Source organism: Haliotis cracherodii, unplaced genomic scaffold (assembly GCF_022045235.1).
Source record: "Haliotis cracherodii isolate W230 unplaced genomic scaffold, xgHalCrac1.p SCAF_12, whole genome shotgun sequence".
Classification (NCBI taxonomy): domain Eukaryota; kingdom Metazoa; phylum Mollusca; class Gastropoda; order Lepetellida; family Haliotidae; genus Haliotis; species Haliotis cracherodii.
In genome coordinates, this window is record NW_027266267.1 from 9,927,296 (window position 1) to 9,999,384 (window position 72,089).

Sequence of the window (72,089 nt, forward strand, 5' to 3'; positions counted from 1 at the left end):
GCTACTGAGCTACGTGAATCATACACGCAATCCTACATGGTAATATAAAGGTCCCAAGACATCCCCCTTAACGAAAGTAACCCTTGTCACAGCCAATTTACGTGACGTAAGTTCCGTATTCTGTTATATGTAATTGTATATGTTTTAGTGGAAAATGACTTATATGAAAGATCACCCAATGTCCCTCCAATCAATGCAGCTGCGAATCAGGAGGAGGATTTTATTTTTTCAGGTAACTGCATGTTGATGTGCAACTCTAAATGTTACATGCATTATATTTTAACTCATTCTACGTGCTCGCTCTGCTATATATGTGCTTAATTATAACATGTTCATACGTTTTCTTTAGTTCTGATATATACTGTAGAAATTCATTTAAACATCACATATCTTCACCAGATGCCTAAGCGAGTGCTGCCATGGCAGTGGAGAACACGTACACACCACAGGAGCAGGTTTCGTCTGGTGGCGTCGACTTAGAGAACCTGTACGCTAAACCTAACAAAGGCCAACCTTCAAATGTTGAACATGGTAAGGAAAAGCTTAAATGCATACTCTTGTAGTTGATCCTATTGTTCATATTTAATGTCCATGGACGATTCACATTTATTTATCTTTTTTTCTCATATTTTTCCATGGTTAAAGATTATGAAGTGATGAATGGAAGTATGACACAACCTTGCTACCAATTGTGTGAACTTCAGTTTCAGACGTATACACTGAAGTACAGAAACCCAAGAAAAATATCCAAACCCTGTCAAGAAATCCATTGTACGCTTCCGATTCTGTCATAAGCATATGTTTTTGGATAACTATAAAAAAGTGATGATACCATGTGTTCGCGAAAAGGTGAGCGAGCGTACCCTGTCCCACTTCTAGCACCTGTCACACACACATGCAAAGGTAAATTAAGTTTTTACACGAACATGGGAACATTTGTATGTTTATAAAGCCAAATTGAGGCCTCGGCTACTATAAAATTGATCGACCTATTCCTGGGCAAGAATCACACATCCAGAAGAGACAATTTTCATATTCTTAATTAGCCATACCACAACCATTGTCTAGTCGATAGGACCGGGACAAAACAAACACATTTGGCTCGGAGTTAACATAATGTGTCTGAGTGGGTGTTTATGTTAAAGTACAGCTAAACCCTATTTCACCTCACTTATATTACCAGTCTGTCTGGCTTTATGTACAATACTGTGGACACATTCGCCACGGACTCTTCTGAACAACACATTTAAAATCGCGACTTCATCGGAGCGAGCCATCAATGTATTTGGACGAATCATAAGAATGCATTGTTGAATCGTTGAAGGGAACCTAATGAAATGGTCAGTCCGAAATTCTGAAGACATGTTATTAATTCTCCATGATGAACTATTATTGTTTGTTAGCATATGAAAATACTTCATTATACTGAAAAAGCTGCAGTGATACAACAAATAAATATTATGTGAAATATACAAACCATATTGAATTTGGTTACTGATGTGGCATACTTAAATTTGACGTTCTTGAACTGTTAAATACTTGTATATTTGATGCACGCTCAGATTTAATATTTATTGTGTGCAACATCTGATGCCTATAGTTTCTACACTTGAATGTGTTACCCGACATGTTGTTTTTAGGTTTTGTTTGTTGTTCGCACTCAGCAGTATTCCAGCTATATGACGGCTGTCTGTATATAATCGAGTCTGGACCAGCCAATCCATCACAAGCATCGACCCACGCAATTAGGATACGATGATATATATCAACCAAGTCAGCGAACCCCATACGGGAAGCATAGTCGCCATTTACAAGCATGGGTTGCTGAAGACCTTTTGTGACCAAAATCTTCGTGGGTCACCTGACATGTACGCAGTCATACTCTGGTGTATATACACTCATAATGTTCTTTCGTTCAAAACGATTGTTTCATGTTGTGATCATTCTGATCAAAAGTTGCATAGTAGGGTAATATAATATGTTAACCTGCACAGACATAGTGTGGTAATATAATATCTTAACTAGTTCTTTCTGGGTAACGAGAAAATGTTACTTGACGCGGTTGTAGTATAGTTGGCGAAATATTGTTGTTCAACCACATATATTCATTAAAAGTTTATCGGAAATACATCAAGATATATTGGTCATTTCCTTGTACATTGTATCTGTTCAGCTCGATAATTTCTTGGGCACGAACACGTACCCAGTGCCCAATGATTGTCATTACAGCCATCTACTTAGCATTTAGTAGTTACTGTAGGCGACCTGGCATAGTGTGTGTCATCGTACCTAGACGGAATGGGACGTTGAACATGATATTCATAAGTTTCCCCTGTCCAGATTGGACATGTGTCCAATCAGTGAGATGAAGCGGGACTACTTAAGAATTGACTTTCACTTGAGTTCATTGGAGTGTGAACCTTCATAGAGTGAGGGCATACTCCGACGTTCAAACAATGTTTGGCCCTCACTCTCATTTGTTTTCACAATTCGTTACCTTAAAGGATGTACGTGTGACTTCATGTTTACACTGACATTCACACAACAACCAGCTATATCGCGGAATGAAATAGTGTGGTACTCAAAGGATGTCGGCCGAGATCTATACACAATTTCTTTTAATACGTGTGACTTCATGTCGTAAGATGTTTCTAAAGAGCGTGTTACTTATCTACACTGAATACTATAGTTATTGTTGGCTTCACACAATATTAGACAACGAAAGGTTAATCCAATAATTTTGATAAATATTTGTGTGTCACATTAAATGTATATCCTGAATGAGATCCCAAGTTGCGTTACGTGTCCACTTTCAAATTAAAACAATAAGTTAACCAAGAAACCTATATGCAACAGAATTCAGTGTGAATCAAATAAAATAGCAAAGAAATATTATTCAGTTACAAATTGTACGACACAAGTATAATCATCAAAACGCAAGAAGTGGTGAAGCTTCCATAAAAACGCCAAGGCTGGATATCCAGGGTGAAAAGATGACCTTCATACAACGGCTGGTCTTGATGTAATATGAGATGAGAGAGGCATGCTCTTGCCTACTTATATCGCCAAAATACCTTCCAGAAAGTTTCATACTATGCTGGATTAGTCAACATCTGTTCCAGAAGATTTCAGATTTCTCTGCTCTACAAGATCAACAAAACTTCCACACAAGTTAACAATATTTTACCCTGCTAGATAACATTACTTCAATACACCTTTATCAGGTTCCAACATGCATGAAGGTACATTGGCAATATTCAAGCATGTATTTACTCATCACTTTCTAAAAACAGATCAAATGTTTTGGTTATGGTAAAATTTAAAAGTGAAACTAAAATTAGTGAAGTTTCCCTTAATCACTATTGTTTAATCTTCACCACGTCAGACTGAATTAATATCATATGTGTCACTGAAATGGACAAAATGGTCTTAATATGGAATTAATGCATGTGTAAAGTAACTATATCCACGCATAACATTTTTGGACTTTTCACACGTCGACACATGTCACGTTCCTAGCCATGTTTATGTAAACTTAGTTGAAAAATAGCCATGTTTATGTAAACTTAGTTGAAAAATGATACGTTTCTTAATATAATTATTTAATACTGTTTTACAAGAATCTGTTGGTACATTTGCACACATGTTGCTCTTCTGGAGTCAAGGAGTATTGGCTCCGTCCATTACACAGACAGCTAGTGATCCTCTATAGTGAGTGAGTGAGTAAGTTGGGTTTAACACTGCTTTTAACAGTTTTCCAGTTATATCACGGCGTGTCAGCTTAATGTTGGAGGAAAGCCCGAAGTGATGCAGGTGTCTGACGTTTACCACTTCGGTGAAACCAACGAGTACGGGTATGGTGCTGACAATCCTAGAAACATAATCGGAGCGAACCGTGATTCGAACCCACAATCATAGGTTTCTGGCGTGCCCAAGGGATGCAATTCTGCACAGCGAATCGCGGCGCCTTAGACGACTGGGCCACCCGTGCCCCCGATCCTCTATAGCAAAGGACTGTCACTCAGTATCATTGTTAACACAGGTGGCGTGTCTCTTTACTTAAGGCTTATACATTATAATGATTTGATCGCCATAAGTCATCGATAATATATATTTATGACACAGCATTTCAGAGACTGTGAGGTTTGGTCAATCTGTACATTATCCAGTCAAGGTCAATATTCAGAAAATGACAAACACGGATATTCAATGAACCCCACTACAAGCCACACATACACAACAGCTCAGAACATATCTAGGCCAAAACATAAATCAATATACCATCATTGATGTAAACAGGAATGCAAGCTTGATTGGTCCAGTGGTTGTTTATGAGAAGATTTATGCAGATGCCACTGACAAGGCCATTACATAAACACTCTTGACTTTGAGACCAGGCCTTAACATTACCTATCCTGAACTTCAGACCAGGTCAACACATTAGCTTAGAAACAGACAGATACTTCCCCCTTATATGCCCAGGATATAAACAGATGGCATCTTGTTCACGGCCGCATGGACACAACTCATAGCTAGCAGCTTTCCTTCTTTTGTACACCTTTTAGTTTTGAAGTTTGTATGACAAACCTCACTCAATCACTCACTCACTCAACCACTCACTTCTTGTTTATATCCTATGAGTGCATAATTCAGAAGGACTTGAAAGTCAACTGGATTAGTCCTTTTTCAGTGTGCAGTTGTAGCAAAAGTGACACTGGTTATCTCAGACACAAATCTTTATGAGAAGCAATTTGCGGCAGAATCTTTTTCTGTCATATGCTATTATCACAAACAGATATCGACTCAATAACGTGGTTGGCTAACTTCGTGATAATGTGATAGCAACAGATCTTAAACATCTTTTTCAAACTAAACAAATCTTAACCTACACTGTTATGATATGGCAGCGTCAGTTGTTAACTGCAGATCAAATTGTTTCAAACTAATATTTTGGTAATTTCAAAATGTTTTGAGTCTTTTGTTAAATAGATGCCCAGTGTAATGCTCTTACAAGCAGAGAAGAACACTTTTTTATCAAATAGAATGTCTCTGTATGGATGCAATTCATAATCATATATATTCAGTCTGAATCTATCGTATGAATTGTGAATAACAATAGGACTCATTTATCGTCTACCCTATTGTTGTAGCACAATGTAACATGCCAGTTGTCTACATTGGCGTCTATAACACAATCATACACAACGTTAGCCTATCAGACAACACACTATGCCTGAGGGGATCCGCAGACAGTAAGTAGATATTTGATAATTTGATAACGTTCATGAGCATGTGTTTGGTTAGCCCTCTAAAGGGTCTGTGGTAAACATTGAATTCTTGCTTTCACACAGTTTACCAGGACTTTTGGCCTTGTGGTTTTATCCGTTGTATGCCTTTATGTGTTTGTTTTTTATTGATTAGCTGGTCATCATATGACTTGTATAAACCTTAACAAGTGCTTGACTTTTAGATCGCTCGGTGACACACTAGACTGACGTTTACAATGTATATAACGTGTTACAATGTTCTCCACCATTCACAGTGCACATACTTGTGCAGTTTATGAACCTTCGAACATTATTTAACTTGATAAAAACTGTTAGGGTCGGATACCTGGTAACGAACCTTCCGTGAAAATGCTGTTGTTTTGCGACATATCTTTCCTACATGTAAGTACTCCGACTATCGGGGCGCCCAAAGACTATGTATCATCAGAACAGTGCCATTGCTTCAAATCTAGGCTTCCGTAAAATTCATGGATAAACGGACATTGAGTTTTATGTAAATACTTCGACTGAGAACTAGAGGAATGTTTACTTACACAATACATAGTTAACTTATTTGGATCATGCATTATGTTACAGTTACCTTATAATTATGTCAATGTCAAATGCTTAAAAATGTCAAAGCGGCTTGTAAATAGTCAAGTCCGGAACAAGAAATCAATGACTGAAAGCATGCGAAACCATGCACACAGTTAAGGCGACCCATCCAAGTCCACCACCTACGACGAGGAAAGGATTCAGGGGACGCATTCTACCAAGGCCTTCTCGCAGGGGCTAGCTGGGAGCAGTATCAGAAGTTCTAGACATCCAAAGGTAGCGCATTCAAAGGCATTGGTGTGAATCCTAGTGATGTACATGTATACTTTTACAATACGGTGAATCCTGCAAGTGCGATTATTTGACGTGGTTAAACCTGAAGGACGCTTGACTGTAAGACCGCACATTAACACACTAGACTGACGTTTACACTGTTTATAAAATGTTACAATGTTCGCCACAATTCACAGTGCACTAGCAATAGCATATGCACATTAAAAGTGAGTGAGTATGATTTTACGGTGCCTCTGGCAATATGCCAGCAATTTCGCGGCTTGGACCAGCAAATCAGTGACTGAGAGCATGCACAGCCATCCACACAATCAAGCCAATCCATCCAGGGCCACTCCTACGACAAGTAGTACTGGGGACGCATTCTACCTGGGAGTCCTCACACGTGCTGTCTGGCAGTAATATAAGACGTTGTAGACCTTAAAAGGCATTGATGTGAGTCCTGTCGATTGTATACAACTACCACCTCGGTGAAATATACGAGCGCGGGTATGGTAGTAACAAAAACCTGGAACAAAAATCTACAAATAGCTTTCTTGATAATAGGGGATGCAACACCATACAGCGAATCGCGGCGCCTTAGATGTCTGGGCCCCCCGTCCCCCTACTAAGTTCGTATTATTATCGACAAGTGCTCTGTGTCAATGACTCAATAAGCAGTTGACTTATTTATTTTGACTTGATATATAATTGATTTCAATATTTTTGGTTGCTTTTATGGAAGTAAATATGTAGAACCATTACATTAAAGGACACTAGGTCACAAGAAAGACGTATTAGGGGTTATCTTATTTTGTGTGTATAAGGTTAAACTAGAAAACGTTGAGCAACAACGAACAACTCTCTTCCTCTTTACTGAAAATAAAATATATTTTAAACCAGCTTTCCTCACTCCTTGTAGCTTTAACATGGCATAAACGACAGTGTCATATTGCTAAGTATAGTCAAATGTAGTCAAATAGTGATCGTGCACTATTGTTGTACTCAAAAAACATATAAAACTATTCGTGATACTTGTTTTTTTAAATCAATTTTAACAAAGTATGATTGTAATGGTTATCGGATCACTGTGTCTACTTGGATAATGTAGTAGTCTTAGCTAGGGTTAGAGTCGAAATTCGAGCTAACGGGTATGGTTAGGGCTAACCCTAGGGGTTGGGGGGGGCTAGCTAGGGTTAGGTCGATTTTGCTTTTTGGGGATGTTTTGGTGGATTTTTGGAGGTCCCCCGGCAGGGTCCGGTCGTTGTTGAGCGTTGGGGGTGTTTTTGATGTCTGCAGTTCCCCGTCGTCGTACGCGGTGCGTTTTGTGGCGTTTTTTGAGCGTTTTGTTTGCGCCGCAACTAGGGTTAGATGTAATTTTCGAGGTTGGTGGTGTTGGATGGGCGGCGTTTTTGACTGGTATCGGTGAGGACAGGGTGGTGCCGATCCTTCGGGGTGGTTTTCGCGAATGCGTACCCCCAGTGCGGGTTCCGCATGCGTTTCGATTTGTTGTTGTTTGTGTTGTTAGTGTGTTGTTTTTGTGGTGTGCTTAGTGTTGTTGTGGTACAAGCGCACCCTTTTGGGATTCGACCGCGGCCGCTACGGAACGCATGTGCAGCACGTTTTGGTAGCCTTTTACGAACGTGTAGGTGTGTTGTTGGCTTTGCGGTGTTGTTGTGGTGTGTCGGTGGTGACGGGATGGTGTTGATGACATTTGCGTATGTATGTAACTCTCTCTCAACGACCAGCGATTGTGTCCTTGACTCTGTTGCTGTTTTGTGGAGAATCTTTGGTTGTGACTTTATGGGCGGCGAATGACTTGTCAGAGTGAAAGACAGATGTTTTCCAGCTTACTTGTAAGTCGAAATGAACTTGTGTTTTTTTCTCTCTCAATGACCGGCATTTCCGTTCTTGACTGTGTAGGGAAGACTGTTGTTTCTGGGCTGCGACTTTGCTTATAAGTTGATGAGATGAAATGAAGTTTTGAAGTGTCGTTCTTTGTACGTGCCGGAATTAAAGACCAATGTTTGGCATCTGACTTGTAAATAGAAATGAAGTTTCCTTCTTGTATGTAGGCGATTTCTTGTTGCTGTGTTGATGGCATTGTATTGTTCCCTTGAACGAGCCCGAATTAAAGACAACCTTCCGCCGACGAGTATGGAATTAAAGATAAACAGCCGACTCCATAAGGAAAGAAGAAATGTATATCTCCTTATATAAACAATTGAAACTCACTCTCCCGTCCTGTCCTATAATAGTACAATTGTTTTTGGCAATCTTACTTAATTATTTTGGGGGTTGTTATTGTTTACTGTGATTGCTATGGTCTTTGTGCGCTGTTTGTTTTCTTGTGGAAGTGGTTAGTGTTCTGTTATGGATGGTTTTGTTTGGTACTCTTTTGTGTCATTTTAGGGCACGTCTCCAAAGGTTTTACTCAATATTTAATATAAAATACATTGTGTTCATCTGATCATTAAGTTATCACCACCATCCTTGTTCGCCCTCCCTCCCAGTTACTTATGCTTACGTAAAATCATTATATTAAAGGACACTAAGTCACAAGAAAGACGTATTAGGGGTTATCTTATTTTGTGTGTATAAGGTTAAACTAGAAAACGTTGAGCAACAACGAACAACTCTCTTCATCTTTACTGAATATAAAATATATTTTAAACCAGCTTTCCTCACTCCTTGTAGCTTTAGCATGGCATTAACGACAGTGTCATATTGCTAAGTATATTTGAATGCGGCAAATAGTGATCGTGCACTATTGTTGTACTCAAAAAACATGTAAGATAGCATGGTTTCGTGAAACTTGTTTTTTAAATCAATTTTAACAAAGTATGATAGTAATGGTTATTAGATGATTGTATCTACTTGGATAATGTAGTAGTCTTAGCTAGGGTTAGAGTCGAAAATCGAGCTAACGGGTATGGTTAGGGCTAACCCTAGGGGGTTAAGGGGCTAGCTAGGGTTAGGTCGATTTTGCTTTTTGGGGGATGTTTCGGTGGATTTGGGAGGTCCCCCTATAGGGTCCGGTCGTTGGGGAGCGTTATGGGTGTTTTTGATGTCTGCAGTTACCCGTTGTGCGTGCGCGTGCGTTTTGTGAGCGTTTTGTTTGCGCCGCAACTAGGGTTAGATGTAATTTTCCAGGTTGGTGGTGTTGGATGGGCGGCTTTTTTTACTTGTATCGGTGAGGACAGGGTGGTGCCTTTTTGTGCATTTTTCATCAGCTTTTTTCCATTTCGATTTGTTGTTGTTGTTTGTGTTGTTAGTGTGTGTTTTTTGTGGTGTGCTTAGTGTGCTTAGTGTTGTTGTGGTACAAGAGCAGCCTTTTGGGATTCGACCGCGGCGGAACGCATGTGAAGAGCGTTTTGGTAGCCTTTTACGCACGTGTTTGTGTGTTGTTGGCTTTTCGGTGTTGTTGTGGTGTTTCGGTGGTGACGGGATGGTGTTGATGACGGTTGCATATGTGTATCTCTCTCTCAACGACCAGCGATTACGTTCTTGACTCTGTTGTTGTTTTGTGGAGAATCTTTGGTTGTGACTTTATGGGCGGCGAATGACTTGTCAGAGTGAAAGACAGATGTTTTCCAGCTTACTTGTAAGTCGAAATGAACTTGTGTTTTTTTCTCTCTCAATGACCGGCATTTCCGTTCTTGACTGTGTAGGGAAGACTGTTGTTGCTTGGCTGCGACTTTGCTTATAAGTTGATGAGAGGAAATGAAGTTTTGAAGTGTCGTTCTTTGTACGTGCCGGAATTAAAGACCAATGTTTGGTATCCAACTTGTAAATAGAAAGTTTCTTTCTTGTATGTAGGCGACTTCTTGTTGCTGTATTGATGTCATTTTTTTGTATTTCTTTGTACGAGCCCGAATTAAAGACAACCTTCCGCCGCCGAGTATGGAATTAAAGATAAACAACCGACTCCATAAGGAAAGAAGAAAAGTATTAGAGGGTATCGTATTTTATGTGTATAAGGTTAAACTAGAAAACGTTCACTGCAAAAAAAACTCCATCTATACAAGATTGTATATGCTTTGGAATGATGATTTATCATCAAAAACTGGCTCCCACAGGAGATATCGCTTGGATGAGATCAAGCGATATGTACAATGTAGATATCGCTGCAATGAAATAACGTCACAATGGTCTGCAAAGCATTGTGACGTCACTGGTTACCATGACGTCACAATCAAATGACATCACAAATGGCTCTGCTACTGAAACTGTTTGCAGTACTTTTTACACTGAAGACACTGCTAATTACTGTCTACAAATTAAAAATGTTGAAAGAATGACGTTGGGTGATAAATTAAATCTCACTCTCGTGTCTTTTGATATCAAATATATTAACACTCGTTGATAAAAGTGACAAAAATCCTCGGCAAGCCTCGGAATTTTACCACTTTTATCAAGGCAAGTGTCTTTTGATATCAGATATATCAACATTCGTTGATAAAAGTGGCAAAAGTTCTCGGCAAGCCTCGGACTTTTACCACTTTATCAACTCGTGTTGATATATTTGATATCAAAAGACACTTGGGTGAGATTCTTTATATATACAAAGGATATACAAGTTTGGAATGATGAGATAGGCAAAAATATACAAGTTTGTACATATGACATATCCAAAAATATGCAATTTTGTATACACAATGTATCCAAATTTGTTTTGTTTGTATATATTGGTAAAGGGAGATAATTGTTATGTATTCGTGTATAATTATTATGTATGTGCAAAATGAAGTGTTTTATGTTTCTCTGTACATGTTGGTAACGGTGAATAATTACTATGTATTGTTCTATAATTGTTTTGTATGTGCAAAATAGTATCAGCAAGATACAAAAAAACCCAACTGATATAGTGGCGTGTAACATTACTGGAATGTTTAATAAGTACTCCACACTGTTAGGGGGCGTACGTACTCTCCTTGCAATGATATTGACGGGTAAGCGATTGAGGCGTCTGGTACCTTTCCTGACACGGTGCTTGGTGTGTGAGTAGACTTTATGGTCCAATGCATAGGGAGGATTGGCTGTCGGGGGTGATTGCATTGGCGGTGACCAGCCGATTGATAGAATCGGGCCAATTCTACCACCCTCTAGGTGAAGTCAGGGTCAAAGTGGTGTGTTTGGCAAAGAAACACTGTTCCTGGCTCCAGTGCCCTGAAACCACCAGAATCCCATCCTCCACCGACACAGGGGCGTAACCCACGGCAAACGGGTTGCCCAATGTAGTCGCCTCATACGACAAGCAATAGGGTGCTGTGGACACATTCTACCCCGGGTCCACGCGGGGGAAGAGCTATTAGCGTTACCCAGCACTCACCTCGGGGAGGTTGCCCTTTGCCGATTAAATTAAAACATCTAGCACAGCAGAACACACTGCAGACGACTTATGCCTGGATTACTAACTATAAATGTGAATAGACTTCAGACAATTCAGCATCTGTCAGGATACAGTAACACAATGTCATGGAAAATGTAAACCCCGAAACGTCTTCCTGTCGTCAGTAGTTTGATCCGAAATTGTTCATAAAGAAACATGGAACGAACTGAGAAATACTGTCTGAACATACATGTACCTAAATTAGCAGAACACATATATTATTAAAACAATATGTCATCTGCTACTTCAACAGTATGACGAATGGGGAACAAACAAATGGCTAACAGTGATAAGAACTTTCATGATAATTGGTAGATTTATATATGCAGGAATCAATGAAACTGTCATTATTGAATTGTTGCAGAGATTACAGGATACATTTATAACACATGAGAGTAATTCAGTCTTAAATAATGCAAAAACACTTTGGTATATAGAGCTTATGAACAGTTGTATAACTATGTATATAACTAGTAAACACTTTCATGTGAAGGAGGTGGTGAGATACATGTGGACATGTTTGGGATGGGGTGAGTGACGTGACAATTTGTGGGATGGAGTGATATATATGAGGACATGTTTGGGATGGGATGAGAGACGTGACCATGTGTAGGATTGAGTGAGATATATGTGACTATGTGTAGGGTGGAGTGAAATATATGTCTACATGTTTAGGATAGGATGAGAGACGTGACCATGTTTTTTTTGTTTGTTTCTTTGTTGTTTAACGCCGCACAATAATATTCCAGCTATATGACGGCGGTGTGTAATTAGTCAAATCTGAACCAGGCAATCCAGTGATTGATATCATGAGCCTCGATCGACGCATTTTGGGATCGATGACATGCATCAACCAAGTCAGCGAGCCTGACCACCCGATCCCGTTAGTCGCCTCTTACGACAAGCATAGTCGCCTTTTTACAGCAAGCATGTGTAGGATGGATATATGTGACCATGTGTAGGATGGATACAACAGGAGGTTGTTCTGGGATCTAGTAAGAGACATTGTCTTCCTTTGTGTGTGTGTAGCATTAATATGTGTTCAATCAAATTTTCGCAAACATTCCAATTATTTTCCTTACTTTGTTGATGCTCTACCCAAAAGAAAACCGCCGTCCCTCACTTATAGAAAATCAATCAATGAGTTGTCAGTCCTTAAGTTAGCACTTGCAGAACTTCATTATCAATATTAATGTGCACGTTAATTCCCCATGGCTTGATATATTAAGCTGTACGTTACTATTTGCATGTTAGTGGATAGTCGGCATCTGTAGGAGTAAGTAAAATCTAACAGTACCCTCAACCATGTACATGTTTGTATTTGAGCTGTTTACAGTCTACATTATATGTAGCCACGCCACATGTAAAGGCGAGGATGTGTTCCTTACCAGGGTGGTGCCTTCCTCGCTGGTATGTAATTCTCTGTGTGCATACACAACGAGGTGTCGCTCCTACACCTGGGATGCTGCCACCAGAAGCTGCCACCTGCACACACAAGGAGACACAGAGACAGAGATGATGCCCCATGCAAAATATTTGGTAAGTTAAATAACATAATAACATTTATAGGATGAAAATCATTACATTGTGATTATAGCATAATCACCTATTTGCATAACAAAAGAACTAGTGTATTGTTATCTTCATTAAATCAGTAAGTAATTACAAACCCATTCTGGATTTTATTGTACTGAATGTGTTGGGACTTTGTTGTTCCCTTTTGTAACAATACACAAATATGAATATGAATGGGAAAACAAAGGTAGTTCCAATCTTGAATTAATCATCCACCACACCTTACGGAATGAAAACAATCTTCCTCCTTGACGGTAGTCCACTTAGATCACGTAGAAACAAGACTCTGCTTCCGTGGAAATGTAAAGTGTATGAGCGTTACATTGTCTTTCTCGTGTTTTGTTTTCAGTTTGCCATGCACTTTCTTACACGAGTCATAGATTAATGTCTCGCTGCTTTCTTTACCCATTTAAAGGGCACAGACAAATCATTATAGATGTATTCAGCTGCGACTAAAATCCCAACCCCCTTTGTCTTTGAGAATTGGTGTTGGTAAACACAGGACACAAAAGTCGGAGAATGTATTTGTATGCATGCAGTTGTTTTCATAAAGCTGTATATACAGTGTCCATACAAATGCAAGCTATGTTTCTGTAGATCATATCTACATTGAGGTATAATATCTTTAATAAGTCCTAACAAATGCAGTCAATTCTCAGATACTGTTCTGTACTTCATTAACACGAAGCATGTTTAAGGATATGATAGTTGACCTTTCATGCCTCTTGTTCACAACCATCACACTTTCTCCAGAATCTAACCCCTAGCGCTAGCCTAGTGGTTAAAGCGTCCGCTCGTTTCGCCGAAGGCCGAAGTTCGATTCCCGACATGGGGACAATGTGTGAAACCCATTTCATGTGTCTCCCGCCGTGATATTGCTGGAATATTGCTTAAAAGCGGCGTAAAACCGTACTCACACACTCATTAACCCCTAGCGCAAACCTAACACATCCCCCAGAACCGCAGAGCTTTTCCACAACAGCGCCCTTTTCCTATAACCTTACCCCTGTCTAACAGCACCACCTCTTGTTCAACCATGCCCCCTCCACACAACTGCATATGTTCTCCTCTACATCAAACCTTGCTCACAACCACACACCACACAACAAATCCTCACCCTTCCACAAATCTGCAACAACTCTGACATAATCGCTCGATTTCACACAAAGTTCATGTTCACAACTATACCCCTTTCACAAAAACCGCAACCGTTCACACAACCACACAACCAGATACAACAGCAACTCATTCCCAACAAGCATACGCCTTACCCAACATCGCCACTTCCCACAACCTCAGATCTTTCGCAAAACCACGCCCCGTTCCCAACAACCCCAGCCGTCCCCCACAACCCACATCGCTTCTCGAAAATCTCACGCAATCTCAAAACTTTACCATCTCTACAACCTCAACCATTTCGCACAACCAATCCTTTTCTCCAAGAACACACGTTTTCCCACAACTTCACACATTACCCTGCAACCTCGCCACTTGCCCACAACCACACCCTTACAAATAATATACGAAATAATTGTTTGCGGCCATTGTGGCCAAAGGATGCACATTCTAGGTAATAGGAGAATGATGAACTGGAATACAAGGGATACACACTCCACAGAAGGATACATTTCGAGATAAACAGATTTAGAATTTAGGAGGTTGTTCGTGTTGCCATTCTCAACGATTGCTGTTGTTACTACCCTTTAAAACTAGCTGGGAATGATTTGGGTTTTATGCTGCTTCAAGTAATATTTCAGCAATACGATATTGGGGGACACCGTAATGAGTTTCAGTGTATCAGCAATAACATTGTCGGGACAACTTAAAAACGCTCCATGTATCCATGTATAAAACCTGTGTTTCATTTTTTTCTACATTTAGAACAGGTTTTTGAAAAGATCCATGGGCGTTTCACTCAAAAATATTATCGCATCCTGTATGTATAATCCTAGTGAAATCCAAAGTTCAGAGTAGAAACTGCGATGGGTTTTTTCATATGTGTTGGCAGAAAGAGTCCCAGGGGATGTTTTGTCGCTGCCGTCCGTGTAAAGAGAACGAGGTTTGTGTGCCAGTTGAAGCAGGGACTAAATACATGTGTGTGGCATCAAGAGCCGCCACTACCACAACCACCACGACCACTACTACCACACTGTCCATGACGCCATCTGCTACCACCACAACCACCACGACCACTACTCCACAACCCACCACTACCACCACCAAGACTCCATCACCGACCACTACCACCACGACCACTACTACCACACTGTCCACGACGCCATCTGCTACCACTTCCACCAACATGACTACATCACCGACCACTACCACCACGACTCCTTCACCTACCACTGCCACCACGACTCCATCACCTACCACTACCATCCCCACGACTCCATCATCTTCCACTACCACCACGACTCCATCACCAGCCACCACCACCACGACTCCATCATCTTCCACTACTACCACGACTCCATCGCCTACCACAACCCCCCCAACTACGACTACTACCACGCCATGTCCTGTCACTGTTAATCAGGCAAATGGTGGGTGTAGTGCGACACCTCTCGTGTTTACAACTACAAATACTCGGATTTCTTCTACTGATAAAAATTTCTACATTTTCAAACCATATATGAGAAAATCCATCACTAAAAAAACTTATTGTCCTGTTAGACGTTAATATTTTCTGTGTTGCATTCCGGAAGCAGTGTTGATATAATATACTTGTTCAGTAATCGCAAACAATTTCTTTTTGTGCATATGATGTACACAGGGACCATACCATTCTACCGTTAATATTAATTAAGTAAATTCCTTTAATTTTCACATGTTCGTCATGCTTGGTCGTGAGCACACCTTTCTCTTATCATATTTAATTTGCATGTATTTCATAATCAATTACATTTGGCTAATTTGTTCAAATTATATTTGATGTCCCCTACTGATCATTATTGTTTATCTACTCGTTCTACAGTTCCATACACATACGTTGGGTGTTACAAAGACAACAGGACTCATGTACTTCCACACGGCAAAATTGAGGACAGAACATACCTGACAACTGAAACATGCAAGCTTCACTGCCACGGAATGAACTACATCTACTTTGGAACTAAGGTAGACAATAATTTATAATAATTTTATATTTTTTTAAAATGATAAACAATAGTACAAACATTCAAATGCAACAGAAAGAAACACAAGTGTTTAAGTTTAAAAGCAGATAAAATCACTTGCTGATTTTCAAATGTAGCTAGGTTTCTTCCCAAACTCCATGAAATACTTGGCGAAGGACGAACACATTGGTCGAGGAAAGGTACCTAGCAAGATACCAATACTGGAGTGTTTATATTTAAATTTAAAGCTGACATGATGAACAAGGCTTATATGTAACTAAAACAAATATTTCTGAGATACCGTCTACCACACGAGACTTAAAACGTCTTTCCAGCTCAAACAAAGGTAAGCTGTAGTTATTATTCTTCCGGTTAAGTAAAGATGGTAACATAGCCAATATGATGTCACTCTGCAGCAAGATACCGGTGGTTTGAGTTGGAACATTCTACCAGTGGGAAGACAGAGATCGCCCAAATAAGGGTTGCAAGAACACCATGTATCAGTACAGATTCCCATGATATTAAGGGATGCACGTTTCGTGTATTCTGTAGTAACGATGCACATACTATTGATGCACATATTTCATTGTCACAATCCTGATCACTACGCTATATGGGAGGGCATGGGTTTTCTGGGTAAGAATTGGTTCCTATGGCGTATCGTATGAGGAGAAATTGATCGGGTGTTGGGTTTTGGTAACTTGGTTTATTTTATATCATTGTACAAATACAGCAGGCTAGCATCAAATCTATACGTCTGACCAGCACCTCAGAGCAGTACATCTGACCAGAACCTCTTACGGGCCAGTGCATGACACCATTTCGTTAGGCCCATACACCAGACTAGACCATCAGACTAGTACACCAGACAAACAAATGACACCAGCCCATCACACCGGATACATATCTTATAATAACCACGAGATACTCACATTTCTGTGGCTGGCGACATGCAGATTTGTACCATGATGTTAATCCAATTGCCTTTGTGACGAGCACTTCATGTCAAGTTTGTTTATTCCCTTCTTCAGAATCACAAGTTCAGACATATACATCAGGTTTTAGTGTTGGAGTTTCCAAATAAGCAGGAAATCAGATACAGTACTGCACATGCTACTTCTGATTCCAGAGAGGGTATAAATGCTTCTGTGGTGCTGTCATCAAAGATGGGTACATGAAGATACCCGACAGTGAATGCAACGCCTCTTGTCCTGGTGACAGAAGCACGATGTGTGGGGGACACGGGAGGATTTCCATCTATAAGATTGTCTAGTGTACAACAGCTGTTCTAATTGGTCACTATTTCCGTGCCATGCAGGATGTATGCAATCAACAGTTAAACTTATGGGTCACATAACTACTACGGACCATGATACACTGAAATAAATACCTACACAATGGAAATGTACATCACTACTTACTGGTGTTTTATTTTATTATCCCTTCACATTTCTGAATAAAAATTGTGACCTCCTCGAATCTTTCTCTTTCATTGAAATAACATTTTACGCAAGCAGTGTGCAAACCGTCTATCAGTTCTGACTTTCACTCACACTCATGTCAGACTAAGGTTGGTTTTATTAACATATCAAAATATTACAGCAAATAAACAGCATAATATTTGAAAGGGTAATTGTAGGCAAGTACCAATGTTTTTTAACTGTTCAAAGAGAATCAGAGAGTTGTATTAACTATATCATTATTTGCTCCAATTTTTTCATCCAATTTTCAATCTACTATTTGTTTTCCACAATAGCTAATCATTTTGAAAGCATTGGTTCGTGGTCGGGATTCTGTGTCAGAAACACATGGTTAAAAGAAAATCGGGTGACTTGGGAGATTGCGTGTCATCGTATAGCGATGTCATGGGTCGGTGCTCATACTATCAACCACCGGTTTTGCCTGGTCAAGGGAGGACTATTTGAGGGCGGCTGGAATATTTATGACTGTAACGACAAACACCAAAAACAACAACAAAACTTTCCGACAAATCAAATATAGTCACCTCTTGCACCTAGCCTTATAGGGGCCATGCCATAACTCCAGTCTTCCGAATTGCATTGAATTCATATTTTACTCAGTTTTAGAGCTCACGTATGATTATTTTCACTCAGAGAGATGAGGGGTCACGTGTCATTTGCGACAGGGTAATGTTCGGACTTTCATCAAAGTCTTCTCAAAACAAACTATTTCACCTCGATAAGCATAAACTAAACTTTACATTGTGACCATCAGCAATGTGCACGCCATAGGAAGTCTTTGATATGAAGACTCTATGCTCACATATGCGCTTCCAAATGGCAGTATGATACAGTTCAAAACTGTACATATGTGGAATATGGGTGTGCACTGTACGAGTTGGTATAACGCCACAGTATTCTAGATATCACGGCCGCCTGTGAGTCATCTAAGTTTGTCAAACCATTGCCTGACAACATGAGCAACGATCTACGTCATCAGGGACAACAATCACGCTATCAACAAGTTCAGAAGACACATTCTACATGCACTGCCTCTTACGACCAGGCATGCGAGCCAGTGACTTACTGTAATCCAACGCATTATTACAGATGTGCTTCAAATGGATATTAATTTACTCGCTTCTTTTTAACAAAATATTTCAAGACGTTTTAGTAAGCAATATATACATCGCCATTTGCCTTTTTTGACATTCACTTAAATTATTATAAATGCAGATTTTTGCTGCTGTCTTGTCAAAGTTCTTTATGTCTGTTACATACATTGGTCGCTTTGTGCTGCACATATTGATTATTGGCGACTGTCGTTAATATAACTGAAGAGTTCTGGGAGACGATATATATCCTATTATACTCCCAGGAGATGTAGGATGTGAGACATTAAAAATCACATGAATAGTTAGTAGACAAACAAGTTGGTTCTGGATGACTTAGATTATTCCGATGCTGGTATCCCATAATATATGGCCAGAAAAGCAGGATAACAGAGCGTTAGCACAATATACTCTCAGTAGGATATGGCTCTTATACAATACATGTTTTGCTTGTTCATATTTGATAGGTTGGTTCTGACAGGTCGCCCCAAGGGGATTCTTGCTAAGAGGCGACCTCATGAATCGCGCTGTCAGGCTTTGGGACGTTTGAATGTGTGTCATCATTACATCATCGGCGTGATGTGTTGCTCATAGTATCAATCATTTGTCGAGGCGTGAATATTACAGGCACTCGTCATATAGCTTGAATGCGGCATTAAACAAAAGGAACATGTCACAACGGCTCACCTAATGACAATGATATTTATTGTAAGTGATTTCCTCTATCCGTTATACAACTGATATAGAGCTGTGATTCGAACGCATCAACGGATTCTGGCAGGGTTAAGGAACCCACATTCTTACTGTTCATTACAATAACACACTCACATTGAGGAGTTCAATCACAGTGTGGTTGATGTCGACACGCAAGTAGTTCAATAATTATCACATCCACATATCACATTTTACTACCTACGAGGACAAAGATATCGGGGTTGATAGAAAATGTACCATAGGGTCATATCACGTCAAAAGACAACGGTGTATTGTTTCCGTCATCCGGACGGCATTGTTGACGTTATTCGATTCTTATTGTGACGTGACGTCGGAATGCCGTCACATTAGAAACGATGTCATAGCTAAAGATTGTTGACTTCATTCGACAAATTGTGGTTCCGCTATATTGCGACTTGCATGTCCTTATAGTTAAACACCCAAATTTGTCTCTGTATGAAGACATCGTCTACGGTAATAAATAGAACATTATATTCGTGTTCATGTCATAATATGTGTACGACACTCGTGCCTAAATTACGGTATTTAGACACTTGTATCGTAAACATAGTATGGCATGACCTCATACAATATCCTCTATATATTGACCACAATATTTCCCTTCATTAAATATTTCTTAATCGTAGCGTTCAGTAATTATAAGTCAGTTCAATTTAACTGGGTTAGGGCTTTCAACTTGTCATGTTTCATACTAAAGGTCAGTTCGATGTTTCATCTTGATAATGAAAGGGCATCGGTTGGGGTTATATATGCTTACCTTAAAACCGTCAATAAACGCTGATGTTGTCGGTCATCGGCCATCGTTGGTCCGATATCACGTAATTTATCCTAATGTCAAGAAAATCTACCAAGTCTATTTGTCATTTTCACAAAACAGGATCTACATGCCTCTGGCTACAAAAGGATCTACTCAACCTGACATTTTAAGTGGGAGAGAGATCCACTACCATGAACAGTCGGCTGACCTGATTTTGAACCTTTACAGGGGTGGTCAAATTGAAACGCTCCTCGAACTACTGGAAAGCCCTAATGTTTCTCATTGTTTCTCTGAATGAAAGTCAAGTGAGCTCATGTGATTAACTGCTTGTCTGGCGTCCGTCGTCAATGTTGTCATCTTCCAACACCACTTGACCAACAAAGCCGAAACTACACATGCTTGTTCCAACTAATGATAACACCTAAATTAAAAGTAAATTACACCCATTACAGCAGAAGCTCAGGTGTCATGTCAAACTCTTTTGGCATTAGTATCATCAGAGTGGAATTGGTACATACAACTCCGATGTTGAAGTAAACGATGATGCATATCATCCGAACCACGTCATGGATTGATCTTCTCTACAGCGCAAACCTATTGAGTAAAGAGTGAGTTCCGTGTCTTTGGAATAAAATGATAAGCATTGCGTTAGTTAGAAACAACAAACTTTGGAGTGAATGTTGACATCTTTGAACAGTGTTTCCGATGTATCACGCCATGTCAGAACGATGTTAAAAGAATGCCTGAGGTGATGCCAGCCGTGTATGTTTACAACAATCGTGAGCCGTACGAGTACGGATATAGGGCTGACACCTCAATAAATATAAATTATGGCGATTTGGGGCAAAAACACGCGACCAACTGTCTCAGGCACGTCTGAGGGGCGCATCTCATCTCAGAGACTTGATCATCCCTGTTTACATCGTGAAGAACGTCCAGCTAAAACACATTGCAAGTATCACAAACAATAGCAGCGTTACTACAGATCCGAACAAGGCACACGTCGTTATAAATACTGCACTGCATCAAACATCAATTAGTTTCCAGTGACACCTTGTTTATGCGATGTTTACTGAATACAAATAAAACGTCAAAGTCAGAGAATAAACAATGTCGATTATCTGCCGAGACAGATTACATAGGGCGCAAAGGGCAAAGTAGTGGTGACAATTATAGGTATGGTGTACTGAGAAAAAGTGACGAGACCATAGGCTCGCGAAAAGGGGACGCGTGTTCTGCCCTACGGGAAGCAACCGCCATCACACAATTTGCATACAAATGTTAAGTGTTTCAACAAGCCTATCGCGGCACAGCAGTACTCTTGTGATACGTAGGCGGCCTCTAAACAAATCAGGCATTCATGTGAACTGCTCCATCTATTGAAATTCCATTGTTGCAATGTATTGCCATACGCCCTGATGAATGTGCTAATGCATCTAATATTAATCAGTTTCATTAATCATGCTTTACGACATGCCAGTGTCTGTTTTGATTGATACCACACATGAGTGTTGATGACGCATAAGATTTGTGATAACCAAACACCTCTTGACTGTCCAGTCACAATAATTCTTTTGTTTTGAAGTTTATGCACAAAATTCCACTAATTCAGAATATTTTAAATGTAATATGTCTCAGGATAACTGTTAGAAATAAAGCACTTCTATGGTTGAATAGAAGATCGCCAGCTACATCTATGGACTATGACAGGTTAAGATTGATGGAATTAAACATTAATATATTTACGAGATAAACTCTCTGTGTTTTGAAATTCGTGGTCGTCTCGCTTTGATACCTCTTCTTTCATTTTGGAACCGAGCGCTTTTGCGCAGTAGGTTTACCTCCATTCTACCATGACGGCAAGTACTCTTTGTAAACGTTAGTTTTTTGGAATGCGAAATTACTATTTCTTAGAAGGTTCTAAAAAGGGTTTACAGGCAGCGATAAATGTAACAAATATTTTTCAAGGTCAAGAAGATTCATTTAACTCTTTGACTAGTCCAAACTAATGGCGGCAATGGAACAGTTTATTGTGAAATCAAATATCTGGGTTGTTTGGGCTCAACCAGGTCGTTGGTTGGAAATTAACATGACATCTCCCATTGTAGGGGTGGTGACGTAATGTGGAAATACGAACGAATATACTCATGTACCTGTTTGTTTGAAGTAACTCCCATCACTAATACATATTAAGAATGACTATCTCTCCACTAACATCAACCCTACATCGACCTGGCTACACTTGACTTACTTCTGTATATGTCCATGCCTGACACAATAGTTGTTCACGCTGACAGTGCGTTTAACAAACTGAATTATGTTTGGTGGTACATGCGACTTCCTTAACTCCTATGTTTTTTTATGGAAGTATTTGAATTACTGTTAGTTAACTTAACTTACACAAAGAATGATTCAGGATTAAGTCAAATGAATACCAGATATGACAGTTCCCCCACATTGTCTTCATCGACTCCAACATAGCATAGCGAGAGTTGAAGTGCCTTGAAGTTAGCAGAATCAAGCGCCGTATCAACTTCATTATTCAGAATAAGCTGCACGGCAAATTTTAACGGTCTACTCATCTGTGTGAATTATCACGTATTTGACAGGATGTGATTAATCGGAGCTGCAGGGTAACATGATCTGGACAGTAAAGCTGTATAATGATTATTTTATGACATTATCTGGTCTTGTGTTCATTCTCCTTCACAATATCGTGACATTATATCTGGTTAAATATCCTTGAGACTATCGTTGTCACGACAAAACATTCCTCTTACGCTAGTTTTTATAATTCTTTTGTTCCCATGGCATACCTTTATACAGATTGACGACATTATTGATTTACCTGGGATATTATCTTAATTTGAAACCACATTTGGGGATTGTCAACGAGAAATGCTTTATGAGCTGCCATTATCTTCGGTGATTTAACGGTCGTTCCGTTGGCAATGAGATTATACCAGCATGGTCATTTCCACCAGTAAAACGTATATTACATCGGTATTGTAATTTGATTTAATTAGTTTCGTGCCACTTTGCCTCAAGGTTCTATTTGTCAGAATGTGTGATGCAATCAGAAATTTAGCATCAAAAACTGAAAATCCGTCAGCAGCATCAAACAAATAATATAATAAAGATTCAAAGATTATTATCATGTTTTGTCAATTTGAAATTTAAGTCCTCGAATGTTCACGAAGACATAACGTACCATTCCACAAAGGAGGTTTCTCCTTAAGATGAGAAGATCACTTGTATTGAGTGGCCATTTAGCAATATTCATCCACATAAATGAAAGTGCTTGCTTGTTTCCCATTGACTTATTCTTTGAGAATACTTTTAACATGTATTAAAGGAAAGGAATGTAATTGTGTGAATTCGGTGAATCACGTTGGGGTTAACATGCAACATACACACACCTTTCTTTAACCTCGAAACCTCAGAAGTGAAGAGGAAGACATATAAGAATATACGAATTATTCACAAAGGTCAAGGATGCAAGATCCAAGTTTCGAACACAATACATGTGATAAAATGCATAATGTGTGTATTTGTGATAAATACGTATTTAAAAGTTTCAGAGTCTATATTTGTCAAATACACTCACTCGCTAACAATGTTTTGTATTATCATCTCCAAATAGTAAATTTTCTGTACTGATCACTGTGTTGAACATCGTCCAATGGAAATGCCTGGCAAGCTTATGTATTGCTGACTTGCTGTCATCTAGATCTGATTCTGTAAGGAAATCGATTGTTTTTTTCTGAATTCGTAACTGCACCTATTTTTTTTGTGATGTTTTCGTTCTAAAATACAGTGCAATACATGGTGTGAATGTTGTAGTAACCGCAAATACACATTTCTGTTTCGGAATAAGATATAATGGATCAAATCTAGAACGATTCCTGCAAAGTTGAAACACACCTTGACTATCACGCATGATCAGGCACCTACAAATTTACAAAACTTTGACTTTGGAATGACCTCAGTCCCCCAAATCGCTATGAGATTTCACAACTGTCAAGACAACTTTGACTTGCATGCTGGAGTCATCACAATCTTGGAATATTACATATTAATGAATCTGTAATAGCTCCCGTATTCTCGGAGCCATACTAAAAGCAGAATAATACAGATAAATGGAGATCTACTGCTCATTATGAATCTGTGTCAAGAAGTCTGCTCTACTCGTAGTGCATACATCGACATTGTAGAACTCAGATGTTGCAATTTTCAATTCCCCTTGTTCGTCTTGTTGAGGGTCCCGACGTGTTCCATGCCTCTTTGTTAGTAGGTTGTATCAATTACCTTGAATGGATGGAGGTTTGTCTTTGAGGGAAGCATTTCGGATTATCATAATGTTTGAGCAGTATCCGACTCTCTAAACAACAGCAGAAGAAAATTAACTTTGGCGAAGAATTATAATTATGCGACTTAACAAGACATAACTAATGTCATCACACATGGTGGTATTTCAAAGGGCAAGAGATAAAAACTGAATAATTACTATTATCTTGGGACTATTTTCACACAATATGCAGGTACCCCCGTGGACCTCTTGAGTTGGTTTACCGGTATAATAAGGTCTTCATAAAACACAAACGCTGCAAAAGACTGCACATGCACTCCAGGTAGAACGTGTTATCAATACTCTAATTTTGCCTATGTAGAGCAGTACTTGACGGTAATGGTGGACACACGATATATTGTGTTCTCATTACGTTGACATTTCTCTTTTTCCTTCCACTGCCTTCGTACTGTACACAGTCCACTAATATCCTGTGTTAAATTTTGGTTTGGCGTTCCTCTTTCAGCAGTATATATTCATCTGATGTGATCACTTTGAAGAGGGGCGGCAGGGTAGGCCAGTGGTCAAAGCATTCGCTCGTCACTCCGAAGACAGGGGATCGATTCCCGACATGGGTCCAATGTTTGGTGTCCCCACTGTGATATAGCTGGAATATTTTTAAAAGGGCAATTTGTCATCATACGCTTTTCACGTGCCGTGTTCTTGAAATGACGTAAAGACTGACGGACTACTTCTACATTCTTGGGAGAACCTATTCGAATACCCTAGCACGAATAAATACAGAAGCGTTGTTTCTCATCATTTAGACTCTTTAATTTTGAACTTAGGATAAGTCAGAGAGTTTGTCAGGTCAAGGATATCCTCACTACAACTTATCTTAGAAAACAAAACGAAGAAAAGCACATTCAAGCTACCGTAGTAACAACTCGATCCGTGTCTTGACTATAGCGACACTCTACGGGTTCATTAAGAATTTCGGAAATCTCTCGAGTCACGTTTATCGTGTCGGCCATTTTGACGTCATGGACTTGATATAAATGTATTACGACGCGCTGTGATTGTGACTGACTTCCAGGTAGTTCTTAACAGACGGCTCCCATCTAATGAGGATATTATTTGAGTATCATTTGTTAACAAGAACTACACAAGTTGTTCCTGTTGAGCATGTTGAGCATACATAAGCTCATCTTACCTCTCGTTTTGAGGAACTATGAGATAGTTGTTGTATGGCTGTCAGTGTAAACACGAAGTCACACGTACAAAGTATAATTGTGTATAGCTCAAAGTCTAAGTCAATTGAGGTAAAAATAGTGACATGATAAATTATAAGAATTGACTTTCATTTTGTGTGAGTTCATTGGAGTATGAACCTTCATAGAGTAAGGGCCAAACATTGTATGAACGTCGTCTCAAGCTCCGACGTTCAAAAACCTTCGCCCTCATTCTATGAAATGCTTAATATTTAGATGAACAGGTAGATCTTTTGTCCGGGAGAAGGCGGCTGTTTCAAATGATATGGTCAGTTACTGCCAGATTCAAACATTACTTCCCTGAAAACGGGAAAACACATGTGGAAAAATGCGAGTTAGAAATGAAACCCGAAGACATCAATGTTGAACCGAAGCGAGCGTTTGCTGTTTCACTCTCGGCCTTCGGTTTCAAAGATTTGTTCTGACAATGAATATGCATGAAAGTCGCTAAATGTCCTATGCATGACGAAACGCGTGAGCAGAAAGGGAATTCCCTTGACTGTAATATTGGGATTCCCCAACATTCTGCGGTAACAAAAGTAGTGCGCCTCGGTGGGTGTGGCTTATTTTTTACATTCATTGGGATAACACGTGATTAGTTTAGCTAATCAGCATGCAGGACTTTCAATGAACACAACGACAATTTAATAATTAATTTATGAAGAGACTTAAAAATACTTGAAGTATGCGGGGTGTATGAAGCTTATGTAAAATAAATGTTTAGTTTATATTTTGTTCTGGGCCGGAGACCTGGTTGATGCATGTCATCGTATCCCAATTATTTACAGACCGCCGTCATATAGCTGGAATATATGTAAGTGCGGGGTTAGACAACAAACACAGACACAAACAAATGAACACCAAAGAACGTGATTGATAAAATAAAACATGTCTCTACCTTTATTGGCTCAAAACGTGTGCTCACCTGATGCCGTTATCTCCAGAAATCTGAGAGACATGTGACCATGTGTACAATGTGGTTAGATGTCTGTGACCTTGTGTATAATGAAGTCAGATATATGTTAACATGTTCAGAATGGGATGAGTGGCGTGACCATGTGAGGGTGAGGTGAGGTGAAATTGGGTTTAACTTCGCGTCCAAGATTATTGCACTTATATAGCGACGTGCATGTACGTGTGTGTGTTTGTGTGGCTGCTTGTTCTAGTCCGGACTGATGCCGATTTATAGTGCTAGCTCACTGAGATACCATGCCGCAGTTTAACTGTCATGAATACCCCACTCAGACACAGCATACTGACTCCGCGTCGACCAGTCCTTGTTTTAGCCCCTTAATGCCGAGCGCCAGACAGGGTCACAACAAGTACCATCTTTTAACGTCTTTTTGTATGACGCGGTAGGGGATCGAACCTTGGACCTTCCGCTCTCCGGGCGGACGCTCTACCACTAGACCACTAAAACGCTCATATTGACGATGATGAACACGTTGTCTACCATTGCGCTGGTGAAGAAGAAATTGTAATTCATCGCGAAACCAAACTCGTCTCCTGTTTCTCAAATTCCAAGGCTGTAAGGTATGGCACCAACGCAAAGTTGCTATCAATGGATCTGTTGCAAAACAGGGACGATAACTGGTCTTCTGGGTCTGATTCCAGCCTTGTGAAGATGGTTCCTGACAGTCTGGTCCGATATCCTCCTCAAACCAGGAATGCGTCCCGCAGTCTCCGTAGCTGTGACATTGAGATGACGTAAGTAGAACAGTTGAATGTAGAGATCCTGTACAGGGGTGGTAACCCTTGTTCCTAGGTTCCTCACTGCTAAAAAAAAAATTTGGTTTATACAAAAATAAAACACTGCATGACAATGCCGACAATTTCTAAAGCAACGTCCTCGTGGGGACCTGGTAAACAAGAAGGTGTCCTCGGCACCCCAGTGCTGGTCGTTACAGGTGATCAATGGCGGTCGGGGTAGCCTAGTGGTTTAAGCGTTCGCTCGTCACGCCGAAGACCCGGGTTCGATTCCCGACATGGGTACAATGTGTGAAGCCCGCCGTGATATTGCTGGAATATTGCTAAAAGCGGCGTAAAACCATACTCTCTCTCTCTCGCTCTCTTAAAGGTGACCCAAATTAGGCAACCCATTTGCCCGGGGTTGCGCCCCTGTGTCTGTGGAGGAGCGACATCGTGTAGTTGAGGGCACTGGTTCCTTGAACTGTGTTCCTTTGCCCTAACGCACTAGTTTCACCCTAACTTTACCTTGACAGGGTCCGTGGGTTGCGCCCCTGTGTCTGTGGGGGAGCGGAGTCATGTAGTTGAGGGCACTGGTTCCTTGAACTGTGTTCCTTAGCCTAACGCACTAGTTTGACCCTAACTTTACCTTGACAGGTGGTAGAGTTGGCCCGATTCTATCAATCAGCTGGTCACACAATGCCATGTGCATGAACAACTTGAATTTCAAAACAATGTTATAGCAATTGTTTTGAACATGACATATTTTAGACCCCCGGGCTCTACTTTTCTCCAGGTAACTCTCTAGGGCCGAACCAGCCTGACCTTTATTCTGTTTGGCAGAAATAGCTACCTGCGTCTTATTTGCTTGACCATAGCACCTCTGTAACCTTTATGCTTGAAGTCGGTTGCCACTACAACATCAGCCTTATTGACACTCGATGACGGGTGAGGAGCAGGGGTGTCGAATATCCTTTTTTTGAACATGTCTACCCCACAATACATCGGTTCTCGTTCTAAAACAAAAGAAGGCATGTCGAAACAGATACTGTTTCATCATCTGAAAAAAATTCAGATTCATGGCCGCGTTCTCTGGTAGTGGAAGGAGTTGACAGGAGGCCGCTTACGATCAACCCTTTTGTTGTTTCAAAAGCTGTGGAGGGAATTGGTGGCGAGGTTAAAAATACAACTCGTCTCCGTAGTGGTTCCTTACTCATTGAGTGCCTTTAAAAAAAACAACAACATTAAATCTGCTTAAGACACACCACTTTGCAACTACTGAGATCGTTGTCTCTGTACACAAATCTCTGAATTCATGCAGAAGCATTGTCCGAGACCCTGCCAAATGCCTGTCTGACATGCAAGAGGAGGTTATTGAGGCAGAACTTAAATCCCAAGGTGTCACCTCTGTCAACCGTTTTAACAGAAAAGATAATGACAAAATAATTCCAACATATACTTTCCTTTTTACGTTTGCTCTCTCTCAATTTCCCAATTCCATAAAAGCCGGCTACTTCAACCTTGGAGTGGATATTAATGTACCGAATCCTCTTCATTGTTTCAACTGCCAGGAATTTGGACATGGTGCCAAAACCTGCACCCATGACTAAAATCTGCTCCCGCTGCAGTGCAGGTTGTGACAGCACTGATTGCACAAATGCCATCAAATATGCACATTGCACTGGAGAGCATCAGTCTTCTTCAAAACGATGTCCAGCCTTTAAGAGAGAAACCAAGATAAACAAATCTCACTCTCATATTCTGCCACAGCGTCCTCCTCTAGTCATAAAGTAGACAATTCATGTCAGACAGAAATATGCTCGGTCAATGACAAGCAGACACTTCTCTTTTCTATTTCTGACCACAACACCTCTTCATCACACCGACTGAGGAACACACATATCCTCTGCCAGTCAGATTCAGAATTACCGCCTGTTCCACAAAATGAGCCACACCAGAATTCCGAATGATTAACAAAAAAAAGAAGAAAAAAGTTACTAAAAAAAGAATCAAGGGCACTGAAACGTGATAAGCTGTCTTCAACTTTGACAACCCTTGCTGAGGTTCATAATTCCTTTGAAGCTCCGCAGATGGAAGTCACTCCGCAGCTTATCGAGTGGAGTGGAAATTCTCCCAAATCTCCTTTTGAACCTCCATGTATTCTCCACACAATCTTCAAATTTTTAATGACTTAAAGCTTTTAGTTCATGATTTGACACCATCAGCTTTTATGTTTACAGGAAACTTATCTCAAAACTACAGATACATTTGACTTAAGACTTTACAGTTCATACCATCATTTCTCACCTCCCGGTGAGAGGGCAACTGGGGCGTCTTCAATAGTTGTGAGGAGTGAGTGAGTTAAAATTTTAAGTCACATCGGCAATATTTCAGCCATATCGTGACTATCAATAGTTAAATATAATACATATATTGGAACTTATATAAAAACCTGCCAACGAGGGACAGTATAGTTGTGAGGAAGGATGTATCCAGAGCCCTGTCACACTTAAAACATTTTGCCTTCACTTTATGTTCTCTCTACATTTCTTCTTCAACCTCTCTTCACCAGTCAGATCTTCAGGCAGTAACTATATGATCAACTCCCCCAAGCCCTGTATCATCACAGTTATTAACAATCCCTTTTGGAGTGGTAATAACACAAATGTTAAGGGGAGAATACTTGAGAATTTCATCTCAATAATGATTTATGTACATTTGATGATGATTCACATACTTATCTGCATCCTGGAACTGGAACATATTCCTCACTAGATTTATCCCTCACAGACTTAAACTTGAATGTGGCTGGTCGGTCCACGATGACCTCAGTGGCAGTTACCACTTTCCGAATATTCTTTCAACTGTCAATCCATCAGATGTTCCACCTCCATCTAGATGGAATGTCACTAAGGCTAACTGGTCTGTATTTGAATCATTATGTAGAGACAAACTTAGCTTGACTTATTCACTCATTCCACTGACCCTTTTCAAGTATTTACAGATTAGTAAATTGAAATTACTGATGGTAGTATTCCAAAATTCTCTACAAATCCACATATTCGAAAACCATGGTTTACCACTGCTTCTTAACCCGCTAGAAAAGCTCAAAATAAGGAAGAAAAACAAATTCCGTCATCATCCCACAGTCCACAACTTAAATATATTTAAAATATCAAATGCTAAGGCTCGTCGTAATTTTAAGCACAACAAACGACAGTCTTGCCAAAATTATGTTTCAAAAAATAATTCACGAACACCAATGTCTAAGGTTTGGAATATGGTTAAAAAATTAAAGAAAAAGGTTCACAATCAAGTGTTAAACATAAATGTTGGTATGAGTGCTCGCCCACTGAGATACCATACCGCACTTTAACATGTATTCTAACCCCGAGCCGACCAGTCCTTGTTTTATCCCCTTACTGTCGAGCAACAGGCAGGGTAACAACAAGTACCATCTATTAATGGTTTTTGGTATGACGCGGCCAGGGGATCGAACGGCCGACCTATCACTCTGCGGGAAGACATCATATCCACTACACCAGGCGGTCTCGAACAAGCAGCATTATTAAATAGAAAATAAAACAGTCTATATATTTACAAATGGGATGGCATAATTGTTATACTGGTTCAAGTTGTATTTATCTTTTTGTAACCAAGGGTCATACTATCCAAGAAAAGCATATAAGCTGAAGGAGTTTATGTAGATAGTTGCCTCCCTGTCCTGTGTATTCAAAGAATCAGTCAATCAAATAATAACATATATTCATATTATGATGTTATTCTTTGAAGAACAGGACACTGTAGTAGCGTTGTTTTAAAACAACAATTAGGCATCAGGTAACGTTGATATACAATTCCAGGTTAGCTTTTGTATTCATTTTCAGGTAATCATTGATGACCCTCATCAATTTCATTTCAAAGAAGGTTTGTTGGAGGCATGCCGAATACGTTACACATCGGAAACGGTATCAACGTGAAACATGTTGAAATACTCATGTAGGGACAATTCGATTCATATGCTAAATGTAGCGCAACACGGAGCCACTGACTCAACAACAAAGGATACAGCATTCTAACTAAACTGTAACAATGTGCTTATGCCTTTGTCCATAGGCTACTACAACACCAATATACTGCTGTATCTGTTTATTTGCCAGTTTGTTTGTTAGCTTAATGCCGCACTCGACAATATTACATTTATATAAGATGGTGGTCTGTAAATATTCGACTGTGGGTCAGACAATTCAGTGACATGACCAACAGGATCTAACCCGGAACTGCACGGGACACACTCATACTGAACCAGTTAGAATCTGTTTCTATCATTGCACATATGTTTCAGACTGTTATAATGTAAGCCTAGTGTTTGAATGAAAATGGTTATATGTTCCACTCCAGTATATTGACAAATGATGAAAACGAAGGAAACTGTTCTAAACAGATTGAATGCGTACTTATTCGCTGTTTTCCGTTTCTGTGGTTGAAATATGTATAAGGATGTTGGAGTTATGGCAACTACTAGTGTGATAAGAGGAAATATACAAAGTCAGACTGAAGATGTTCACGGAATTTTACCATTTATTACACCAATACTTGGATACGCTCAATATGTACAGAATGAATTATTAAATGTTTTACAACAAGCATTCATATTGTCATGACATGTCTGATGTATGAACAATAGGTCACTGGCTTGAGCTTGTGCCACACATTGAAATGAGTATAGAATAAATATTGTATGCATTCCATACGCATTGTTATGTAATATCACACAATGTATGCATTGTCTATAATTTTCTTTCTTCACAATCAAGTTAAAAATGGCATCATGGAGCTTCATGAAGTTATTTTTTTTCTGCAACTAGAAGCGATGTTAAGATGTAATTGTAAAGACTTGGCGTCGCATTCGCATCTCTACAACCCCAGCCCCCAAAACAAATCCATGAACTCACGAAGCACTGTCACCCTGAATCGCCGACCACCCTGCAGTATATTTGTTCTTTAGAAGCTCACTTCAGCTCACAGTTGTTGTAGTAATGGCATCATGTTTTGGCCCGGGCCACAAGAGAGCAACATTGGTGAAACTGAAGAACTTTAATATTTTAAACTTTAACACTTATCTCAAAGGTTCATGGAGACAAGACATATCCTTTTTCCATTATTATATTAAACAAAAACTTACTATGAATGTTAATACATTGTTAGCAGTTTTATTTTAAAGTATGTCTTTGTAAACAATTAACATGATCCTCAAAAGGTACAGGATAAAGAGTTATACATTTATTACAAAAGTACATAGCTTATGGACTTTACTGTGTAATTAAATTATATTATGGAACGTTGTCAATTATATTTCATAAAGACTAGGCAAGACTATACACTGCATTCCCGGTAAAGGGTCAAGGATGCAGTATTTTTAATTTCTAAAGTTTAGCGCCGCCCACTCCCTGATTATTGACAGCATGGTATACTTTTCGTGATACATAGGCGACCTCGTCTTCTTTAGGCCTCTGTATAGGGATGAGGGTACAGTCAATTCCATGAAGAACTCTTTGGTAAACCAGATATTTGGTGGAATTCATCCATACGTTGTCAGTGCTTGGCGGACGGTGGAGTAGCTTAGTTGTTGAAGCGTTCGCTCATCACGCCAAAGAGGCGGGTTATATTCCCCACATAGATATAATGTGTGCAGCTCATTTCTGGTGCCCCCCGCTGTGATAATGTTGGAATATTGCTAAAAGCGGCGTAAAAGCATATGCACGCTCTCATGCACTCTGTGCTTGGCCAGTGTCGGAATATTTATCAGTCGGACTGGGACGAGAATTCCGGACATGGTATCGACAAGTACCCTGGAAACGCTTGACTTGCTAACTCCGTGAATGTCCCCGATCTCGCTATAAAGACCCCCTTTAGCCAACTGCCTCAACCACACAACACTTGGACCTGTGTAGAATGGGAAGACGGACGGTAATCATAAACTCGATTACCCAGTCCTATGAAGACATGTTTCAGGAATCCATATCGAAAAATCAAATCAACATATCTAAAACATCTCGTGCCCGACTGCTGTCTCTGAAAACACGTTCGCTTCTGATACGCTTTCTGTTCAGGATATCCTTGGCCTGTTTTACTACGCGATTTACTGGCGATTTTACTACGGCACCAAGGGCCCGGTTCCACAGAGCGAAGTAGTGCTAAGGTGATCGTACCTCCCATATTGTTACATAGACTTATGGCAAATGTTATTTTGATTTAATTAATAATTACTGGAACATTCAATGCACATATAGATAAAAGGTGTAAACAAAATTATCCCCTATCGCTAAGGAAAACCTTTGTGATCGATGTAATTGTTATTCATAAACATCATTGAATTAATGTCAATGCAAATATATATAAGGAGCGTCAGTGTTAACTATGATTTCCTTGTCACAACGATGTTAATGTGGGTATCAGTTGATGTTAAACCCGATAGAGAAAGTGTGTGAATATCATTAACATGTTCCAACCAATACGATTGGCAGATTATCGAAATGGTCTTTTCACAACTAAATACTTTTTCAAGCACAATATTCCTCAAAGAAATAAAGTAAAGATAAATGATGGTTAATATTGATCACGAAATGTGGTAGTGTGTTGTATTTATTTCCTTTTCACTGAAAAGCAATACCTAAAGGCGTTTAAACAATGAGTGCGTGAGAGAGTATGGTCTAACGCCTCACTCATCAAATATCACAGCAGGGACATCGGAAAATGTTTTAACTGACTGTAAACACGTGGGGAATTGAACCTGGGTCTTCGGCATGATGAGAGATTTTTATCTACCAGGCTACCCCGCAAAATGTAGAATACACACAAGCACAATGATTAATACCTGTCATTGTGATGGTAATGTCAAATGTCAAGGTCGCTTTGAAGCTCACTCACTCACGAAATGACTTGCGGTATTGTTGGCATGGCATGTAGACTTAATATTTAATGTTCTATGTAAGTAATGTTCCCGCATTTGATTGGATGACGTTACAGGTCAAGGTAAAGTTGACGTAACAAAATATCTTTTATTAAAATATATATCAATAATCCAAATTTGCTGAAACCTTATAAACACGATATCTAAATATATGTGTGAGTCTGCTAGTCAAGGGCATTAAACTGGAAGTGATTATAACTTTGTTAATAAGGTAGCCAGAGTCATTGTAATGTCTGTTTCAAGGTAGTATGTCTGAGGCAAACTGACACCTGATGATCAGGATATTTGTGATGGGACTACTTCGATTTTTGCATGTAGGGATGACAGAAAAGTATGTAGTCATATATAATTGAACAACAAATAAATCATGTAAATTTTGGTGAAGAGACAAGAGCTTTATTAACTTGTAGCAAAGGTTGTGACAAAAAGTGAGAATATATTACAAAACAGTGCTTTAAATATATCTTTATGTCATTGATTGGCATAGTGAAGTAATGGTTACAAGTTTATTTCAGTATAAAGTGCAATGTAGATACATGTATTATATACAAAGTGAGGTATGGTTTTAACAAGAAACTGTATGAATGACTGCTGTTGTTGTTATGATGCTTTAAGGTTTTGGTGCATATACATATACTTGAAACAGGTGATTGTATCTAACGTCAGAACAGTTTACGGAGAGAAGGTTGGTTTGTTGGTTGCTTGTTGTTTAACGCCGCACTCAGCAATACTCCAGCTATATGACGGCGTCCGTAAATAATCGAGTCTGGACCAGACAATCCAGTGATTAATGCCATGAGCATCGATCCACGCAATTGGGATCGATGACATGCATTAACCAAGTCAGCGAGCCTGACCACCCGATCCCGTTAGTCGCCATTTACGACAAGCATAGTCACCTTTTATGGCAAGCATGGGTTGCTGAAGACCTATTCTACCCCGGAATCTTCACGGGTCAGGAGAGAAGGAGTCATCCAAACACCTGATTGTTAGTACCTTATTTCAGAGTTTGGCAGCTCCACTCAAGGACTAACAAAGACTTTGGAATTCAATGAGGAGTTCGATCACCGAAGCTGTCACGTTGTTAACGTACTGCAGCGGCCTGAAAATGCTGCGGTAAGAAAAACATTACGTTCAAGAGATCAATATGAGGAGTGGCGTCCACAATCATATGTATTCCAAGCCTGTCTCATGGACATAATAGTTAAGAGTGTTTATCTTGAAGTAACTTTTTTATGAGTGTACTCATGTAATATCATTTATTCCTTCGAACCAAGACGAAACAATAGTTCCAAATGCATCAATGCACTATGAACGGCAGATGTATTTTGTATTTTGTTTGAGACGAGGTTGGATCGTGTTAATTCAATGCAATAAAACTGATGTGCTAGATTTAATTGAGTGTTGCTGTTTTCAGTTTTAGTTATGTATTCCATACAAAGGACTATTTTCTTCTCGTATCAAGTCTTTGTAAGGCATTTAGAAGTGATACACATAAGATGAATTTATGGATGTCAACTTCTTTATGGTGAGGAACACAACGTTTCGGAATATATACTTACTCCTTCATCAGGTGAATAAATGCCATGAGGCAGACACCATATATATGTATGTGTAAGGACAGCAAAAGTAAAATATGCCCATTGTCCATTGCCTATTACCAATCAATGACATGTTAAGTGTTGGCTTCCATTTGTCCATTGCTAATCACCTTTCAGCACCCATTATCTGTTGGCTTGCCTGTTAAGTTTCCCCCTTGTTATCCTTTTACTTTTGTTGTCCTTGCAGGTACATATATATATATATATTCTCTACCTCATAACATTTTCTTTTGGGAAGTGCACGACGTCCCGCTAGGTAGTGACCACTTCCCCATAAACATAAGTATAGGAAATACAAACGTACCAATCCAAACAGAAAACCAAGAACCAAAATTCCATTACAAAAAAGCTAACTGTGACCATTTCCAAGATATCTGCAACGAAGCTAACTTAAACGAAATAGAAAATAATGATCCAGAAACCTATTGTAAAAACCTAACAGACTTTATAATAAACGCAGCCAAAACCTCCATCCCCTTCAAAACATCTAAGACAGGCAAACCGACGGTACCATGGTGGAATGAGGAAATAGAACAGACTAGAGGAAAACGTAAATCAGCCTTCAATAAAGCAAAACGCGACTACAAACATCTAAACATAGCCCACGAACTAAACCACCAGGTTCAAAAACTGGTCCAAATAGCCAAAAGTAGAGACTGGAAAAAATTCTGCGAAGGTATAAATAACCGTACAGATGCCAAAACGGTCTGGCGCAAAATCCACGCCATTAGAGGCTTAACACGACATAAAAAAACACCCAGCATTAACAACTCAACCAACCCTGCCCAAAAAGCAAATAATCTCGCCAACCACTTTTCGGCCGTTAGCAGTAACACCAACTTCAGCCAAATATTCCAAGACAAACTTAAAACAGAAAACAAACCCACAAAAAACCCAAACAATAACAATCTGGAAATAAACCAACCCTACACAATGGAGGAGCTCCTCTCCGTAATCCAAAACAGGAAAAAGGGCACAGCCCCAGGATTAGACCTAACTTCTTACCAAATAATTAAAAAACTCCCCCTAAAACTACTCCAGGCACTACTCAAACTATACAATCTCATCTACCTAAACGGACAGGTTCCTACTCCCTGGAAACAGGCCTTAGTCATACCAATCCCTAAACCTAATAAACCAGCTAATCAAGCTAACTCATATAGACCAATGCCCCTCACTTCAAACTTATGTAAAGTAATGGAATCAATGGCTAAAAATAGATTACAACACTACCTAACCCAAAATAACATCATAAACCCAGATCAAAGCGGTTTCACTCCTGGCCACTCAACCCTAGATAACCTCGCCCGACTAGAGCAAGATATTAAGACAGGACAACTAAATAAACAATATACCACAGGCATCTTCTTAGACTTCTCTAAAGCTTTCGACATGGTATGGCACGACGGGCTAATACAAAAACTTTAAAAAAATAGGACTCAAAGGTCAGATAATAAACTACATCCAGGACTTCCTAAACAATCGTAAAATAACCGTGGGTATAGACCAAACTCTATCGGACCAATGTCCCCTAGAAAATGGCACTTCCAAGGGCAGTATCCTCAGCCCCACCCTCTGCAATATAATGATAAACGATATATTCAAGGGCCTATCCCCTGAAGTAAACACATCAAAATTCGCGGATGATGGAGCCCTCTGGATCCGCACTAACAGCATTAAAATGGCCCAAAATTTACTCCAAAAATCTCTTAATAAAATACAACAATGGGCTGACAAATGGGGCTTCTCCCTTAACTCAGAAAAAACAACAGGAATAGTATTTAAACATAAAAACATGAAACTCGCATCCCCAATCCTCCAGCTAAACAATCAAACAATCAAATTTCAAAAACAAACCAAATTCTTAGGACTTATTTTCGACATCTCACCTGGGATGCTCACATACAAAACCTAACAACTAAATGCAGTAAAGACCTAAACACCCTAAGATGCCTAACTGCCTCTAACTGGGGAGCCTCCAAAGATACCCTCCTCTCTCTCTACATATCACTTATTAGATCAAAACTAGACTACGGCTGCACCATATACAACACCCTAAACAACTCTCTATCTAAAAAAAATGACTCAATACAATATCGGGCTCTCAAGCTAATTACGCGCACCCATCATGGCACCTCCTACACTTCACTTCAGGCCTTAACAGGAGAAATGCCACTAAGTCTACGCAGGGAACAGCTAAGCTTAAATTTCTGGGCCGCGTCCCAATCAAACCCTCTCATCCAAAACTTAATAAACAAAAATATCAGCCCCAAAAACTAAGCTCTGGCTCGTAAACACCCCTCACTTACCCCAATATCTCAAAGAATAACAAACTACCTAAATGAACATCAAATTAAAAATCTTAAACAAAACTGCAAACAATCAAATATCTTCACCCCTTAACTCAAAATACCCAAAATAGACACAACACTAGCTAGCCAAATAAATAAACAAACCGACCCAAACATAGCTAAAACCACCACACTAGCATACATACACGAAAATTGGCCAAATTGGTGTCACATTTACACGGACGGATCTTCAGATCCGACCTCCAAACACACAGGTTTCGGAGTCCATACCACACAACCAACTAAAACCACACAATCCTTCCGACTCCCAAACAACCAATCAATATTCACGGCACAACTAATGGGCATGGCCTCAGCTCTCCATAATCAAGAATCCAAAAAACACAAAAAATCCTAATACTTACCGACTCCCTAAGTGGACTGCAAGCCCTCCAAAACAAAAATACCAAAAACCGACCTAAATTAATAAATCAAATACTTAAAAGCTCCAACGACCCAACTAAGGCAGGCAAACAAATAACCTTCTTGTGGATACCCGCCCACGTAGGAATATACGGCAATGAAAACGCCAATAAGGTAGCCAAACTATCCCTAAAAATCCCAGAAATAAGCTTAAACTTACCCATCTCAAAATCAGAAATTAAAAGCGTAAACAAGCAAAAAATCACCAAAAAATGGCATAACCTATATCTAAACTCAAATAGCCAAATCAAAAAAGTACTCAGCAAACCACTAACCAAACCAAAATTTCTCCATCCATCAAAAAAAACCGACAGAGTAATCAATAAACTCCAAACAGGACACACCAACCTAAATAACCACCTAAAAAAAATAAAAAAACACACTACAGGTAACTGCCCACACTGCAAACAACTAGAAACCCCAGAACACGCACTCATCCACTGCACACATTACCTCACACATCGAACCTCATTACAAACCACCCTCAATCTAAACAAGGCTCTCACCCTAGAAGCAATACTAAACCCACAAAATAAACTAGAAAACTTCAATGCCTTAGGCGTATTCTTAATCAAAACGGAACTAATAAAACGCATCTAAAAACACTATAATCTACCAAATCAAAACCACATAAACAAACAAACATCCACCATACCCAGCTCCCTTAATTCTACTCTCCAACCCCATCGGCATCTATTCCAAATCTCAAAATTCCCAAATTCTATATAAGCAACCCCTAAAGCCCCCTCTTGGGTTGCACACACCACTTTCGCCTCTTTCGGAAACACATCAAATGGCCTGGCCGGGCCCGTGTGCGAAATACTCGTAAGTACTCGTATACACAAGTTGACATTCATAAATTCTCTTCCTTATTTTCTCGTAGCACAAACAAGGTGAGAATTTATTCATGTGGGCCTTATATGTGTAATGTAAAGACGGCCGTTTCCTTTCAGGTTGTTACTTCACATGTTGCCAATTACTTCATATGTTGTCAGATGTTCATAGATGTTTGAGGGTTGGACAGCATTCCTATCAAGTGCAACATATTCTCCTCTCGTTTCAGGATGTAGGTTATCGCCACCTGAAACAAATGCCAAATGTTTTAATACAACTTGTGGTTTTGAATATATATTGATTCTTGAAAATTAGAACTGAAAATGACCAACAATTGAAAACACAATTTACATAATGCAGGTTCAAAATGTAATCTTTTTATGAAACCTAATATAATTAAATAATGAAGATTCCCCAACTGTTAATGGATCAGCATGTTCATATTTTCACCCATAAGGATTGGGGGTTAGAACTTATACCCAGTAACCAAGTTTGTTGTAAGAGGTAACTTAATGAATTGGGGGTCAGTCTCCGTGACTTGTTTGATTGTGTATAATCGTATTCAAATTGTGTGGATCGATGTTCATGATGTCAATCACTGGATTGTCTACTCCAGACTCGAATATTTATAGACATCATACAGATGGAATATTGTCATGTGCGGCGTCAAATAACAAACAAATCGTTTAATTTTGAGCAATAGAGTCAAACCATAACTTAGAGCAATTGTGGTATTAAAAACAAATAACATATATATGTGGAAATCGGTGTTTTTGAACATAGCAGTATAATTAACACTTGGACCTAACACTGCCACAGATCTTGAAAGCCCTAAAGATCATGAGCCAGATTGATAATGCATCCGTTTGAAACACTTTGAAATCTTAATCACGTGTATTGTGAATTTGAACTCTATCCCATTGACCTTAATGCTTGCCAGTAAATGTATTAACTAGTTCTGTTATGTACCATATGTTAGTTTTTCGGGAGAAACACTATATGGTCCCCCTCCAAAATTACCAACTAAAGCAACTCGGCACACAGTGAACTCAGGCCTTTAATACAAAGCTAGTTGTCAAGCATTATATGTTATTGATAATTGAGTATGCGTACGATCGCGCGGGAAATTTAAACACAAATACAAAGATATATTTATATTATTTCAATAATAAGGCTATGAGGTAAGGTGCTGATGCCCCAAACACATTTTCTTATTAGGTTTTAGAATTACATCTTCCAGGTATCAACCAGGGTGATCAAATTGAAATTTTAATTAGACGATTGAATTGTGTATCAAACTATTGCTTTCAGCATTAAACGTATAGTGTCAATGTCAACATATATAGTTTATGAAATCCATTCTGAATGTGTAAACATTGCGCAGCCAACGTGTATCAATATATTGATAGAAAGATGTATTAGGATGAGGACCCTACATGCAATTGGAATGTCAAACTAGTGTCATGTAAAAGAGTGGACCTAAAAATCACACCTGTCTCTGTGGATGCCCCTGTTGTGACTATCCTGTCACCTACAGTAGTAGGGACGTACACGGGATTAATACGGAGTCCGAGTTCTTGTTGATCATTATCAGAAGCAGATCCTCCAGGGCCGACTACAGCCTTGTCCTCAGCCTGGTGCACAGCGTCCTCAGAAGGGGAATATACGACTGCTACCTTCCGTATTCCTTGTGACACAGTTACAACCAAGTCATCATGTGTATGAGTGTCTGCTGATGCTGGCACCTATTGTTGTCAACGGCAAAACAAACAAAATAAATATCCCATGTAAGTTACGTAAGCTTTTCGACATTATTATATTAGATCAACAATTATATCTTGGTTATGGTTTTGGGCTGCCAATGGTAAATCCATCCAACATTCACTTGCATCAATACCATATTTGTCAGGCCATTTTTGATTTGCAGAAACCCAAGGTCTTCTATTAACTGCCTGACCAAGGAGCACAGTTGAAAAGACCGAGGGCTCCTGCTAATGACAATACCTTGAAAAATAGCGTCACCGCTATAATAGCTAAAATGGATAGAATTTGTTATCACATAAAAAGAAACAACAATATTGGTTTTGAAACATTTACTGCAATCAACACGAATGTCTCTGACCCACTTTTACAATAATTAAACGTCATAGAACAAACCAGATGACGTCTCTATTGAACGTGACGTCACCTATCCATATCCCTATGACGTCACCCAACAACGGGCGTAATAATGGCACGTCGTCAACAAATATGAGGGCACGATCAAGTTACAGTGCGCCACGCATCTTTGTTATCATGTGGGGGGTTTAATGATAATTCTATTCATTTTAGCTATACAGACGAATAAGACTCAATGTGAAGAATTTACTTCTGCATTGTGTAATTTGAAATGTTTTATATTCACGTAGGAATAAGCCGTATTTGCTGTGCCATACTAAGTTATAGTGTTAGGTTCAGAGCTGACTTACCTGTTTTCTACAGCGGCGGTAGCAGCAACCGATAGTGATAATTATGATGATAACAACAGCTCCTGCTACAACTATAGGTAGCGCTAACACGCCTGAAGAGCCTAACATGACTTCGTAAGGAGGTTCTGTAACAGAACAAATCGTATTTTCAACACACACGTTTTTAATTAATAACTGTTGTTGTGACAAGTAGCTGTAAAGTATTTGCAAAATATTTTATTTCCAGGATGACGTGAATTATTAGATGGACGACATATCTCGTCGTCACAGTCAATAACACGATATTCGCTCTGACAAATTCATCAGTTCACGTCAGTGTTGGATGACACAAGGAAGGTGCCCACTGCAACATCATTGACGATATGCTTCGTCATGTTGTTACTGGTGCATCTTCAATACGTCCATTGTTGACCTTCACTGCACACGGTGCAACCTGGAACTCCCTGTATCTGGGGATCCAATGCCCCGAGCACACACCATCGAGTTTTGTCAATAGGCTTGACATGGTTGTCAGAATTAAGTACAATAAAACTTTGTTTCCAGATTAATGTTAGTAAAGCATGGCACCACGGGATGGCTGTACACGCCAGCCCGATGAATTTACACACTGAAAGGAATATAACTTACTTATTACGTGTGCTATCTAAATACCACATGGGACACATGTGATGCTTTTGATCTCGTCTGTAGTGATTGCCTTTGTGCTAATTTACTGACAAAACGTAGCATATGGAGGATTGTCCGATGTATAAAGGTATCGCGTGTCTAACGTTGACTGTCAGAGGATAATATTGTCAGTTGCATATGCTTGTCAAGCAGGGCACATCGCTAGGTCAATGTAATTTTTAACACTAAACAACTATTTCAAGTTACAAGTTTTCAGTAAACATTGATATCAAAGCGGATTTCTTCAAAAACTGGTTTTAAGTTCTAAAAATCGCATGTCAGTATTTTACTTCTTGTATGTACATGTAAACATTTCAAGTTGGACATCTCGTATGCTCTCAAGACAATCGGGCAGACACAGCACGTTTGACTTCTATTTCGAAGGCAATTGCAATGTAAAATAACTGGTACCGGTTGTCCTCTGTTTATGTTAATGTTTTCAAATGTTCACCTACCATTTAATACATATATAACCGAAGGAAATGTCCCAGTTACCTTCCCCAATTATGCTTGCGGCATTGAACTGATAGGTGAATCACGACATGAATAATACTTACTGATCGACTGTAGCTCGTTAACACCTCCAGGAGTAATATTCCACTGGTGATTACCACAGACAAACGCAAACTTCACGTCCACGAAGCGTGTTTGTGTCAACAAGATGGGTACATTTTTGGTCAGGTGCCTGACAGTAGCGTTCCTCCCAGTCTCACGTGTATAGGTGGCACTCCCGACCTGTAGTGTTAAGCTGTAAGCGTCAGAGCAGTGGTAGTCTCCAATGTCCACTGTGAGTGATATTCTGTCACCCAGATACACTGAATCAGCATCCACATCACTGGTTATGTTGACCGAGGGAATCTCTAAAACATCAAGTGAAGCGTATTGTGTTACATTTTATTATGTTAATACAATCCAGATTGTGCAAACATATAATTGTTATACCTGTCATATGCTTGTATTAATGTGGCTGACATCGTACATACCACACAAAATTTCTCAGAACGGAAAGTGTTGCTTTAAAGTGTAGAATGATTACATACTAGTAATTGGCTGATGAGTACATTTCATCTACAAGTTATCTTCTTTTGGCTTCAATATTGTAATGTCTCGGTGATTATTTTAACATGGTTGGCAAGCGTATATCACACAGTGCTGAAAAAGCGCAGTGCTGAAAAAAGGTACCCTTTCAACAGAGATCTGTAAATGTCCGATTTTTATAGTCCGAATGGCATAACACGCCACCGTTAGCCAGCTGACACTTGCTTTAAAAGTGAATGTTTAGATGCTTGATTACATTGTAGGTATTCCATATGTTATTCAATGGATACCTTTTGCATTCTTTCACCTACTTTTCTCAACATTTGTCCAAATCATCCTACTTACTTGCGACAACAAGAAGACAAAACGTTGTTCCAACATCTTCAGCATCAGTGCATGACCAGTTCCCTGCATGTCGTGGCTGTACACTGATTATCGTGATCTCAGTCTGTGTTTGGTTGATGATGCTTGCATTATATCCTGATACATTGGTGCAGTCTGACACCTGACACATTGGCGCAACTCCGCATGGGCATTTGTAAATGGTATTATTGAAGTTGTCAGACGTGGAACAGGTAATTTGGGCAGGAGTACCCAAGTAGGCTATGTCAGGACAGTGTATTACAGCAGTATCTAAGGGAAAACAAACAGTAAAACACAACACCATTTTGTGACCACAGCTCACATGTTAAATATCTGTAAATACCCTCGTTCACAACTCCCATATACCTTGTATGGCAGCAATCCCATTACATTTTATCATAGAGTGCAAATGAATGCTCTCCAAGGAACAGTACTTCAAATATTGTTTTATTAAACTGGCAGACAATGTTGTAAATCTTCCATTCTCGTAACGTGACTACCCCGATGATGAAGGGACAAACACAATAATTAGCATTAACTGTACAATCTGAACTATGTCAGAAGTGAGCGAGAGACCCGCGAAGATACGGTGTAAAATAGGTATTCAGCAACCAATGCTTGCCGTAAGAGGCGACTAATGGGATCGGTTGGACAGGCTCGCTGACATGGTTGATGCATGTCATCGTATCCCAATTGCGCAGATCGATGTCCATGATATTAATCACTGGATTGTCTGGTCCGGACTCGATTATTTACACAACGCCATCATATGGCTAGAATATTGCTGATTGCGGCGTTGAAGAACAAGCAAACAAACAGTGAGGGGAAGTGAATGCAACCGTGTTACTAAACTCAGATATCAAGGTCAAAGTCAGGCAGTGTAAAGATGAAAACATCACCTCTGACAATTGTTTGTATTTTTGAGTGTATCCTGGTTTCTTTATGTTTTGTTCTGCGTTTTTATTCACTTTTCCATTTATTACATTATTTCATAAAACATGCTTCTTATTTCAAAATCAAAACATAGGTTACCCTCTGTTAATTAACTGAGAGTAAGAGCCAAATGGCTGTTACATCTCTCAAATAAGATGAACGCCCTTGTTTGTGGATATAGAACAGTGGTAACATTTAAAATTGAACAACACTTATAGGACAAAACAGGCAATTACAGAATTGAAACAAAATATGCTGTTTCGTTGTCGTGATCTGAATATAACAATTCGGGGACTAAATATAAAGATAATGCCTAGGCATATTTTGTCTCAAATGAAAACCTAAAACTGAATTCATGTGCCGACTAACATTATAAACTAGTGTCCAAAAGAAACGATACCAACTTATTTTCAAACTTGTTTTTTACTGAGTGAATTGTCAAGTACTAAAACATGCCAATTCGTATTGCACATCCCAAACACAGCATAGTCGATAAAAAATACCGGGAAAAAACGTAAATTTCGTGAAAGTGACATTTCCCTCTCTAGCATGTTCTGCACGTGCGGAAAATCTGTATAAAACGGCTGATCAGACACGTTGATATCACAGCAACAAAAAGAACACAAGATATGCCACGTTTGACAGCCATCGAGAGAGAGAGAGCCGTTGGAATGGTCCAACAAGGAGCGTCACACGTCGACGTCGCCAGAAGGTTGGGCTGCGCACGCATCACTATCACCAGGTTGATGCAGCGGTTACGTCAGACAGGTCAGACGTCAGACAGGCCCAGGAGTGGAAGACCACGAGTAACCACGCCCCGTGAAGATCGTTACATCCGGGTATTACACCTGAGGAACCGCACCGTAACAGCGACGTCCATGGCGGCTACAGCACTGGGACATAGGATCAGTCGACAGACCGTCTACAGGAGACTACGGCAGTATTGTATCCGGCCACGTCATCCCTACCGCGGACCGCTCCTGACGCCTCGACACCGGAACAACAGACTGATCTGGGCCAGGCGAGTTCGACGTTGGCAACGGCGGGACTGGGCACGTGTTATGTTCTCTGATGAGAGCAGATTCCTCATCTTCAGAAACGATGGACGGCAGCTTGTATACCGACGATTTGGTGAACGTTTGGCGCCTAACTGTATCCAACAGGTCCGGCCGTTTGGAGGTGGAGGGTTAATGGTTTGGGGTGGCATATGTGGTGACGTCAAAACAATGCTTGTCGTAATTCATGGAAACCTGAATGCACAGCGTTATCTTGATGACATCCTACGGCCTGTTGTGGTGCCCTTTATTCAGCAACAGCCTCGTGGACTCCTTTTCCAACATGACAATGCCAAGGCCACACACAGCAAGATTGACACGGAACTTCCTTGCCAACGCCAACGTACAGGTTTTGCCATGGCCCGCATGTTCACCGGACATGAATCCCATCGAGCACTTATGGGACCACCTCGATCGGCAAATCCGACGTCGCCGTGTGCCTCCAGTCAACGTCCAGGACTTGGAACGATGTCTCCTCGAGGAATGGCAACGCATCACTCCCAACGTCATCAGACGTTTGACGTCATCAGTCCGTAGGCGTGTTCTGGCATGTTTTGATGCTCACGGTGGACATACCCGCTACTGACTTGACTTTGAGACGTGTGGTGTGACATTTCCCGTTGTTTCTGTGATCAGTGCTCTAACGAAATGTTCATTTTTCGACCCCACCCACCTTTAAAGGCTTGTCATAATGGTTTTACAGATTTTATTGAAATGAAATTTTTGTACAGATGTTGTGAAAGGATTTCTCAAAAGCATAACACCAATCCTAAACTTCTGCATTGTTTAGTTTTTCTTTTATGTCGTTGCAAACAGGTGGTATCGTTTCTTTGGGACACTAGTTTAGATCCCTGTCAGACAGAACGCACAATCAGTGTCAAAACATTTGTATTCTTGAAAACAAATGGGGGAGTCATTTGTGCGTGGGGAGTCATCTGAGCCTACACCGGTTGTTGTGTTAAGGTTGGCTGTTCTGATTCGTTTTATTCATATAATCTGGGGTTAATAAGACTTGGTTGAGACTAGGAGTTGATTTAATCTGATGAGAGATTAAATAGAGAGTTATATAATGAAATAGTTCCATGTCAGTAAATAATATTCTGCTTTTGCTCTTTGTCCTCATCTTTCATGGATTGTTTCTTTCATCAGACACTTACCTTGTGCCCACACAGTGGTGATGATGGTGAACACAAAGGCGAAAAGGATAGGTTTCATCTGTCAACATAAAAGAAACAACTGTCCTACTTGTCTGAAAGGCGACTATAATCGAAAACAGACTACAGAAAACAACTTCCGCACAGTGGGCCCCTATAACCTTGCAACAGTACACTTAGTTTTTCTGGGAAATAGCACTGCGTGTACGAGATTGTCTTACACATATGAGATACTCTGCTATGAAAATTCAATACATTCAACATTCTATCAAGCCCCGTTAATCCAACATGGTTGGCTGCTCATGATTATGTCGGATTAACGAGTATGTCGGATAAACGAAATTAAGTAGCATCAACGTTCGTTGATATCAGTATCAACGTAAACGAACACGATAGATAACGATACAAACACGTTGTAATAAAATATTGATATTGTTATGTTACATTGTCAAGCTTAATACAAAACTACTGTTACGGGCTGTAATCGTCACTCCTTTGCTCGTTGTGGGTAAAATGTGTGAAGTTAATCTGTTGTTCCCAGCTATGTAGTTGCTTGGTGCCGTTGAACAAAACAACCTTAGCGCCACGGCTGTCGTAAGTCTATGTTAAGGTATGGGAGTTGCGATGATCTTAGTACACGGTTGCTTTTTACAACGGTCTGTGTACAAGCTAGACACGTACTATAAAAGGAGACAGTTTGAAGGGAGGTAACTTATGCATGACAATAGTTCCGTCAAAATGCAATGTTCACTGCAATGAAAATATCACTTTTCTCAACTTTAGAAAACTCAGTCTTTCACATTGAAGTACATGATTAAGTCACGAACGTGGTTTCTTAATTTAAGTCTATGCTCATCACAATTAATTACGACGTTTTTAGCAATATGCCAGCAATATCACGGCGGGGGACACCAGATGTGGGCTTTGCGCATTGTACCTATGTCAGGATTCGAACCCGGGTCTTCAGCGTGACGAGCAAACGTTTTAACCACTAGGCTACCCGACCGCCCCCGCGCTAGTTTGAAATATCACAGCAACAATATAACAGTGTGTTAGTATTGCCAACAGATCTATGAAAATGTCATAACCCTGGATGATATTCACCATTTAGTCGTCATGATTATAACATAACGGATTTCATGGGTGTCGATCAGCTCAGCCGGGGAGGACGTAAAACACAAAGTGCGAGATACAAATGGAACATTATGTATGTTCACCATCATCATCTGACTGGATTTCTTGCATGACAGACTGTATACTATTCAGTTGGTATCACAACCTCACAACAGTAATATAGCTTCAACTTCATTTTACAAAAGTTCCATTTTTCCAAGGAAAAAGATGCGAGCTATAATTTTTTTTCTATTTTCATTTTGTGTGCATGGATTTTGGTTTCAGCCCTTTTTTCCAGTTGTTCAGAAGTCAGGTTGTTCGAAATGGACTTAGAACATTAAATAGAATTTGAAATATGTGGGTAAATAATAATACAATTGTGGTATTATGCGAAATCAAGTTAGCCAATCAAAGTGTATGCCATCGTTGTGAAACACGTGTTTATAACAGTTTTCCTTTTACGACATCTTTTTACATTGTGCCGCTTGGGTTCTAATTCATGTAACAGGTGAAGATTCTGGGGTAGAATTGGTCTTCAGCAACCCATACTTGTCGGGATCGGGTGGTGAGGCTCGTTGACTTTGTTGATGCCTGTCATCGATTCCAATTGCGTGGATCGATGCTCATGATATTAATCACTGGATTGTCTGGTCAAGACTCGATTATTTACAGTGAGTGAGTGAGTGAGTTAAAATTTTAAGTCACATTGGCAATATTTCAGCCATATCGTGACTAGCAACAGTTAAACATAATACATATATTGAAATTTATTTAAAAACCTGCCAACGAAGGACAGTAAAATAACTAGACATATCACAGAAATATATTTTAAAACTAGTATGGAATCATAAAATTGATAGCACTAAATATATCATCACATTATAAAAACGGGCTGTAGATCACCAGCAACTGAAGTTAGATCACCATCGATTATTTACAGACCGCCATCATACAGCTGTAATATTGTGCGGCGTTAAACAACCAACCAACATATATAATTCAAGTTGAAGTGTCATTAAGTCAGAGTGGAAAGTGCCTCACCTCAGATAGTTCACTCTCAGACAGTCTGTTGTGAGTTATGTTTGCAAAATAACATAACTTTTATAAATACTGGACTTGTGAGGAAAATGTGGCCTCTGCGTTATCTCAAAAGTAGGAAGCTAATTCATGACAAATAAAACCACATTTGAGCTAACACTAGTACCTGGATATATGAGGTATATAGATGAATAATATCATAATCTATGGACACTTTGTCTCTTTGTGATCTTATCAATTTGCTGAATATGAGTCAGTTTGTCCTCATCATGCAAAATCTATTTTGGGGATGCGTACACTGAGTGCACACTGTGCTTAAATGATTGTTATATTGCAAAGATCGATGTATTTAATTGTATCTGTAACTGTTCAACTATATACATAAACTACTTTGTTAAAATATTGTATCGTATGGTTAGTTAAATATTTTTATTTTTTTATTATCAAGTAGTCTTTCCAGGTCTGTGTTCTGTAATGATATATTTTGTCTGTATCGCATTGAGAAGAGATGCATGTCAACTGTTAACTTTAAAAAAAAATATTAATTCACCAGACCAATAGAGATACACTTAAACTATGAATAATTTGCAAGACCGGAAGCTGGACGATATGGAGGTATTTACACTATTTCTTGTGCGTATCCGTCGTCTTTCAGGTAATTTTACTGCTCTGGAAGTTTCTCTTTCAAAGCAAATTGCAATCATCGTTAAAAACGTGTAATAGTTTACAGATTATAAATACAGATCGTCAAATATTTTATTAATCGGAACTAACTGAATGTAATTATAAACGTTATAGCTGTTGCAGTTTTAGACGCTAGTTCATTGTGGTCTGGAACTAACGTCACAGTACAGTATGTCTTGAATCTCAACACAAATACACACGGGTTACTTTTCTTCTTCGTCTGATACACACGACGCCAACGACAACGACGGTGGGCAGAGCAGCTCCACCTACTGCCCCAACCACGATGTAGAGGGGATCTGAACCTTTGTCATCTGGAAATGCCACAAGATAAGGTCACACTTGATCCAGGCTGTGTACAGAACAGCTTGTGTGTTTGTTTGTTTGTTGTTTAACGCCGCACTCAGCAATATTCCGGCTATATGACGGCGGTCTGTAAATAATCCAGTCTGGACCAGACAATCCAGTGATTGACATCATGAAATCTACAACAGACACAATTGGAACCATTTTGTGCAAATCCAGGATTCATGATTGATGGTGAAAGGTGTCTTTCATTCAGTTAACACAAACACTGTATCCCTTTACGCAACTGAAATACCAGATCGATTTATCCATTGTGTATTAAGGAAGTGTGTTTTTGTCAAACATTCATGAAGGTATTGCTGTGCGTTCGTGGAGTAGGGTGGTATGTTTATGTGTGGTGTTAATTTAGTGATTATAATGTTATCTATTCATTGAGATATACAACTATTTGAATCGTTGATATAAGAAAGATTGATAGGATTTGTTTTGTTTCAAGTCGAGTGTCTGACACTGTCATTCCTTACCGTGAATTCGTTGTAACGGTTGTGTATGTTAGTATGACCTGTTGACAGATTCTCGGTTTCAATATTTAAATATCACATGGAATGCAGCTTGTTTCTGTCACATCCTATGCTGCCATCTCCCGAGATATGCTCTGTGCCCAGAACAATTCTATGGCATGTCGCTCCTAATATCAACCACTGATCTGTCTGGTCCAGACTGAAATATTTATAGCTGCAATTCCTCTGACTGCGGCGTAAAACAACACTCACGTATATACATTGACGCTATCGTATCAATATTATATTGTTGGTGAACGTCGGTGCATATATCTCCCTGCTCTGCATAAGCAGTCGTCGTGCAGTGAATCATGACGTTTGAAAACACAAACAGGTCCTTTTTTGTTCGACTACGTGTGAATATATTAGAGCGTTGAGGGGTAGCCGCCCATTAAGTTGTGACAGAAGAATAATGTTGACAAGGTGATATACGCTTTGACAACGTGACAACATGCTCACTGAACAAAAAGCGCATGGGCGTGTAGTTATGTTTAAAGTTAGTAAATAGGCTACCTGTCTAACAAGGAAGTTGTATATTCCTGGAGAAATATCAGATGACTGACTTTGTTGTTCTGAAGTGAATAGAGTGTGTTATCTTTTGAATGCCTGCTCAGGGATTATTGCCCGAGTGTGTTTCCGTGTCGTAAAAACCCTGTAATATGAATAAACATTGATAGTTTGCAAGCTTTTGGCTTTGCTAACTTGACAGCGAAGTCCTTACATAAACACATTAATATCTTATCTATACAGCATACCACACTCATTCTCGTTAGATACCATAGAAAGTTCACGAGGTTCGTTAAATTGGTATCTAACGAGAATGAGTGTGGTATTTTATTTATTACCCACGTTAACTATATACATGTATGTAAGTTTAAATACATAACTACTTTTGTTCGTTGATATAACCAAACTTAAACCGGTTGCAAAATCTGGTTGCGCATGAATATTTATAGATGCTCAGAGATGGGCATTGTTGACATTTCTATGCATAGTTTATTATGCATTAACAACATGCGCCTGCAGTTGTGTTTGCAAAAAAACAGCACCGACGCTCAAGACCCTTTTTGAAGAATTTCTCCAACTTCCGTTTTTTCAAGCGCCATGTTGTTTGTACCTAGGACACCTATAAGGAAATTTGCAAAGACACATTAGCGCCGCGCTTTGAAAATCGGACCAACAGTTGGTCACTCGCACTGCCGGGGTCCTGTCTGTGCAATCAAAATGGTTCAGTTTCCTTGATCTATGAGCTGATTATATATCATGTCCGTACCATTTTGGAAGAGGGAAATTAGAGTGTTCGCAAAAGACATATATGTTAACTGTACCACCCTCTACTGAAGACGTGAAAATCAACAAACTTAAGCATGCATGCATGTCAGTGACAGCTTCGACAGCAAGGTCACCACCGGAATAAGAAAATACAACCGTGATCTACTCACAGGGTTTTACGCTAGAGATACGGAATGTTATTCTTCACATTTGGTATATTTTGGTCCACGTAATCAGAAGTCAGGCACTTCGGATGATTTGTATCGGAAATGTTCACTTTGAGTGATCTGGCCATGCAGTGGTGAACAAACAACTCCCGAAACAGTGCCACAAAAAACGCCTCGAAGGGGACACTGATGGCACAACCGGATCATCCCATGTGAGTCTAGATATCTGTCCAGATAGTTTAAACTGACTTCATTTCACCACGCTTATCGATTTACGTTAAATCAAATTGAAAATTTCGAAATGGCTCGGGTGCGTCACGCTCATGAGGACCCTCCATCTATTGCTCGGTAGTCGTACATTGTAAATTGATATAGCTCAATAAAATAATATCTGTGAAAGCTCTATGCATAACTTATATAGAATGCAAACCAAATTTGATGCGTATAACTATCTTGTTTGGTTTAATAAAGTGTTTGTCAATATCCCTCGCTCACATGAGATTGCTTCAGTTTTGCCTTGTAGTTGCATAATGAATGACGTCTCGCGTTTTTTTATGAATGAAAAAAGTAGTCCCGGTGTGACAGAGGTCACGGTTATCCAATCAAAACGAATAAAACGAGATCAACCTTGTACGACACACGTTTGACGTACGGATTTAGTATCTTAGCACCTGCAACGTCACGACGTGGGTAATAAATGCCAATATTATCGTCCTACGTTGACCAATGAACTTCATTACAACACTTAGTTTTAGATGGGTTTTGTTCTGGTACAAAACAGAGCTATTGTTTTTGTACAGTCATAATATTATACAATTGGACGTGTAACTGTGCTGTCGCTTATGTCTGGTGTCTGTCGCTAATAGTGCTGATATATATGCTGTAATAAGGATGTTGTATGCATGTGTATAATGTTATCAAATATGAATGAGAGGTTGTAGTGTCCTTAAGGCTAGAAATGGCGCGGTGTATGTGTTTTAACTATGTGTTTTATTAGTAAAACTTATGTAATCATGACACAATAATAAACTATCAGTAATAGTAGCAGTAGCAGTGAAAGTAGTAGTATAGTAGTAGCAGTAGTAGCAGCAGCAGCAGTAGCAGTTGTAGTAGCAGCAGAAGTAGTAGTAGAAGTAGAAGTAGTAGTAGTAGCAGTAGTAGTAGAGGCAGTAGTAGAAGTCGTAGTAGTAGTATTTAACATTATGAAGTTTTAAAACACGTACATAAAACGTTCATCTATTCTAAAACATCATAATGTTTAAACAGCAAGATCGAATTCACACTTTTCCTTTAATGTTGAACATGCTGCGACATTCAATCGATGACGTCATACGGTGCCATGACGTCAGTCAGTGAGGTTACAATGTTTAAAGAATTTGCAGCATGACAAGTGCCGTGAGGAATTCTACAGCATCGCTTTATTGTGATCCTAGATTGATGTAAACTATATCGACTATGTCTACTGTCTGAACCATGTCAACTGCCTGAACTATGTCCACTGTCTGAACTATGTCGACTGCCTGAACTATGTCCACTGTCTGAACCATGTCGGCTGTCTAAACTATATCGACTGTCTGAACCATGTCGGCAGTCTGAACTATGTCGGCTGTCTGAACTATGTCGACTGTCTGAACCATGTCGACTGCCTGAACTATGTCCACTGTCTGAACCATGTTGTCTGTCTGAACTGTGTCGGCTGTCTGAACCATGTCGGCTGTCTGAACTATGTCGGCTGTCTGAACTATGTCGGCTGTATAAACTATATTGACTGTCTGAACCATGTCAGCTGTCTGAACTATGTCGGCTGTCTGAACCATGTCGGCTCTCTGAACTATGTCGACTGTCTTAACTATGTCAGCTGCCTGAAGTATGTCCACTGTCTGAACCATGTCGACTGCCTGAACTATGTCCACTGTCTGAAATATGTCCACTGTCTGAACCATGTCAGCTGCCTGAACCATGTTGACTGTCTGAACTATGTCGGCTGTCTGAACTATGTCGGCTGTCTGAACTATATCGACTGTCTGAACCATGTTGGCTGTCTGAACCATGTCGGCTGTCTGAACTCTATTGACTGTCTGAACCATGTCGACTGTCTGAACTATGTCGGCTGTCTGAACCATGTCGACTGTCTGAACCATGTCAGCTGTCTGAACCATGTCGGCTGTCTGAACTATGTCGGCTGTCTGAACTATGTCGGCTGTCTGAACTATATCGACTGTCTGAACCATGTCGACTGTCTGAACCATGTCGGCTGTCTGAACTATATCGACTGTCTGAACCATGTCGACTGTCTGAACTATGTCGGCTGTCTGAACTATATCGACTGTCTGAACCATGTCGACTGTCTGAACCATGTCGGCTGTCTGAACTATATCGACTGTCTGAACCATGTCGGCTGTCTGAACTATGTCGGCTGTCTGAGCTATGTTGGCTGTCTGAACCATATCGGCTGTCTGAATTATATCGGCTGTCTCAATTTGAACTATGTCGACTGAATCAATCAGGAAAGAACGCCAGCATCACTAAGTTACCATTAGCTGTCTTACTTTTACAAATATTTGAGATTTTTAAGGAGAGTGATATACAGTCATTATTTTGCTATCTGAGATACTTACTATTTAATTCTCCTGAAATCAGTTCATCTAGTGTACCTACAGTTGTTTGTATTCATCTGTACACATTGATTTTCAAATGTCTGGCGATTCTGAATGAAACTATCCCTAATGGACCTAGATCTAGAACCCAACATGTATGTAAGCGATGAATCATTCACCAAACTACTAGTATACCATAAATTTTGTTTTAATAAATAAAGATTCATTATAAAATATCAACTCTTTGTATACAAACTTATAAATGAGTCAATAATATAATAAATCAACAATAGGAACAGAAAGTTATCAAGACGCGAATATTCCGATCAAAAGTGTGGTGAAACAGTTTGGTATGCATAGTACAAAGGTTTATACTTTACAATAACATAGGTATACTCTCCAAGGTAACAGTCATATGTTAAAAGTAAACTATATGGAAGGTAAACAAAATTGTCACATCACGAGCTATGTATAACTGTCCTTTGATGTCATCATTTTACATGCTTCTTTGTGTATTCACAGGATCTGGAAATGAATGACATATATTGAAGGTCAGTAAAATAATGTCAGTATCACATTAATACAGTACTGAATATGTCAGATTTGATATAAATTGTACATTAGAACAGAGAATGAAAATCGCTTCATGTACACAGTTTATTATGATTATGTTTCTCAAGGGTACAGCTGTTGTAGATAGTGGTTACCGTACTATCGAGCACCGCTGTTCTGGTATGGAGATGCTCTGATAGACTCGTTAGATACTGGAGGCGTCTCTGTCAAGTTTTCGTGGGTACTTGTCTCTGCTTCGGCCTCGACTGCAAATCGGATTCGAAACGCATTTAAAAACAATTTCAAATTATGTATACGCTTCTGAAGGTAACACAACACATGCGGGTATCATGACAGTATCTTCACTGGGTTGAGAATGATTGAGAACTTCTATAGCATTTAAAATGTCACTGTGTTCATCTACCGTTTTTGCTCTCGTAAATCTTCAACGGGGCGTGATGTTGTTTTTTCCGATCCCTCTTTATCGATGCTTGAGTCCTGAGCAGGACCACTGATTTGATCTGTAAATATAAGCCACAAAACCATCTCCATAGGCTTGTCCATTGCACAGATCGGAATAAGTAAAGTTTCGTTGTGTTCATTGTAATTCCTGCATTCTGATTAGCTGAATTCGTCGTACCTGTTATTTCATTCATTTCCAAATGAATGTAAAAAAAAAAAGCCATGCCAACTGAAGCAGACTACTTTTATGTCAACGTTATGTCAGGGAATCCCAATATTACAGTCGTGGGAATTCCTTTTCTGTTCCCGCGTGTCGTCAAGCATATTTAGGGAAAGTCATGCATAGTTATTGTTCAATCTACCCTTTGATACCGAGGGCCGAGAAGGAACGAAACATCAAACGTGCAGACTCGCTCGCCTGTTTTTTTGTCTGCTTGCCTGGGTTCTTCAAATTGTATGTCTTTGGGTTTCATTTCTAACCAGCAATTTTCCAACTGTGTCTTATTCTCAAGGAACTAATGATTGAAGCTGGCGGTGACAACCGCCTTCTCCCAGACATATTTGTTCAGGTTTGTTACTGTCTGACTGTTGCGGCTCTTCACGCTTCTTGCCTCGAGTGACAGGTCTTGTGAACTTTGTTTTGATCCTACTCTCCGTTGATTAGCTACTGTCTTTGTAGGCGGGTTAAGTTATGTGCATAAATTAAACAATAACCTGATATCATGTCAAGCCATATCATGCATTCCCACAACTGGATGTTTACCAGTTTCGTCATTTTTGTCTGCTTTGATATATAAAACTGTTGTTGGTTAAACTATTGTAGATAACACATATTTTCGTTGTCGAATTTAATTATAAGGATTGACTGTGTACGGGGTAAGGACATAGACATACGCAAATAATTTCCATTTACAATTCCAATTATGTTGACGGTAATACATCTGTGCGGAGGTCTGGAATTCAAGCAGGTACTTATGAATGACAAAGACACCCGGCCCAAGGATATGCAAAGTTCAGTTCTGTAAAATAATAATAACTGAAATGATTTGCCACAAATCTCATCTCATGAGACATATAGACATGAAACTTTTTAATATCAAATAGCCGCAAATCAGGCACTAATATCCAACCCTTACGTTAATCATAGTCATGTAATTGACACATTTTGTTTGCCTATTCTAGACATTCGAACTGATCGTAAATATTCAGTTTACAAGCTTCCCATTACAATATTAAAACACCTGTGTGTTAACTTACTGGTATTGTTAGATTCAGGAAACAGAATAAAATATCAAAATGTTTGAAATGAAATTGTTATTTCCCCTTCCCTATAGAAAAAAAATGATTGACCCACTCTGACATTTTATTAATGAATTAACAGACTGGAAAAAAACTCTCAAAGAAGAATTTTGTATGTTATTGTTTGGGATAAAACATGGGGTTGGTGGATCCATAGACCCAGTAAAGAAACCCATCACTTACATATGTTTGCTGGTGGATAACATTGCTAGACTTAAAATAATCTAATCGATGATAACATTTTAAAATGAGATAATTGTCAACGATACCTCCAAACTTAGATTATCACCCATTAACATGCTTAAAAAACAACAACAATCATGACAGTCTGCATAATATAATGAGTGAGTGAGTGAGTTATGATTTTACATCGCATCGGCATTGAACATGTACGTATAATCGACTCTACCTTCAGCAGAGATTTCTTAGAATTATCTAAATGGTTTTGTAGCCTTTGTGTATATATTTACCTAAGTTGGAATTTACATACTCCAAAGGATTACTACTATACTTTGTAGATAATCAACGCATTTCTTTACCCTGAATCGCCGACCACCCTGCAGGATATTTGTTCTTTAGAAGCTCACTTCAGGTCACAGTTGTTGTAGTAATGGCATCATGTTTTGGCCCGGGCCACCAGAGAGCAACATTGATGAAACTGGAGAACTTTAATATTTTAAACTTTAACACTTATCTCCGGATATTGTTTTCTCATAAAAAGGTTTATGGAGACAAGACATGTCCTTTTTTCATTATTATATTAAACAAAAACGTACTATGAATGTTAATACATTGTTAGCAGTTTTGTTTTAAATTATTTCTTTGTAAACAATTAACATAATCATCAAAAGGTACAGGATAAAGAGTTATACATTTATTACAAAATTACATAGCTTATGGACTTTACTGTGTAATTAAATTATAATATGGAACGTTGTCAATTATATTTCATAAAGACTGGGCAAGACATTATACAGCATTCCCGGCAAAGGGTCAAGGATGTAGTATTTTTAATTTCTGAAGTTAAGCGCCGCCCACTCCCTGATTATTGACAGCATGGTATACTTTTCGTGATACATAGGCGACCTCGTCTTCTTTAGGCCTCTGTATAGGGATGAGGGTACAGTCAATTCCATGAAGAACTCTTTGGTAAACCAGATATTTGGTGGAATTCATCCATACGTTGTCAGTGCTTGGCGGACGGTGGAGTAGCTTAGTTGTTGAAGTGTTCGCTCATCACGCCAAAGACGCGGGTTATATTCCCCACATAGATATAATGTGTTCAGCTCATTTCTGGTGCCCCCCGCCGTGATAATGTTGGAATATTGCTAAAAGCGGCGTAAAAGCATATGCACGCTCTCATGCACTCTGTGCTTGGCCAGTGTCGGAATATTTATCAGTCGGACTGGGACGAGAATTCCGGACATGGTATCGACAAGTACCCTGGAAACGCTTGACTTGCTAACTCCGTGAATGTTGCCGATCTCACTATAAAGACCCCCTTTAGCCAACTGCCTCAACCACACAACACTTGGACCTGTGTAGAATGGGAAGACGGACGGTAATCATAAACTCGATTACCCAGTCCTATGAAGACATGTTTCAGGAATCCATATCGAAAAATCAAATCAACATATCTAAAACATCTCGTGCCCGACTGCTGTCTCTGAAAACACGTTCGCTTCTGATACGCTTTCTGTTCAGGATATCCTTGGCCTGTTTTACTACGCGATTTACTGGCGATTTTACTACGGCACCAAGGGCCCGGTTCCACAGAGCGAAGTAGTGCTAAGGTGATCGTACCTCCCATATTGTTACATAGACTTATGGCAAATGTTATTTTGATTTAATTAATAATTACTGGAACATTCCATGCACATATAGATAAAAGGTGTAATCAAAATTATCCCCTATCTCTAAGGAAAACCTTTGTGATCGATGTAATTGTGATTCATAAACATCATTGAATTAATGTCATTGCAAATATATATATGGAGCTTCAGTGTTAACTATGATGTCCTTGTTACAACGATGTTAATGCGTATATCAGTTGATGTTAAACCCGATAGAGAAAGTGTGTGAATATGATTAACATGTTCCAACCAATACAATTGGCAGTTTATCGAAATTGTCTTTTCACATCTAAAATTCTTTTTCAAGGTCAATATTCCTCAAAGAAATAAAGTAAAGATAAATGATGGTTAATATTGATCACGAAATGTGGTAGTGTGTTGTATTTATTTCCTTTTCACTGAAAAGCAATACCTAAAGGCGTTTAAACAATGAGTGCGTGAGAGAGTATGGTCTAACGCCTCACTCATCAAATATCACAGCAGGGACATCGGAAAATGTCTTAAATGACTGTAAACACGTGGGGAATTGAACCTGGGTCTTCGGCATGATGAGAGATTTTTATCTACCAGGCTACCCCGCAAAATGTAGAATACACACAAGCACAATGATTAATAGCTGTCATTGTCATGGTAATGTCAAATGTCAAGGTCGCTTTGAAGGTCATTCACTCACGAAATGACTTGAGGTATTGCTGGCATGGCATGTAGACTTAATATTTAATGTTCTATGTAAGTAATGTTCCCGCATTTGGTTGGATGACGTTATAGGTCATGGTAAAGTTGACGTAACAAAATATCTTTTATTAAAATATATATCAATAATCAAAATTTGCTGAAACCTTATAAACACGATAGCTAAATATATGTGTGAGTCTGCTAGTCAAGGGCATTAAACCGGAAGTGATTATGACTTTGTTAATAAGGTAGCCAGAGTCATTGTGATGTATGTTTCGAGGAAGTATGTCTGAGGCAAACTGACACCTGATGATCAGGATATTTGTGATGGGACTACTTCGATGTTTGCATGTAAGGATTACAGAGAAGTATGCAGTCATATGGAATCGAACAACAAATAAATCATGTAAATTTTGGTGAAGAGACAAAAGCTTTATTAATTTGTAGCAAAGGTGGTGACAAAAATTGAGAATATATTACAAAATAGTGCATTAAATATATCTTCATACCATTGATTGGCATAGTGAGGTAATGGTAATAATGGTAATAAGTTTATTTCAGTATTAAGTGCATGTACATGTACATGTATTATATACAAAGTGGGGTATGGTTTTAACAAGAAACTGTATGAATGACAATTGCTGTTGTTATGATGCTTGAAGTTTTTGATGCATATACATATACTTGAAACAGGGGATTGTATCTAACGTCAGAACTGTTTACGGAGAGAAGGTTGGTTGGTTGGTTGGTTGTTGTTTAAAGCCGCACTCAGCAATACTCCAGCTATATGACGGCGGTCTGTAAATAATCGAGTCTAGACCAGACAATCCAGTGATTAGTGTCATGAGCATCGATCCACGCAATTGGGATCGATGACATGCATTAACCAAGTTAGCGAGCCTGACCATCCGATCCCGTTAGTCGCCTTTTACGACAAGCATAGTCACCTTTTACGGCAAGCATGGGTTGCTGAAAACCTATTCTACCCCGGAATCTCCACGGGTCAGGAGAGAAGGAGTCATCCAAACACTTGATTGTTAGTGCCTTATTTCAGAGTTTGGTAGCTCCATTCAAGGAATAACAAAGATTTTGGAATTCCATGAAGAATTAGATCACCGAAGCTGTCACGCTGTTAACGTACTGCAGCGGCCTGAAAATGCTGCCGTAAGAAAGACATTACGTTCAAGAGATCAATATTAGGAGTGGCGTCCACAATCATATGTATTCCAAGCCTGTCTCATGGACATAATAGTTATGAGTGTTTATCTTTTTAACTTTTTTAATGAGTGTACTAATGTAATATCATTTATTCCTTCGAACCAAGACGAAATAATAGTTCTAAATGCATCAATGCACTATGAACGGCAGATGTATTTGGTATCTTGTTTGAGATGAGGTTGGATCGTTTTAATCCAATGCAATAACACTGATGTGCTAGATTTAATTGAGTGTTGTTGTTTTCAATTTTAGTTATGTATTCCATGCAAAGGACTATTTTCTCGTATCAAGTCTTTGTAAGGCATTTAGAAGTGATACACATAAGATGAATTTATGGATGTCAACTTCTTTATGGTTAGGAACACAACGTTTCGGAATATGTACTTACTCCTTCGTCAGGTGATTGAATGCCATGAGGCAGACAGCATACATATGTACGTGTAAGGACAGCAAAAGGAAAAAATTGCATTGTCCATTGCCTATTACCAATCAATGACATGTTAAATGTTGGCTTCCATTTGTCCATTGCTAATCACTTTTCAGCGCTAATTATCTGTTGGCTTGCCTGTTAAGTTTTCCCCTTGTTATCTGTTTTACTTTTGTTGTCCGTGCAGGTACATATATATATCCTCTACCTCATAGCATTTTCTTTACCTGATGAAGGAGCAAGTACTCGTATACACAAGTTGACATTCATAAATTCTCTTCCTTATTTTCTCGTAGCACAAACAAGGTGAGAATTTATTCGTGTGGGCCTAATATGTGTAATGTAAAGACGGCCGTTTCCTTTTAGGTTGGTACTTCACATGTTGTCAATTACTTCATATGTTGTCAGATGTTCATAGATGTTTGAGGGTTGGACAGCATTTCTATCAAGAGCAACATATTCTCCTCTCGTTTCAAGATGTAGGTTATCGCCACCTGAAACAAATGCCAAATTTGTAAATACATTTGGACAACTTGTGGATTTGAATATATACTGATTCTTTGAAATTAGAACTGAAAATGACCAACAATTGAAAACACAATTTCCATAATGCAGGTTCAAAATGTATTCTATTTATGAAATCTAATGTCATTAAATAATGAAGATTCCAACAATGTTAATGGATCAGCATGTTCATATTTTCACAAGTGGGGATAATAGGTTAGAACTGATACCCAGTGACTAAGTTTGTCGTAAGAGGTAACTTAATGTCAGTCTCCATGACTTGGTTGATTGTGTATAATCGTATTCCAATTGTGTGGATCGATGTTCATGATGTAAGTCACTGGATTGTCTACTCCAGACTTGACTATTTATAGACATCATACAGGTGGAATATTAACAAATAACAAACAAATCGTCTTATTTTTAATAATAGTGTCAGACCAAAACTGAGGGCAATTGTGGTATTGAAAACAAAGATCATATATATAGAAATCGGTGTATATGGACATAGCAATATATTGAACACTTGGACCTACCACTGCCACAGATCTCGAAAGCCCTAATTAAAGATCAGGAGCCAGATTGATAATGCATCCGTTTGAAACACTTTGAAATCTTAATCACGTGTCTTGTCCCATTGACCTGTTCTGTTGTGTACCATATGTCAGTTATGCGGGAGAAACACTGTATGGTCCACCTCCAAAATTACCAACTAAAGCAGCTGGGCACACAGTGAACTCAGACCTTTGATACAAAGCTAGTTGTCAAGCATTATATTTTATTGATAATTGAGTATGCGTACGATCGCGCGGGAAATTTGAAACAAATACAAATGTATATTTATATCATTTCAAATGATAAGGATATGAGGTAAGGCGCTGATGCCCCAAGGACATTTTCTTACTAGGTTTAAGAATTACATCTTCTAAGTATCCACCAGGTGGATCAAATTGAAATTTTAATCAGACGATTGAATTGTGTATCAAACTATTGCTTTCAGCTTTAAACGTATAGTGTCAGTGGTGTCAATGTCAACATATATAGTTGATGAAATCCATTCTGAATGTGTAAACATTGCGCAGCCAACGTGTATCAATATATTGATAGACAGGTGTATTAGGATAAGAACCCTACATGCAACTGGAATGCAAAACTAGTGTCATGTAAAAGAGTGGACCTACCCATCACACCTGTCCCTGCCAATGTCCCTGTTATGACTATTCTGTCTCCTACAGTAGTAGGGACGTACACAGGATTAATACGCTGTCCGGGTCCTTGTTGATCATTACCAGAAGCAGATCCTCCAGGGCCGACTACAACCTTGTCCTCAGCCTGGTGCACAGCGTCCCCAGAAGGCGGATATACGACTGCTACCTTCCGTATTCCTTGTGACACAGGTACAACCAAGTCATCATGTGTATGAGTGTCTGATGATGCTGGCACCTGATGTAGTCAACGGCAAAATAAATATCCTATGTAAGTTACGTTAGCTTTTCGACATTGATATGTTATATCAACAATTATATCTTGGTTATGGTTTTGGGCTGCCAATGGTTAATCCATCCGTCATTTACTCGCATCAATACTATATTTATCAGGGCATTTATGATTTGCAGAAACCCAAAGTCTTCTATTAACTGCCTGACGAAGGAACGCAGTTGAAAAGACCGAGGGCTTCTGCAATGATAATAACCTGAAAAATAGTGTTACCGTTATTATAGATAAAATGGATAGAATTTTTTATCACATAAAAAGAAACAACAATATTGGTTATGAAACATTTACTGCAATCAACACTAATATTAATGTCACTGACCCACTTTTCCAAAAATGAAACGTCATAGAACAAACCAGATGACATCTCTATTGAACGTGACGTCACCTACCCCTAGCCCTATGACGTCTTCTAACAACGGCCCGTCGTCAAGCAAATATGAGGGCATTATCAAGTTATAGTGGCCCGCACATTTTCGATGATAATGATAATTCTACCCATTTTAGCTATAAAGACGAATATCACTCAATGTGAAGAATATACTTCTGCATTGTGTAATATGAAGTGTTGTGTATTCACGTCGGTATCAGACGTATTTGCTGGCCATACACAGTTATAGTGTTAGGTTCAGAGCTGGCTTACCTGTTTTCTACAGCGGCGGTAGCAGCAACCGACAGTGATAATTATGATGATAATAACAGCTCCTGCTACAACTATAGGTAGCCATAAGATAGCTTCAATTGCTGTAACAGAATAAATTGTATTTTCAACACACAAGTTTTCAATTAATAACTGTTGTTGTGACAAAGTAGCTGTTAAGTATTTGCAAAATATTTTATTTCAAGGATGACGTGAATTATTAGATGGACGACATATCACGTCTTCACCCTCAATTACACGATATTCGCTCTGACAAATAATCCGTTCATGCCAGTGTTACATGGCACAATAAAGTGCCTATTGCTGCTCCGTTGACGATCTCATTCGTCATGGGGTTGCTGTTGCATCTTCAATACGTTCACTATTCCGTTTCTCTGCACACGGAACAACCTGGAACTCCCTATCTCTGGGGATCCAATGCCCCGAGCGCTCACCATCGAGTATTGTCATTAGGTTTGACATGGATGTCAGAATTTAGTACAGTAAAACATTGTTTCCCCTTTGTCGATAACGTCATCAGAGAGATGCTATTGTGTTGTGATCAACATGAAAATGTCTGACAACTTTGCCTTTCTCGTTTACACGGCGCGTAGACGTTGATAGTTAGCAAGCCATTGCATAGCCTACGCGTTATTTACAGTTAAGCAAAAGTCGTATTTATAGCACCTGTTAACTAAAGAATTAATGTGTGTTGTTCACATTCAAAAACACAAGTATGAAGATAATTGTCCCAACAATAAAAATTACAATAATTACGAATTGTGAATCGCAACCTCAATATGGAGGAGATGCATTATTATATTTCGGAATCAATTTATTTTTATTGAACTTCATATAAAGCACAGTTACCTTTTCCCGTTTGTACAAACTATATAATATTTGTTGCATTTCAGTGTGTGCGTGATGATTTAGTCGATGGACACCCCAAGATAAATATCACAATAACTGTATTTATGCATAAATGCTGAGCTTGCAAAATGTCAAAAAGTTTCAGTAGTTTATTTACCTCAAAAAGAAAACATATCGAAATAAAAAAGTATCTGACAGATTTCTCGGCACACAACTACCAGAAACGGCCATTGTTGACTTTTGGCACATCACATTGAGCGGCATGCAGTCTAATTTTTTTTAATTTTTCACATTCGATAATTATTTTTTGTTAGAAGAAATCACTCACGTTCCTTAATTTCTAAATATTTAAAGCTTTCGGTATAATTAATAATAAACCAAAACAAACTGATTCGTAACTTCATCGATTATCTGGAAGTTGTACGATCATGGCAAGGGCAGTAAACAAACAGCACCACGTGCAACGTGATTACGTTATACTATCACAATCCTATTTATACATCTAAATTAATTTTCTGGAATTATTTACACGGATGTATAAATCTTTGTAAAAAAAATATCTCAGGCGTGGCCTAACTCGCGATTTGTTTATTTGAGCAAAGTCAGCACACGCTGAGAATATAACAAAAAATATCGGATGATACTCAAACTCTGAACTGATATACCTACTAGGGAAACCATTCAAAAGAACAATCATGCAGATTATGAAACATAATAAAAATACTTGCAATTTCATCGGGCATTTCAGAAACCGGAAGCAAGTAACATCTGTCACACATCGAGGCGAAATAGACATCAATTCAAAAGAAATTTAGTAATTTAATATTTATCGTCCCCTGTTTACTATTTATTGAACTTGGTAGCAGTCTGTACTCATATGTTTCATATTTTGTCGTGATTGTCGCGGGTGCGTAATATCAAATTTGTGAGTCTAACACCGAAACCGTAATGGATTCCACGCAAGATGATTTTGGAATTATTTTATGCCAAATGACGGCAGCCAGGAGCGAGATAACATATTGATATGCTATAATAATAACATCACAATATTGTTACTGTTCTGTCATTGCAAGAAGGACAATTTCAAATATTCAGGTTGTTTTCGAAAACGTTTACCCCCTCCAGTCTTTAGAACGGATGAAACTAGGATCAAGGCGACTGGGTGGATGTAGTAGGGTCCATGTGATTTTGTGCCCCAAACAAAAATTTGCTCAAAATACTTGCTTATTTTGTACCAAAGAGAACTAAACTAAATCTATATAAAAATCATTTTCATGTTTATTGCAAACAATGAACAGAACGTTAGGATAAAACATTTCATCAAGTTCATAATATCCATGACTAACTGTACGTGGTCCTTTGATGAAGTCATTCCACATTGGCAAAACTCAAATTGATTGTTTGTTTTTGATAGGAAAGTGAGATCTTGTCACTGACGAAGAGACCAGTTAAATTGGTAAGTTAAGTTATTGTTTTGATAGGAAAGAGATAATAAATTAACTTTTTGATACTAAGTAGTGTGTATATTTGAAACTAATACAAAATTGTTCCGGGTACAAAATCATATTCCGGTCTTGGTATAAACTTTCAAATGGATTTCATGAAATGTAGGAAAAAAAATAATTCTCGTCAGTATGTTTACGCAACCACGGTAATAACAGGGAGACGGCTTATGCTTTGTCCTTAAAGTGGAACAAATAATCTGAAAAAATATGGACACCTCAGAAATTGGGGCTTTTAAAGTTACAATGCTTTCTGACTTGTCAGATGGTTTGACGTTGGTCTATTAAAGAGAAATCCTTATGATTTTTAAAAAATTAACTCAGAGTAACAAAGAGTACTCAATGATTGACAAATGTGATTTTATTACTGCAAATACATGTACAACTTTTTTTTTGCAATTCTTATTTCATGATGGCAAGAGCACGTTTATACACACCAACTGATGAAAGTGTGACATTGTGATTGCATACAAGGGGAAAATAAGTCTGCGGCAGTGCATGTATGCGTAAGATAAACCACACAAGGTGCGTGGGTGTGGCTGACAGGATAAAATACACCTGACAAGGGTAATCATGTACACAGGGACATTTCGTTTCACTCCACCCAGATGGCGGAGACATATTGAACATGATATGGACCTATACTGACTGGATGTACAGAAACCTATCAAATAATCAAGGCTGGTGATAATCTGTATGTACTTTGAATATTTGTACATCACATCGGATGATAGATGAAAACATGTTGACCACAGTTCACAATGGTCCATGTTCCTTTTAGAGACATGCATGAGCGTCACTGTCACACACCTGAGCAGACTGCAACAAACCTGGAAATTCCTGCCATCCTACAAATTATTTCATTGGTGAGAACCCAGAAAAAATACATAAGTAGGGCTATTTCCATGTACTTTTCTCCAACAGAACCGAACGCCAGGAATGGTCAATGTGCCCTATTGCTTTTATGAAAGATAAATTTCTCTTATAAACATATGGCTATCTTACCAGCTCAAATGCCACCCTGGTTCTTGTGATTAAAAAAACAAAAACGACATGTACCGATGCAAGAAATTAATGTATCATATTTAGATTAAAATTAAATTTTAGAATTGTTTTGAAACAAAAAACTTAATGCACAAGATTAATGTCCATAAGAGTTCTGCGTACATATGTTGAGATCTTATCTATTAATTTATTATTCATGGTATACTAAAATTAATTCATAACATCAAATAGTTACTTATTCACATAATTGATGTTCATATTAAAGATAATAATTGTTGAATATAATATTTTTAAACTAAAGGTAGTAATGATAAGTTTGATCAGTTACAGAACAATATGTGGTGTCCTTAAACATAATCATTGTGGAAAAAATAACAACTAAATATAAAAAAACATAACCAAATATTTGGAAAGCTTTAATCATTAACAAATCTATCATCAACACGCAATAATGGCAGTCTTCATATTTAAAGAATAACTTTTACAATGCTCCGTGAAATTGTTCTAAAATGATGCTTAATTCTATAAATGTAACATAAAAGGAAAATTATCCCGAACTTAATGTGAAACTGACACTGAAAATATGAACGTTGTATTTTATCGATATATATATATATACGTACTTGCGTATATCCTATCATATTCAGCAACGAATGAATGTTATTTTGAAATATGTCATGCCTACTGTCGCGCACCTGCTGTAGAGGATGATCATTGCCAATCGACGATATCCACGCAGTATTGCATGGGACACACTTATATATTATAGTGAAAACATAGCGGAAACATGAATCATATCCATTTATATTCAACGGATAGCGATCCTTGAATATCAACACAAATTTAGATAAAAGATACCCAGAAACTGTAGATTCATCGTCTACCGTTTCCGGGTCACGAAGCATGCAAGGTCAAACGGATTCAATATTACGCCAATTATATCGTCAAAGTCACATTTTTGTTTCATATTTGTGGTTATTAATGATATAATGTAGTGATTTGTATTTTTTCTGTTTGTGACGGGCGAAATATTTCAAAATTTACAGTCATTGTTTTGTTACGAAAGATTATCAGCAGACTACCCCTGTCTGTGACATCACTTCCGGTGAACTTTGTACTTACTGAAATATTGCTATCAGAATTCACGATCTTTATTTTCCTTTTTCTCTCGTCATTTTAAACGGAAAATGACAAATGAAACATTCCTTGTTGAGAAGATCATCAACTTTCGCCAAGGCATATATATGAAGGCAATGTGAACTTGTTCAATGTTAAAATAGCAATAAGTTATGCTGACGTCAGACGAAGCCCGCCACGTTTGATTTTCGTACATCTACTAGCATCATAACACGGGATTTGTATTCAACTAAAACACTTGACATTAGAATTGGTGAATATTTTTAAGTCATTGATTGTTTCCTGCAAATTTTGTAACATGACACGTTAGATTAATCCGACTTTTCCTATTTCTGCAATTGACATGATGACCTCGAAAATTAAGGGTTTTTTTCTGTTTAACAAATGGATAAAAACTTAATTTGCCGATGAATAAAATCGAATTTATACTCAGTTATTATAATTATTAAGAGATCGGAAATATGATTATTGAAATAAATCTGCACAAATGTTACGATTTAAAAAGGTTCCCATCATGAAACTCCAAACACCTCCAATAAATTTTGCGTTCGCTTTTGTATGATTGAAAACATCAAGCTATTTTTAAATAGTAATGTCTATCCGGAATAAATGTGCAAAATATTTCTTCATGAGCAATTGGCCCTTGTTTAATGAAGCATAGACTGTTTGATATCACCCACCCTCTTTAAAGCACCTTATGCTAAAACAATTCAGCAGGCTAAAGGTTAATTAATTGCAGTTCTCCATGAAGAATTGGTCAGTCGTGTTTTTGTGTGTGTACATCATACACTTTTCAGAGAGTTTGAATTACCGGGTCTTTGCGTCGCTGTCTCGAAATCCGCCGATGTAGTCTCCATGTACCGGCTTCCTGTTGATAACGATTGTGATGACATATGAGAACGTTCAACGCCTATAAATAAATAAGTCACTTACTTTATGTTTGGGTTTGTTCCATGGGAGCTTCGGGTAATATTTTCACGACAACTTATCCAAGATACTTAGTTCATTTAGCCTGATCTTACGTTTGTCACTTAAATGAGCCGTATTGCATAATTACATATTTTAACTAATTTAGAGCTATTAATGATTATGTTTGTGACAATTTACTTTATTGCTTAAAAATGTATGGTACAACACAGTGATTATGCCATACCCACCTATTGAATAGATGTTGCTTCTCGGGTATATAGCTGTTTCGTTAACAATTCTCCCGCACTGCCACGCAGATCCTTGGTCTGTGGTGGAGTTGAATCTGAACGCTATACTATGGGCGGTGCTATTGCAACTCAAATTGATACGGCTGAGTATGTCCTGCCCATAGGCGAGAGTCTGCTTAACACAATTAGTGGACTGTTGAGTTACGAATTTAAATTTGTTGCCCTGCAGCCACCCGATGTTTACTGCAGATTCATCACGGATGCTACAGGTCAAGGTCAAGAGGTCTCCATCTGTTGTTGTTAATGGTGAGCTCGTCAGTGAAAAATCACCTACGGAAGCAATACAATCGTCATTAAAGTTTCATATATAGAACATCCAATAGGCAAGAGAGCAGTCATTCACTTGAAGTTCAAATATGGTAGAGAAGCGAGGCAACCACTTTACTAATCTCAGAATATAAAGTACTGTGTAAACTATGAGTGCCACGATGTTGAACCTGAGATGATTGGAGGGATGAAGGTTTCAATGTTGATTTTATGCACTAATTGACATCTTAATTCACAGTTGACATTTTCTCGGGAACATATATGGTCCAGTGGCACAAAGGGGGCTGCATTGTGGGAGACCATATATTATGCATAAGGGTTTATGGGACGTTAACGCGTCCGCTCATCCCAGTCTGATTGGGAACAAGGTTCGTTTTTGTGTTTTGAACTCTCAATGCCATAACCCATGGAATGATCACAATTTAGAGTTATTTATGGGAGGTTTTGAACAAATATTTTGCATAATAATGCATCTACAGGACTGTCGCCAAAACGATCGTGTGGGGTGCAGCAAACACGACTGTTCGTGAAAGCGGAAAACGGCAAGCGGCAAGCCACTCGTCTTTGAGCGAAATTTTGTCAACTGTTTTGGTTGTCATGAACGATCTGGTGGCATCGATTTTCCACCTGGTTACCATGTTTGATTCTACGATAAACCCCTTCTTATCGACAACACAATTTCAGCTTTGGCCCAACTTATTCATTTGCCTATGATTCTAAACTGACGGCCAAAAGAAACTAGTCATAGTTTTAAATCACCCGAGTTATAAACCACAAACGATAGATAAACCACAAACGATAGATGCATAAAGTAAAATGTATCGACATGATCAACAAAATCAACATTTAAAATGGCAGTCATGCAGCAGACATTGGGGTAGCAAAACAAGATTTCAACTTAATCTGACAAAGGGCACACACATCTAAAATTGCTCAAGTTCAATGAAATGTCAAATTAATAGCATGTATGACCACCCCCTGCTACAAGACACGTACAAACTATCCGGCGCAAAGACAAAGTCAGTCGTCTAATGACGTCACTTATGATACGTCGCCCTTCTTCTTGGAGAGCATGGATCAGTTCTTATCGGTTGGCTGGAGGATGTGGTCCATGACATCCCAGAGGTGTTCAATCAATCAATCTTTATTGTATGAAAGGCCATTGGATACACATACAGATAAACAATATCATTTACAGCTGTACAGCGCATTATATAATTATTGGATAACTAATATGATGCTTGACATGTAATAGAGGTATTGTAATAACAGTGGTAATAACCACAGTGGCAGCAGTAGTAGTATACAATACAAAGGGAATACAAAAGGAATGGAATAGAAATTTGAAGTTTTACGTCGCAAAGGCTTTCAGCCATTGCGCGACTTTTAATACAAAAGGATCTGTCAGTAATATACTCATCATGTCAAGACAATTAGACAATTTAAATGTATATGCATTTCTAGTAGAAACAAACAAACAAAATGAAATGTAGATACTCCTAATCTAGATGCGAAAGTTTCAAAACAACTAATTATTTCTGGACATATCGGAATATCGGAAAGTAATTTACTTCGCACTCGTAGACTTTGATAGATGTATTGTAATAGCTTAGTTAATTTTTGACTAGGGATACCATTAAAGGATAACATTTTGTTCATGGAATAGTGGTTCTTAGTGATATCATATATTGCAATCTTAGGTTGTCGTAAGTTATAAACAAAAAATGTAATTCGTTTTCAATATGGTTTTCTCAGAATGGACAAAAACGCATACCCTTAGGAATAGAGGAGAAGCGACCCCTGTTGCACATCAAATTATTTAACCCTAGTCTAAGTTTAATAAATGTGTCTCTATTTCTTCTGTCTGTTATAGTGTGCTGGTAA

At 38.9% G+C, this 72,089-nt stretch overlaps 4 protein-coding genes across 4 annotated transcripts in view; 1 reads left to right on the forward strand and 3 right to left on the reverse strand.

The window, feature by feature from the left end:
- Positions 1–12,789: 12,789 nt before the first annotated feature.
- Positions 12,790–17,451, forward strand: LOC139457530 (salivary glue protein Sgs-3-like). Its single transcript, XM_071238913.1, has 4 exons — positions 12,790–13,023; positions 15,068–15,605; positions 16,037–16,179; positions 17,308–17,451. The coding sequence occupies exons 1-4, from the start codon at positions 12,790–12,792 to the stop codon at positions 17,449–17,451; spliced, it is 1,059 nt and encodes a 352-aa protein (XP_071095014.1).
- Positions 17,452–39,797: 22,346 nt separating this feature from the next.
- On the reverse strand, positions 39,798–51,270 carry LOC139456980 (uncharacterized). Its single transcript, XM_071238440.1, has 7 exons — positions 51,261–51,270; positions 50,389–50,495; positions 47,350–47,407; positions 44,187–44,474; positions 43,361–43,663; positions 41,162–41,356; positions 39,798–39,916 (listed from the first exon to the last, which is right to left on the reverse strand). Exons 1-7 carry the CDS (start codon positions 51,268–51,270, stop codon positions 39,798–39,800), a joined length of 1,080 nt encoding a protein of 359 aa, XP_071094541.1.
- Positions 51,271–54,042: 2,772 nt separating this feature from the next.
- On the reverse strand, positions 54,043–54,933 carry LOC139456981 (110 kDa antigen-like). The gene has a single exon (XM_071238441.1). It carries the CDS (start codon positions 54,931–54,933, stop codon positions 54,043–54,045), a length of 891 nt encoding a protein of 296 aa, XP_071094542.1.
- A 7,011-nt stretch (positions 54,934–61,944) lies between these two features.
- Positions 61,945–72,089, reverse strand: part of LOC139458171 (uncharacterized) — a 14,082-nt gene continuing 3,937 nt past the window's right edge. Inside the window, exons 2-6 of the mRNA XM_071239506.1 lie at positions 69,879–70,208; positions 69,533–69,589; positions 64,211–64,311; positions 63,255–63,516; positions 61,945–62,063 (exon numbers count right to left, since the gene is read on the reverse strand). Coding sequence (XP_071095607.1) covers positions 61,945–62,063; positions 63,255–63,516; positions 64,211–64,311; positions 69,533–69,589; positions 69,879–70,208 — 869 coding nt within the window. The remainder of the gene's footprint in view (positions 62,064–63,254; positions 63,517–64,210; positions 64,312–69,532; positions 69,590–69,878; positions 70,209–72,089) is intronic.

Excerpts from the sequence above, each read along its gene's own strand:
- LOC139457530 (XM_071238913.1), top strand. The coding sequence starts at position 12,790 with ATGTACATGTTTGTATTTGAGCTGTTTACAGTCTACATTATATGTAGC. Across the intron at positions 15,606-16,036 it reads CACTGTTAATCAGGCAAATG|TTCCATACACATACGTTGGG; the intron begins GTGGGTGTAGTG and ends CTCGTTCTACAG. Across the intron at positions 16,180-17,307 it reads ACATCTACTTTGGAACTAAG|AGAGGGTATAAATGCTTCTG; the intron begins GTAGACAATAAT and ends TTCTGATTCCAG.
- LOC139456980 (XM_071238440.1), bottom strand. Across the intron at positions 44,475-47,349 it reads CACCACTGTGTGGGCACAAG|ATACTGCTGTAATACACTGT; the intron begins GTAAGTGTCTGA and ends GTTTTCCCTTAG. Across the intron at positions 43,664-44,186 it reads TTGTCTTCTTGTTGTCGCAA|AGATTCCCTCGGTCAACATA; the intron begins GTAAGTAGGATG and ends TTGATGTTTTAG.
- LOC139456981 (XM_071238441.1), bottom strand. The coding sequence starts at position 54,933 with ATGGTTCAGACAGCCAACATAGCTCAGACAGCCGACATAGTTCAGACA.